This window comes from Mytilus edulis, chromosome 13, assembly GCF_963676685.1.
Source record: "Mytilus edulis chromosome 13, xbMytEdul2.2, whole genome shotgun sequence".
In the NCBI taxonomy this organism is placed as follows: Eukaryota; Metazoa; Mollusca; class Bivalvia; order Mytilida; family Mytilidae; genus Mytilus; species Mytilus edulis.
Window position 1 is genome coordinate 23,009,908 of NC_092356.1, and position 72,089 is coordinate 23,081,996.

At 31.2% G+C, this 72,089-nt stretch overlaps 1 protein-coding gene and 1 long non-coding RNA gene across 3 annotated transcripts; one reads left to right on the forward strand and one right to left on the reverse strand.

Annotated features, from left to right (window-relative positions):
• The first annotated feature begins 20,711 nt into the window (after window positions 1–20,711).
• On the forward strand, window positions 20,712–56,629 carry LOC139501470 (solute carrier family 12 member 9-like). 2 transcript variants are annotated; one of them, XM_071290544.1, is made up of 13 exons: window positions 20,712–20,885; window positions 23,284–23,311; window positions 27,697–27,970; window positions 33,569–33,703; window positions 35,868–36,154; window positions 37,645–37,813; window positions 41,568–41,675; window positions 46,744–46,855; window positions 48,598–48,755; window positions 50,290–50,372; window positions 51,129–51,253; window positions 51,859–52,051; window positions 52,661–56,629. In XM_071290544.1, the coding sequence occupies exons 2-13, from the start codon at window positions 23,303–23,305 to the stop codon at window positions 53,804–53,806; spliced, it is 2,799 nt and encodes a 932-aa protein (XP_071146645.1). In that variant the 5' UTR covers window positions 20,712–20,885; window positions 23,284–23,302; the 3' UTR covers window positions 53,807–56,629. The 2 variants fall into 2 exon arrangements, with proteins under 2 accessions (XP_071146645.1, XP_071146646.1); XM_071290545.1 differs by lacking the exon at window positions 23,284–23,311 and having other exon boundaries at window positions 20,723–20,885.
• A 4,268-nt stretch (window positions 56,630–60,897) lies between these two features.
• On the reverse strand, window positions 60,898–64,285 carry LOC139500579 (uncharacterized). Its single transcript, XR_011658306.1, has 2 exons — window positions 63,905–64,285; window positions 60,898–61,224 (listed from the first exon to the last, which is right to left on the reverse strand). It is a non-coding gene; the product is annotated as an uncharacterized lncRNA (long non-coding RNA).
• Window positions 64,286–72,089: the final 7,804 nt, after the last annotated feature.

The following is a 72,089-nucleotide window of genomic DNA, read 5'->3' on the forward strand; positions in this document are numbered from 1 at the left end:
TATACAAATGGCCGCGTAATTGATTTTCACGTCAACACCGAAGTGCTGACTACTGGGCTGATGATACCCTCGGGAACGAAACGACAACTTTGGTCTAAAACTCTGAAGACTCCGGAACTTCAATAATTCAGCATGGAATGCTTTTATTTTCGATGAACATGTACAGTATTCAATGTGAAGTATTAAGTTCAATCTAATTCATTAAAAGTATCAACAAGTAAATATACAAACTCAGAGAAATAAGAATAAACATAAAAAAGAAACTGATCACATTTTGAGTGAAAGTGTTAACCGTCAAGGATTTGGGTATTTTTTAACTTGAAGAATAAAATTAAATTACTAATTTTAAACTGATTATGATATTAAATGCATGATTATGAAAAAGGTAATTTGTCACTGACAGTTATTCTAGAGTAAAACATGTCACTCAAAATCCAAGGTTGATATTAAATTGAATATCAAAGCATGCTGATTTAAGTCTTGTATATGAAATGTAAAAAGAAACGAAAATAGGAAATAAATGAATAATAAAACACAGAGAATTAAAGTATAAAATAACAAAATTAAAAATGTAATATTAAAGTTCCAAAAAGTAAATTAATGGTCACCAACTCTTAATCATACACTCGTTATATTTTTTCTCTCGATGTCCTGTTAATGTTGTTCTTAACACTACAGGGAGATAACGCAGTAAAATCAATTAAACGTTTTCATCACGTTGTATTGTTAAAAAAATGTTAAGTTTCCCAATGATCAAAGTAAGTGTTTGTCAAACTGCTGTATAACCAATGAAATTTTCTTGATGAAATGTTTGGTTAATATTTTTTTTTATATTTTTGTCAAAGAGTCAAAGTATATTTGGGTCATTTTCATAAAATGTCGAATTTTCAGTACACCCATGCTAAATTTTTTTATTTCTAGTGGAAATTTCAGTTGTAATGATTTAAATGAAAGCTTGTCAGATTTGTGATTCAGAACATTAATAATAAACACAACTTACATCTATTTTGATAAGATTAAACTGCATTTAAGTCCAATTTTGGAGGTATTTGTGTGCGTACGGTGTCAGAAAAATACATTTCAAATGATTTTTTTCCGATTTTCTGATCGCCTTGATATCTGCAAAAGGGACTTTTTAAGAACTTTAATTATTACTATAACAAAAAATCGTAGCTTCTTTATCATTGTATGTAACATATTATCTACAAACTAAATTGAATCAGCGTACGGGAGGTTCGTGTCCATCCTGTTACCGCTATTTAAATCAGCCGTTAAATTATTCTCCCTATGTATATTGAATCAGTCAGTGTTGATTTCAAAAGTGCAAAGTAATCTTTACATTTAAAACGCCTCGTTTCTTGAACGACAGTGTAGAGAAAAGAAATGTCAAGACATTTATTGAGAAAAATAGAATGTACTTCTTTTAATGTCTATGCTGTTACCAACCATTTTGATTAATTACACCAACAGTATGCTTGTAAAAAGTGCAATAACGTGTAGGAAACCAAATTCACAATAGAAAACCATAATCACATATTTCACAACAGCAATCAAAAACGAAGAAATTTGTCTATCCTGTTATGTCTATATTGTTACTAGGGTTGCTATGGTTACAGGATAGACAATTGTAGACAAAAACGTTGTTATTTTTTTTTATCGTAACATATAGGTGCAAAACGAATTAAATATTTCGTTGGTTGAAATCATCTTAAGGTCATAACGTCTTTATCTTCCCAATTAAGCATTTACAGGTGCAATACTGATATCGGTAACAGGATAGACAAAAAGGTAACAGGATAGACTTTTATATAGTGATATATCAGGAACGTGCGTTCCTGTTACCAATGAAATAACGAGAAAAGTAAACTAACATACGAGGGATTTACTTGATGTTGGGTTTATTTGAAAGGTGAAAAAAGGCCGAACAATATAAATTGCTATGTTAGACTTGCATTACTGGTGGTAATTTTCACAACCTTTGAAAACCAATTTTTAGAGGCATTTTTCAGTACAACCTGGAAAATTGGCAAACAATCTATTATTTTACAGAATGAATAAATAGAAGTTTATTCTCTTGAAAACCATCTAATTGGCTACGTACAACAAACTCAACATTTTATCTAAACCTTTTCTTAATAACCCAAAATTTCTTTTGAAAATGGTAACAGATAGACAAAATATTGTACCGCCGATCAAAAAATGTTTCAATATATTCTTGTATGACATCATTAAGATTGCATCTTTAATATTTTGTTCTTAAAGCACTGTTCGTTTTGATTTGCTTATGTAGAGGGTTGTTTGAATAAGTAACTTTTAATGTTTTTTTCAATTTCAAAATTCGACATTTTTTGAAAATGACCCATATATGGTAAAAAAATTATGAATATTAAAAGAAACAAACTAATTTTAGTCAAGGTGTTGGGTACCAACTTAAGAGCTGCGTCTTAAATGAGACGTTGTACATCAAAAGTACAAAATAAAGTGATTTCGTTAATTAGTTTCCTTATGTATAAGATAAGTGCATGAAAACTAATATACTATCATTTAATGTAAACCACAACGTAAACAAAGCTTATTAATCAGACGAAAAGGGACAAGGCCAGGTCACGGGGAATATTTATGTTTCATAACTTGTTATTAATACTTAAATTGGTATTGTTTATACAACATTCTTTCGACAATTTCCTGGACTCATTCAAGAAAACATTCCGGACAACACAACGGTCAATTATATATCTGACAAATGGTTTAAAACAAAGTAGCAAACATCCTTTTTTTTTTTTTTACAAATTGGGCCATGGGGTTTGTTTCACCCTTTATTTATAACAATTTAAGTTTCAATTCTTTACTAAATTTTTCTATTTCTTTTATTCTTTCTAAACTATATAGAAAGTTCTTGATGTTTCGCACGTCTAACCAGGTGTCAAAACTTCTCTTGATGTAGTTGTACGTATCTGCTCTCTGATCTTTATAGATAAAGTTGTCCAGCTGAAGTGTATCGCTTCTTACTAATAGATATAAGTTCTGGTCAGGACTATCTATATCTAACACGTACATCTGTTGAGGTAGATATAGGCAGATTTTCTTTACTCTTAACCCTCTGGTATAGCTGCAAGCTTCAAGTTGTTTCTTTTTTCTTTCTCTTTTTTTGTCCGTATCTTTTTCTTGTTCTTTTGTTGATCGACCCTCGGCACACTCTCTGGCGGGATCTTCCTCCATTGTACGTGTTGGTGTGGCAATCAACGTTTCATCAGCCGAGTCCTGGCTTGCTGATGGATTGCTGTCTATAGGCGTGTCTTGTGTACCTGTTTCCATATCCTTAATGATGACATGGTATTTAGGTGAAATTAGAAAAAAAACTAGAACTTAAAATAGATAGTGCTAGAGGGACATATTAAGCTAAAAATATTGATAGGTTAGTAAACTCATTTTTGAGATATTCGAATGTTTAGAAAATGGCGTGATTGATTGATTGATTGATTGTCGTTCTATGCCACTTTCAACTCTATTGTGCTATATCATGGCGGTCAGTTTTATTTGATTGAAAAAACCGACATTCACGGATAGATGTAGTGTCAATAAAAATTTTGCACGCTAACGGCGTCTTTTCTTTTCATTATTTAATAAAATAAGGTTTTAAAAGCTATTTTCGAAAAAGACCATTAAAATCCTTGCTCGTTTTTCAAAGTTTTCACTACTAATCAAACTATTATGCCGCGCCGGAATCTTTCATTTCTTTCCAAATTTTTAAGTAATGCTATGTTAGCACTATCAAGTCATAATTAAACTCATCATAGATACCCAGGACTAAATTTTGTATATACGCAAGACGCGCGTTTCGTCTACAAAAGACTCATCAGTGACGCTCGAATCCAAAAAAGTTAAAAAGGCCAAATAAAGTACGAAGTTGAAGAGCATTGAGGACCAAAATTCCTAAAAGTTTTGCCAAATCCAGCTAAGGTAATCTATGCCTGAGGTAGAAAAGCTTTAGTATTTCAAAAATGATTAATTTTGTGAACAGTTAATTTATAGATATAACCATACCAATGATAATTCATGTCAGCACAAAAAAGTGCTGACTACTGGGCTGGTGATACTCTCGGGGAAATAAATCTACACCAGCAGTGGCAGTGGTTTTAAATAAACTCATGATAGATACACAGCCTTTTAAAAAGCTTGTAATTTTGAAACAAAGGAACGAAAATCTTTAACTACTGTGGAGCCTTCTTAACTAAGGATGCCTTTCATATGACATTTACATTTGTATCATGTGAAATATGAAGGATATGTATACAAAGTTTAAAGACAACAGTTCAAACATAAGCCAAGGTAAAAACAAACAAACATAGAATGTTATACAATCTAAATCATATAAAAGTCATGTAACCTCTGTCAACTAGCATTTTAATCTACACTAAAATGTCTTTTAATATAATTGGACATGATACATTATATGCTTTACTTTATCATGATAGCAAACGAGTAATACTATATACTAATTGTGAAAAGTAAGAATTGTAAAATATGAAGGACCCCCTCCCTAATTATTGAATTCTATCCTTATTCATTGCTCATAATGAATTGGTGTAAATAAGATACACCAGATCGATCGAACGGCGTCTGAGGTACATCACACATCGTTGTCAATATAAATGAAAAATATGCGATTGTCATAAAAGTGAGAGGATTAGCTATAAAACCAGGTTTAATTCACTATTTTCTACATAAGAAGTTGGCTGTATCAAGTCAGGAATATAAATAAGTTATTATCCATAAGTTTGATGTGTTTGATTTTGCCATTTTATGATGAACTTAAAGATTTAAACTTTCATCGGAACTCGGTATTTTGTTATTTTACTTTCTAATACTTACAACGCTACAAATATTCATAGCTACACAGAAATGATGTATATATGGTCATATATTAGAGCTTAGAGAATATACCATTAACTAGATCATCTTAGCTTAGAGATTATACCATCAAATAGATCATGCACCCCCTTCTGATCATTTTACTTAGAGACTATACCATTAAAAAGATCATCTCCCTCTGATAATTCTAGCTTAAAAATTATATCAGTAAATAGATCAGCTTCCTCTTATACTCTTAGCTGCTTAAAGACTATAATACCAAATACATCTTCACTCTATGACCATCTTAGATTATATACTATACTATTAAATATATAATCACACTCTGATCATTAGAGCGTAGAGAATATACCATTAGATAGAACGTCTCCCTCGGATCATCTTAGCGCTTAGATACTAAACTTTTAAATATAATATCTCTCTATGATAATCTTAATAGACCATATTAAATTACCATTTAATAGAGCATAACCCTCTGATAATCTTAGCTTAGAGACTATACCATTTAATAGAGCATATCCCTCTGATCATCTTAGCTCAGAGACTATACCATTTAATAGAGCATATCCCTCTGATCATCTTAGCTCAGAGACTATACCATTTGATAGAGCATATCTCTCTGATAATCTTATCTCAGAGACTATGCCATTTAATAGAGCATATCCCTCTGATCATATTAGCTTAGATACTTTACAATTTGTACCATTTGATAGATCATCACTCTGATTATTTCAGCTTAGAGAATATACCATTAAGTAGAACATCTCTCTCGGATCATCTTAGCTTAGAGACTATACCATTGAATATATCATAATTTTATCCAATGGAAAGATAGAATATGTTACAGGTTTCAATTGCGCTACAAGCTGACATTTAATGCTAATGAATAATTGCTGTCTATATCTTTTCTGTTTTTCTTTTATTTATTTCTATATAAATCCGGCCGTTGTCTTTGGTGTTGAATTACTTTCTTGAGTTTATACCCTTGTTTTTCTCGTAGGGATTGTGTTGCTCAATCTTTAGGGCGCATTCTAGGAACTCCAATGGGGAAAGGGGGTGGGGGGTATCGTTTTTGTCTGAGTCAGAATTTTTTTTCATGCAAAACGCGAACATTTTATTTTTTTTTATGTTTTTCGACGTTATAATAAAATTATTTTTTTCTTCTTCAAAATTTAACACTATAAGGTATGGGGAAAATCTAGATTCAGAATAGTCAACCCCTTTCAAAGTTTAAAAAATGGTCGCTACTTTAATTTGAGTACAATCATTGCATTAAAGTGTAGCACCATTTGATTTTTTTATTCTATTCTTTTACAAAAGGTTTGTTTTTAAAATAGTTATGACTGTTCGTTGTCTCATGCCAGAGTACACATGTTATACGTCAGTTATATGGGAATGATAAGGATGTGCATTTGTCTAGCAAGTATACACATGAATTATTGTATAGATCTATGTACAATATTTATATTTAAAGTCATTCATTAACTTTAAAAAAAAAGTCACTTTGTTGTCTCTATATAGCTGCTCATATGACATGCTTTATATCAGTACGATGTATCAAGCTAGACAGAAATAAGAAAAACGCACCAAACTAATCGTGGATAAAAACCGAAGACTTGTTCTAACATTAAAGGTGTCATATCACCAATTAAAAGTCCCTATCTGTTCAACCAAATTTTACAATTTTCACAGCTTTCTAAATATTTTACCTTAAGTTTAACTTCATAGAAACCAGGTATATCCTGAATTGTACATGTATCAGCTTTCTACATGCCAATTTTCAACAGATGTTTAAATTCATATAAAAAAAGAAAAGGTCTACCAAATAGAGGTACCACTAAAAATAACCCCTGGTTTTCTGGAAATCTTAAATTAGTATACTATGGAGTGCATTAATCCTCAATTTTGAATGCAAACTCGTAAACAAGTAAGTTTTAGCTCAAAATGATCTTAATATATTTTTCTTTCACCAAATTTTTCATTTCTGCCAATTTGTTGATTAGTTTAAGTAAACAATGACATCAAATGCACTATTTTTTGTCTGAGTAGGCCTACTTTCACATACGTTCTAAATTTGAGGGAGTAATTGGTGGTATGACTTTTGAAATCTGATGACAATGCCTTCCAGTAGGAGATTGCAATTTTTACAGAGACAACATGATTTAGTTTTTTCTCCATCAATGTTATATATACATACACTTTTAATTGCAAGATGATTGCGAACATTAGTTAAAACATTATTGGAATCGACATTTTATGTCACATGACTTATTGTAGATTTTTCATGATCTTGATCCCAAATACACTTACAAAATAGGAGCTCCTTAATGATAATTGTTTTTTTAATGTCTTTGGGATTCTAACCAAAGGTGAAGAACTATATATTTATGAATATAGCTTTTACTGTTTAGTCTGTTGTAAGTGATATCAATGATGTTGCTCTGTACTTAAACATCTACTAATTGTGTTATTGTTCAATGATAATTTTTGTTTTGTCTTTCATTTTTGCTAATATGCTTTGTCTATTTAAAAAAAAGCTTGGTAAATAGGATATGTGGAAACTTGTGTTAAACATCGAACGACAAAAAATATTTGACGTATAAATTTTCTGACGACAGACACGCGAATTGTTTCTTTTAAAATTGTAACACGATGATGAGCGCTGTACCCATGTTTTGACTATTTTATCTATTATGTCTGTTTAGTTCACGCATCATTGTAAATATAACGGAATTCGATGAGACTGTCGTATATAGTGAGAGGTTTAGTGCTATAAAACCAGGTTTAATCCACAATTTTGTACATTTGATAATGCCTGTACCAAGTCAGGAATATGACATTTGTTGTCCATTCGTTTTTGATGTGTTTTGTCATTTGATTTTGCCATTTGATTAAGGACATTCCGATTTGATTTTCCTATGAAATCAGTATTTTTTTATCTTAATTTTTCCATGCATAATGATTTATGTTTTCTTAATAGCTTTTTGTTGCTTACAAAAACCTTAATGACAAAGCAGAAGTTAAGTTTCCCTACGCTTTAATGACACCATTGGCCGTTATAAAAGGTATATACAACGGATGAACGCGTCAAAGCCATATCCCGTTCACCGTTCTTCGACCATGACCTCTGAAACAGATCAGTTGCGGATTTTTTCTTACGATCTATACATTGTAATTGGGACATATAGTTGGAACCCCCTTTCTCTTGATTTGTGAACCCCTGCTTTTAAAAATGACTGGATCCGCCCCTGCAGAATTATGCATAGTATCAGAACGCAATGGGTGTCATTTGATAAACAGGACAGATTACATGTCTTACACAACAAAGTCCCCCTCCTTTTTCTCGTTTTTAAACTTTAGTTCAATTACTTAAGCTGAAATGTCGCGTTTTGTTGACATCAGTGCATTCTGTCATTGGTATTGACTTTAAAACTAAGCATCATTTCAGTTTTAAATAATTTCATAGATTTTATATTGAAATTTGTCAGGACTGTTAGTGGGATCATTGCAGCAGTGCACATATGGCATATATCTGCAATATAGAATTGACATAGATGTGCATATAAATAGTAAGATATATAGGTATAATGGACAATTATTCTATAAATTATCATCCATCAACTTAAAAAAAGTTACTTTCTTGTCTCCATGCATACGGCTGCTTATTTGACAAGTTTTAAACTTAGTATATATACAAAATTCTGATGTATCATTTTCGCTCTAATAAGTGTTTGTTGCTATAACAATCTTCTCATATAATGAATTAACGGAAATAGAACCTTGAAACATAATTCAGCTTATGAAAGATGTAAGGTATCATGTTATATCAATGAGACGGCGAGACATATAGACAAAAGAAACAACGAAACCTCTAGACTGATTGATTAATTGTTTAACGCAAGTCATGGCGGCTAGATATGAATATTTTGAGGACACCAAAAAGAACCAACGGTGTTTTGAAGAAAATCTCGCAATCCTATCATAGATTGCACTTCTGTAAATAGTGACAATAAAATTTGCCATAGGTACTCATTTTACGTCAGGTTTACAATGAAGTTTCTTAAAAAAATTATCATATAGTAAAGTTCCAATGTGCACCACTATGTTTTTAAAGGTCAAAATATAGGGTTGTGCGGACTATTTTCAACATTTATATGGACATAACTTTTAAGAGTTTTAGCTTGTATTAAAATCTTGTACTACACATCACTTCCTTTTTGGTCTTCCTCGGAATTTGATTTCACCTCTAGCCATGTGTATTAATACTGGTAACATGCCCAAGATATATCTCTACGACATGAAACATAGAGACCATATCTAGGAACCAGTAGGTAAAAACATATCTAAATGGTATAACATATATTTTTAACATTATCTAAAAGCGCGAGGTTTGGCTAGCCACAAAACCAGGTTCAACCCACTATTTTTTTATTAAAATGTCCTGTACCAAGTCCGGAACATGGCAGTTGTTAACTAATAGTTGGTGTCTATGTATGTTGCATTGTCTTTTTTACACTTCAGTGTTCTGTTGTTACATTGTTTTCCACTTATAGTTGATGTGTTCCCTCGGTTTTAGTTTGTAACAGGGATTTGTTTTCTCACAATCGATTTATGACTTTTTAATAGCGGTATACTACTGTTGCCTTTACCATGTTTACAAATCTCGGGTGGTTTGTGAAACAGCTACAAATAAACTCATCAAAAATACCAGGATTAAAATAAATGCAACCCAATGGTCAATTGAGATCGAAGTCGCATGCACTTTGCAATGGGAGTGCTTCGAACTAACAGCCTGGGTGTCGACATGTGACTGTTCAGAATTAAATGAACTACTGAAACCACTTGGCTACAGAGGAGATGCGACATCTATAGGTCAATATACAATATCCAATTTTAGACAAATGACTTTGCAATATATGAATTTTGCACATATTCTGTACTGAATATGTTTCAAATGTTAAATGAGACAATTGAAGATTTGCGGTAACACAAGTTCCAGTTAAGGAATACAAAATATTCAATCTCATTTAAATCAGATCTTTCACTTTATTCCGTTAGATGTGTTAGTCGCACGCTCGTGTAGGCTGACACGAACGACTATACAATATATTGGATCAAAGTAAAAGATCTGGTTTTGCTTCAGTCACTGTATGCCTGTATTTATATCTTAATGTTCTATCATCTCATTAACATTAGATCTTTAACTTTGCCCCAATATATTTCATAGTATTTCGTGTTTGCTGATACACGAGCGACAAACGAATGATGTAACGAAGAAAAGTGAAAGGTCTGATTTTAATGAGAAAGTAGAACATTAGGATATAACTACAGACAACCAGTGATTAATGTAAGCACTCAATTTAATTTATTGAAAAATAAACTGCAACGTAAACAAAAAATATCAATAAAAAGTCGTTTAAGGAGGATGGTTTGAATGCAGTATGATACTTCATTCTAGGATGTCTTGCAAAAAAGAGATACCAGCTGAACAAAGCCTTTAATTATATGTTCAATAGTACTATGAATTCCCGATTTTTGTATCAGGTTAAAGACTATATATACTACTTAATTCAGATTAAACATGTATTTTGTTGTTAAAATGAATTAAGGGAGTTCGCTTCTCAGTTTCCAAATAGTTAACTTTTCAAAACACTAGTATACATTGATAAGTGACTAATAAAGGAATCAAAAGAGCAAACAAAAATATATGTAGGTCAATGTGCTTGTTTTCGAGATATTAGCCATTGAAATGTTGGCGGGAAAATGTTCTCTCTTGCCCTTAATAACTTTATCATTGACAAGTTTAATTTCTCAAAAACTATTAAAAGATAATTAAAATGTTATGAGACTTTTACAGTTGGTTTATTATTATACGTGTAAAAGATTTATAAAAAGAAAAAAGGGGGTCAATGGGCAAAATTTTATAAGGCATTTAAATAGATAAAACCAGAGGATTCTGAAAATCTCACAAAAATTCCAAAACATGACAAGCGAACTTCCTGAAAGTATCTTGTCTTCGGAGTGGCACATGTATAAACAATGAATTGTGATCGCTCAGCCTTTCATAACCTGTGACATAACTGTATCACATCATAAGAACACATTGTAGATATCAGTTGTAAATATCTTTAATTCATTACATCGGCAGGAACCACAAAAATATCCCAACTAAGTTTAATCACAGTAATTGAAAGCTATTTCAAAGCCTATTAAGTGCTAAATAATAGATAGTATTGAAAATTTCCTCGGTATCAATAGGAACACATCCAACAGATTTAGTGTTAAGACATCTTAAGCCGACACAATCATGACTTTATGCAATGACAAAAGAAGTTCATAATTTGGATGTAGAGCTATTTTTTTATAACGATAAAATCCAAATTCAGAAATCTTACTACGATATTAATAAAAATCATTGGTGCCATGTTTTGCTGCACAAGATGCATATTCGACAAAAAACGTCTTGTCAGTGATTTTCAAATTGAAATAAAAAAACTAATTAAAAAGATGAAGAGCGTACTAACATAAAGGACAAGAAGTATAGGCATAAACGGTCATGAATGAGCGTTTTGATTGATGGAAATAGATATTCCTGAATTTAAAATAATTTCCTAAATTGTATAAGGACTTTTCATTTGTGACTGTAAGTTCTTCTAGTATAAACAATATTATTTGGAAATATTTAAATTTGTAGTGATAAATCCATTAATATGTAATAATTTTGATTCTTAATAAAAAAAAACGTTGCTAGGCAACTTTCCTTTCACCGGAACACAAAAGAATCATTGTTTTTTTTTCAAGTTAATACACTTAGACCATCAATGATATAAATATAAACTTATTTGGAGAGGGGGCCAAAAACGCCCCATATCGTACCTTGTCCTTTAATGATTTGAATTAAGGTATTACATAGATTTATACACAACTATATCTGTATGGGCTTTATACACAACATTACACACTATTTGGATGTGATATCCCGCTTATCATAAGAATTTTGCATGACGGTAACACTTAATAAAAAAACCTTTGCATTATGTAAGAATATAGGAAATATAGAATATATTCACCACAGATACGAGAATAGCGAACGAGTTAAGAAACGTACACATTATTAGTAGGAACAAAATAAACGTCACCGTCCGAGAAAAAAAATGAACGAAAATTACCAATAGCGAAAGTGAAATATTTAAATCTAGAAAAGGACAATTTTTGGCTGTTTGTAATTTAGGTTTATTTCAAGTTAGTCACCTGTGTGAATTTTTACAAGAAAATCTCGGTTATTGAGAGCAAACGTACCATACAAAAAACAGAAAGTGTTATTCAATTTTAATTAATCAGAATTTAGACTGAAGTTTACTGACTTGGGCTTTTATCAGCTATGATCCTTGCCAATACAGGAAAACGTCTGTTATTAGAGGGTCCAATTAGTCTCCATAAAAATACATGTATCAATTTGATCAATTGCATTGTTGAAACATACACAATTGATGTCAAGGAGAGCATTTTCAGTTTTAATCAGCACAACATAGTTTGAATAAATACATCTAAAATATCTACCGTTGTATCAAAGAAGAAGGCATTAAAGGAGTTGAAGCAGATAGATTGTGAATCAGAATTTACAAAGAATCATTTGATTAAATAAGACAACTTTTCATTGATTGGATTGTGTTGAAGCGTAGTGTAGAGTGTCGAAAAAACATAATTGTCAACCGAATTGAAAAGACAATCAAACACGTATTTATCTAAAATATTCAAAGAGATTTATTACTTTTTGGATTTATATTATATAAAAACGCGTCTGCTAAAAAGGGAGTAATAGCTACGTATTCTATCTTGTCATATGCAAAATAGATGTTTTCAGTTATTACCAGGCTAGGATATCATACATTTCTAACCCACCAACCTTTTTTCACAATCCCACACCCTCTCTGTAAATCAAATGGTCGTTCTCCTACTATGAATATGGTGTGTATTTGACATGTTTACCTCACTATAATTGAATTTGATGCGGCTGTCATGTAAGTGAGAGGTTTTGCTAGCTATAAAACCAGGTTCAATCCACCACTTTCTACATAGAAAAATGCCTGTCCCAAGTCATGAGAATGACAGTTGTTATTCATTGGTTTGATGTGTTCGAGCTTTTGACTTTACCATTTGATTTGGAACTTTCTATTTTGAATTTTTCTCAGAGTTAAGTACTTTTGTGATTTAACTTTTTTCTAAACGGTAAAATTTAGGATGTGAGAGGCAGTTTATAATAAGTATTCTGCAGCAGCCAAACGTCATAACCTAATATTTGATTTATGATTTAATTTAGTAAAGGTTTTATATAATTTACTGCTTCGAAATATCTGAAAAATTACAATGTATACCCATATGAATACTTAAATTCTTGCGATCAATTGTATTGCCGAAACGTCCATGAATGATATCAAGGAGAAAATTTTACAGTTTTAATCATCTCAACACAGTTTATATAAGGATATCTTTCATTGTTACATGTTTCATCAAAGAAAATGGTTTACAGGAGTTGATGCAAATATATTGTCAAAGAAAAATTTGAGTAAATAAGACAACTTCTGTTTGATAGGCATACAGCGGTGTAATTTTTAGCGGGGTGCAACTTTCGCTTATTTCGCGGAAAAAATCAAATTGCTAAAATAAATTCTGACAATTTAAAACGGCACATGCAAAGGTATTGATAAAAGTTTTTATTCCGTCAAAAAATAACCGACAAAATATTTCAATAAAATCGTAAAATTTACACCCGCAAAAATAACCCGCTATTCGGTATGTTGAAGTGCAGTGTAGAGTGTCGAAAAAACATAACTGTCAACCGAATTAAAATGGATATCAAACACGTAATTTATCTTCAAACCATTTAAAGAGATTTATTACTATTGGGATTTGAATTATATAAAATCGTGTCTGCTACATGTAACAAGAAATTATAGCTTCTTAGTCCATCTTGTCTTTTAAGCAAAGCAGAATTTTCCAGCTTCTACCAGGATAGTATTTCCCACATTTCTAAAATTATCCTCCCCATCCCACACCCTTTCCTCATACGAAAATTTAAAGGTTCTCTTACAATAATTAAAAGATCCAAATATTCAAAAAATCTATATCTGAATTTAGCCCCATTACGGAAAAAATATTACATTTGAATCAATGAAAATGTAACATATGGAAAATTTACACCTGCATTAACTGTACATGTAAGATCGATGACGGAAAAGAAATGTCTATACCTGAAGTACATTTTGTAAGTAAAACATTAATTTCGTAGAACGTATACATGTACATGTAGCTGTCTTATTGATAGACTATGATTGATGAATTATTGTTAGTAAAATCTTGTCTTGTATAATAAAAACAAATTTCAAACAATCTATTAGAAACATATTTACAAAATGACTTTATTATGTACGTAAGTCATATTGATGTTTTTGTATCAGGTGTAATGTATTAGTAATATTGCATAAATATGAAAACACATGTGTAGGAGAAAATATATAAACAATGTCCATCTCGTAATTGTGTTATTGTGCAAACGTTTGTTTACTTACTTTTTTGTTTTATAGTGACTAAGATTATAACACAATGTTGGCTGATGTACCCCTATTTTTGACATTTTTAACAATTATGCCTGTTTGTTTTGTTCACACATCGTTGTCAATATAATGGAATTATATGCGACTGTCAAGTTAAATGAAACATTCTGTCTGTACCAAGTCAGGAATATGACAGTTGTTAACCATTCGTTTGATGTGTTTGAACTTTTGATTTTTCCATTTAATTATAGAGACTTTGCGTTTTGAATCTTCCTCGGAGTTCAGTATTTATGTGATTTCACTTTCCGTTATAGTACACAAATGAACTGTGATGTGCATATGGGGATTAATGTCAATAATACTTATCTGTTTTGTGTTTTGTGCACTGTTGTTTGTCTGTTTGTCTTTTATAGCCATGGCGTTGTGAGCTTATTTTCAACTTATGAGCTGAATGTCTCTTTTGTATTATTTGCCTCTATTTACACTTTACCCAACAACACATATAAATTATATTGTATATGCATGTATATAAAGAAATGCATAGTAACGTATGTATTTTACAAAACCACTAATCGTTTTATATTAACATCAATGAAAATGAAGAAAATCTACGGTCTTTATACTGGATACCAAAACTTCACAAAACTCCGTTTGAAGAACGATACATAGCTGAATCAACAAGATGTTATTGAGTACTATTCTTTCTACAGTAAAATATGGCCTTCAAAAATATTGTGATGAGATATACTCAATCAGTGGTGTCAATCAGATGTGGATTCTCAAATATTCTAAAGATCTACTGCTAAATCTCAAGATCACAATCTCTGCAACATTAAAACCTTTGTTTGTTTTACGCTTTACAATACTTTTCCCCATGTTCAATTGAAAGATCAATTTCCCAATCTCATTTAGAAAAAAAAATCTTTTTCTATAAAAATGGGAATCGTAGATCTGATATAAATTGCTTGTTTTGGGTTAATAAATAATTATTCATATTTTGTAAAGAATCACTCTGATTCTATAAGAAATACGGTGAAGATGATATTTGAAAATGCTGGACTTTTTAATCGACAATATATTTTATAAATTTGGATGATTGATAGTTCAACAGACAGCCAGTATTCCAATTAATGGATACTAATTGTGCACTCCTTCTGTCCGACTTGTGCTCGTGTAAAGCAGAAGTAATTCAGAATCTTCTAAAAGACAAAAAAAAAACGCACCTTGCAAAATTCATAAATTTTACTTTCAGAAATATATATTGATGATGTCCTATAACTGAAAAACCCATGTTTCAGTCAGTTCTTGCATCTCATAAATCCCAGTGAACTTGAAATTAAGGATACTACTGGTACAATAAGGACTGCTTCATACCATGATAACTAAATATTAACACAGATTGACAACCTCACACTAAAATATATGACAAAAAGGATGACTTCACATACATTTACGTACAACAAATAAAGGCAACAGTAGTTTACCGCTGTTCGAAGTTCATAAATCGATAGGGAATAAAACAAATCCGGGTTACAAACTAAAACTGAGGGAAACGCATCAAATATAAGAGGAGAAATACGACACAACAGAAACACAACATTAAAATGGAACAAAAACAAACGCCAACATACATAGACAATGTTAAATAATATAGTGGAAACAACAACACTACGTGACAGAAAAACACCAAAAACACACGACACAAACAATAAAGGAACCATATTCCATAAACGACATACACCACATGATACATTAAAAGGTAACGCACTTACGTAACTAACATGCAATCTAAAACTTTATATAAGAGGGGTGATAGATACCAGAGGGACATTCATAGATAGAAAAAAAAACTGACAACGCCAAGACACAACATAAAAAACTAAAGACTAGTAAGCAACACGAACCCCACCAAAAACTGGGGTGATCTCAATTATTTACACAATAATCGTCCAAAGAATTTTTATGACAATGATGTTATGGAAAGACTATTTTATAATAATTTGGACTACAAAAGATGGGACTTAACAGATTGTATAACCGAAACCATAACAGAAACATCAAACATAAATACATGAATGTTGCACGTACAAAATAACGAGACACGACGTATAGCAATGCAAATTCACACTCGGTATAACAGTCATATTCGGGAATCGGACAATGATTGTATTTAAATGAAATTTTATAACTATTTGGACAACAAACGATAAGACATAACACAAAATTCAACCGAAACCATAACAGGAACATTAAAAGTAAATACATGAATGTTGGATGTACAAAGTATTGATACACGTCGGATACCAATGCAAATTCACAGTATATAACAGTTATATTCGGGAATAGGTCACTTTTGGTACTAAGCAAACAGACGACACAGATGGTAAACCACACAATCTGAGACGTGGTGAAAATGCCAAAGTTAGTTTCGACACTGACACAACGCATATAACAACCAATTCGTCATGGTATCATTCAAATTTACGGAATATCATTTTTAATATTCCCTGCTCATAACTCTGTGTGAGCAGTTTCTGCGTAAGGAGCACACTCATGTATATGACGTCAGTATAGTGTGAACAAGCACAAGTATAACGTATAAACTGAAATACGTAAACACCATACGACGAAGCAAAGAATATGTTACTGCTGAAAAAAGGGAAATTGATAATTGGGAATTTGAAATCATCCCGTTTGTCATAGACTTTAGTGTGAAATCGTCCATTTGTGTCAACAGTGAGGAAAAGATCAAGGTATGAAGCAGTCCTTCTTGTATCAGTAGTAAACCTATCCTTAGTTCAAGTTCACTGGGATACTGGTATATGAGATGCAAGTACAGACTGGAAATATGGGTTATTCAGTGTTAGGATCAACGTATCAACTGAAATATGCAAGCACCATACCACGAAGAAGAGGTTATGTTACTGCTGAGAAATGGGAAATTGATAATTGGGAAGTTGAAATTATCCCGTTTGTCATAGATTTTAGTGTGAAGTCGTCCATTTGTGTCAATATTGAGGAAAAGATCAAGGTATGAAGCAGTCCGTTTTGTATCAGTACTGTCCTTTATTTCAAGTTCACTGGGATATATGAGATGCAAGTACCGACTGAAATATTGGTTATTCAGTGATAGGATCAACGTATCAACTGAAATATGCAAGCACCATACAACGAAGAAGAGGTTATGTTACTGGTGAGAAATGGAAAATTGATTATTTGAAAGTTGAAATCATCCCGTTTGTCTTAGATTTTAGTGTGAAGTCGTCCATTTGTGTCAATATTGAGGAAAATATATCCAGGTATGAAGCAGTCCATCTTGTATCAGTACTGTCCTTTATTTCAAGTTCATTGGGATATATGAGATGCAAGTACTGACTGAAATATGGGTTATTCAATGATAGGATTTCATCAATACATGTATATCTGAAAGTAAAATTAAAGAATTTTGCAAGGTGCTTTTTGGGGGTCTTTTAGAAGGTTCTGAAGGTATTCTGCTTCACACGAGTACAAAAACAAAAAAGCAACTGATTTTACACCCAGTAATTCTATTTAGTTTCATATTGGTATGTAATCGAAACAGTTTTAATAATTTGATATATAATTTAAATTAGATAAATCATATTCTAAGTTTTTTTTTAGTTTCAATTGGATATTCAACAGGAAAGATTAATTGTGTGTTGATAATATTTAAATGTAATTAACGAAAGAAATTACAAGCTTTTATAATCTAAATATAGAAAATGAAAATCTCAGTAACTTAAGCAATTTAGTATACCAATACCAACATTTTCTGTTTTTGAATATAGATAATTTTCCCGGTAAAACACAATACATTCTTTATACCCAATGTGACGTCGATCATTTACACTTAATAAATAAGGAAGATATCTGATAAGTTTTATTTGGTAATGATAACCTTCCTTTTATTCTTACAATCACTGAAACTAGAACTTTGCAGTGAATATAAATACATTATATTTTTTTAGCCCATATGCTTCAATCAATTCTCAAACTTTTGTTGGTAATTTCCTTTGGATATAACGTCTTTCAATGCGTCATCTCTATACGTCGGTAAGTGGAACATTTTCTGATATTCTTAATTAAACATAATATGATATTTTGAGTATCATAGATGATAGGCCCGTCTAAGCTTTTTAATGTCTCCCTTTTTCTTAATCCAGAATCCCCATATACAACTGTACAAGGAGCCTGTTGTTCGATCATTGTTTGTCGTTTGTTGGTGTAGATCATATAGTTACGTGTTTATATAGATTAGGCCGTTGATTTTCCTGTTTCACCTATTTTCGGCAATTTGACAATAGGACTATAAACTTCAGCCCATGGAAGTCGATGTGAAATTACTATCACAGACACATGATTGAATATGGTACACTATAGTCATTTTGCGGCCCTTTATGCTGAGGTTGCTGTTTTGTGTGTACCAAGGTCTGTGTTGAAGGCCGTACTTTGATCTTTATAATTGTTTGCTTTTTATACACTTTACTTAGTTGGAGACTTGTCTCATAAACACTCATACCACATCTCCTTTTTAATAATAACAATCTAGCCTTGATCTCTGTGTGTTCAGTAATGCACGCTACGTGAGACTGGCTGTTTTGCGTGACCTGAAATCTGGTCTAGAATTCTTATTTTGAGAAATTATAAGTGTCCATGTAATTTTCAATATTAATTAAAATCTTTTATTAGTGTGTTTCCCTGTATTTGTGTTTTAACCCAATCACGCTCTATTTTCTTGGACATATAATGTATCCTGTTTATCTATCCCGAAAATAAGTCATGGTTTTCATTTTCCTCATATATAGAATGAATAGGTATTTTTATAATTAACTGTTACATGTTTCTACTTCCTCCTAAATAAATCACGGGTTTTCATTTTCCTCATGAATGTTGCCATATCCTAGATGACTAAAATGTAAGATTGTACAATGTAGGATGCAATTATTTATCAGCAGTTTAATTGCCACGTGTACGTTAGGAAAGAGGTTACATCTAGAAATTGACAAAACTTTAACCGGGCAAAAAAGATGATTTCAACTTCCCAATTATGAACTTCCCATTTCTATGTAGCAACATTCAAACAGCGCCTGCATATTACGGAGTATATATATCTCTCAAATGCTGATATTCCCGGGCTTGTATTTCCTATCACGATTTACTTGATAGAAGGTTTCTGCTCACAAGGAAGCAAAGTGTTGATCGTGCGCACATTTCTAGAATGAAGCGCTTCTCATACAAAATATGCTTCGGTTAACACTTTTACACCCCAATAAAATTGAAAAAAGAAGCACTCAATTCTTAAATTAATCATACTAACCTGATTTTATCTTAAAACATTAAACCATAAAAAACGGTAATAGTTCAAACATCACTGAAATGAAAATGGGGTTGAAGGTGCACTAAATATCATAAATATGAATAGCAGTTATTTCCGTCTTTGAAAATGTGTGATGGTTTATGTTTATTTTTTTTACTTTACTTTACTCTCGATTGTATTGTTTCTCTGGCACATTAAATAACCTGTATTTTTACAACCAGAGACATAAGATTGCATTATATAATTCATCATAGTAGACAGTGTAATACTGTCTCACTTTTGATAAACCGTTTCACAGTTTAATATTGCCGCCAGATTTTACTTGTCGCTGGTATTAATGTTGAAGTGTGACCGTTTATGAGTGCATCGTTCAGTTTACAAATCCATAGCCTGTTATGAAATCAAAATAAATGTTTTACGACTACCTGTTTTTTTTAAGGATGTACTTAGGTGAGGTTTTGGATTTGTGTCAAATGTTCGGACTCCTTGGTGTTTTTCCATACAATACAATGTAAAATATTTTGCCCCATAACACCCATTTATTTTTTCATATTAAGACTAAATAGCTCATGAAAGGTCATTTATCAAAATTTTAGAAGATTCTTGATTTTCTTTTTATTGTTATTGGACCTAAATGATATCAATGCAATTATAAGGTAAAAGTCCGAGTCAGCCTTTTCCCGACACATTTTAAATCTCAAATATCAAGAAAAGGACTGAGGTCCATGAGCAATGAATATGTTTAGCTTATCTTTATCCTTAATTGATGCTTTACCAGCTTTAAGTATCAATTTTAATTTCTTAATTTCTTAATTTTTACATAACCTCACCTAAGTACATCCTTTTAAAGTATAAACAGAGACATAATATACTCTGGTACCAGAGTATAGAAAAATCACTTCAAAATACGGAAATTAGATGAACGTGTTTGGTTTCCTCTTTTAACTTTTATAACATCTTTATTTACTTCCGGTCTGAAAAAAATAATCACGGGACTATCGTCAATCTGGTGGTAACCAGTAAATACTCTGTATATCTCATGCCATTGTCATTGTCATTAATTCAACATATTGATAGTGTCAAGAAAAAAATAAAGTCACAGACCGATAATTCATGAAAGCGAGGTAAGCACTTCATAATTTGTGCGAATTTGTGGAAATCATACATGTATGACATGTACATATATATGTATGTATGATTTTTTAAATTTTTATTGTCAACAGGTAAACACTCTATTTGCCAACTGTCACTATTTGTGGGGCATTTCCCCATGGAGGCTCCCAAAAAACAACATCAAGTATATTTTAAGGCATCCTTGAAGGTTTTGTAGGACTATGAGAGCCATCTTGCACTAAAGCCCCAACAGGCATTTTTTGAAAAGTTGGCAGGTATGAGCACTTGTTAAGTTGTTATCCTAGCTCTTGGGTCCCTAATTGTATTTGGACTGCAAATTGTCAAAAAATATCATGACCCCCTGATATCTACAGTTCCGCAGATATTCAGTCAGAGCTCAGACATAAACAAGTCGATTTTTGTTTTTGACATTAAGAAGTCAAAACATGGATTTATTATAAAAATGTGTTTCAATTTTAGACTTATCTAAGTCAAAAAATGAAAGACTTGTTTAGGTCTATTTATGTTGATGAAAAAACTTAATTTTACTTGGTGGCCAAAGTACACCACCTATGACAGCAAAAACCTGTCTGAGAGTTCACAAGGACTTGAGCTACATGTATCTATATTTAATTATCTAATTGAACATCCTCACTAAACACAGATGTTTTACCTCATTAAGTGTGCCTGGTTTCAAGTGGTTGCCTTCTAAGGTTAATTAACATTATCTCCGATTTTTTAGTCTCTCATTCATATTTTTCTTTAGAATCTATAGAAGAGAAAGCATTGTCTTTCAATGTTGTCATTATTTGATTTAGATGCATGACCTTTTTATAAATATGCGTCGGTCTTTGGTAACTTATTGACTTGTAGGAGTCAATATTTGCAAGTTTTTGATTCTGGTCAATTATTTCTTGCTTAACAATATTTGGCTTATTAAAGTCATATTTTGTCTTACACTACAGGGAAACAAATCCTAAAACTTACAAATTTAGACGTGACTTTGAGTCTGACTCTAAAGCAGATTCAGACAATATGTCTGAGCTCTGACTGATATTCTTGTCCCACAGTCACTTGTAAAATCCATTTGGTGTACCTCTTTCTTCCAAAGGAAGTATTGTAAAGAAAGACATGAGGAGGGGGCTTACCTTTGAGTAGAACAAGTGCCTTTAAAAGTCAGAATTGCTTACATACATACATTTAGAATTGGGAATGCAATTGGCGCCATTTTTTCATTACCCTGTTTGCATTCTGTACCATTCTGTGATAAATTGAATGTGATTAGAACAAATTTGAAGTGACAAAATACAAGTTTGATAAACTGGTATCACTGTTTAACATGTTTAACTACATTGTAGTTTGAATGACATATTTTATTGATATCAGAAACTATTAGGGTAATATATAGGGCAGTAGGGAGTACGTTTTTTTAAAACATGTCCGTTTCTGTATTGTTTCTTTATTACCTACAATCAGAACAGTTTGGATTGTAAATGGAAAGAACATCATCCAATTGTCATCTGACAACTATATTGTTGGTCTCATTGGGGTCTAAGCTTGACGCAGGATGAAGGATTTTTTGTAAGCGTGACACGTTTAAGTCAAATTATTGTGCTGTGAAAATGGGAAATGAAGTCTAGTGGGACACGGGAAATGACAAAAAAATAAGAATTGCTTACATACATTGTACATACATTTAGTGTAAGCAGGATAAGAAAATCTGACAAAATGGTAAGCGTGATCCGGGATCAGAACCCCCCAATGAGACCCCCTATATTCATTTGTGTACCTGTATGTCATGTGCATGTTGAATGTGAAAATAAATCTGGTTCTTAAATTTGATCCTTTTGTTTCTTACAAGTGTCTGAAGGAACTTCAGTAAGCTGAAATCAAATTACAGTACATGTACATCAAGTCGTTTCTTTGCAAAAATCAACTAGTCTTAATTAGGACGGTCAATTTTGTTTTAGTTCAATTTGATCCAACGCCAACATAGGTTATTGAATAATTTACATAACAGTTGGGGAGGTGTGTGAAGTAAATTGTATTTGATTCAGAGTACATGCATGTGAGTGTAACTTATAATGCACACTTAAAAATTGTCTAATTATTATGGCCCATTTATGGACATTATGTTTTCATGTCTGTGCATCAGTTCGTTCGTCTGTCCCGCTTCAGGTTAAATTTTTATTGAGGTAGTTTTTGATGAAGTTGCATTCCAAATTTAGTAAACATTTTGTTCATGTACATGTTCCTTATGATATAATCTTTCTAGTTTTAATGCAAAATTAGAGTTTTTATCCCATTTTCACAGTCCACTGAACATAGAAAATGATAATGCGGATGGGGCATGGATCCGTGTACTAGGGACAAACTCTTGTTTTACTTACTTATCAGAGGATTTTTTAGGAAACATTACTGAAGATCAATGACAACAGTAAGTAACCATGGTAACTCTTGTGTGTAAAGATATACAGCAAGTTTCTCAATTTTGATCAGCTTTATAACCTTTGCAAAAAGAAAGTTCATGTCTTCAGCTAATGTTTGCGATCAATAGTCCATTTGCCAATTACTGATTTGATTCTATTATTACACTCTTTTTTAAACAAATTACTTCTCTTTGTCAATCATAGACTGGTTCTTATCGATGAATTACCAGATAAAATTGGCTTTTGCCCACACATTAAGCATGATAATTTGAAAGTGATATATATAATCTGTGCTTTAACATATTTTAAGTGAAAAATAACTTTTAATATCAAAAGAATTGAAAAACTTAGTTTACAATACACACATTTATTATAAGCACAGATCAATTTTATCTTTTGGCTAGCTCTCCAGGATCCATTGTCAATATAAATGTATGTCCCGCGAGCTCCTAAACATGCTAAAGGAAACAACTAAAAAAGGGATCTCTAATTACAGGGTCAATTACGGGAAATGGCAAACAGAGACTATTGATTTGTTATATAATCATGATAATACACAATTCAAAGCTAAACAATGCTTTAAAGTTTAAAGATGAAAAATTGCTGATTTATGTGGTTTGTACTAACATCTGAACTATATATATGTTTTTGTGATGCATATTCATGTACACAATAGTCTAGATATTACTTCTCATAAGTTTATGATTAACATATACATGTATACTGTAAACGGTCACATTTCACTGCATATAAATCATACCTATACTGATTGTTAAAAGGTGCTAAAATTATTTGATTTAGATATAGCTAACACATCTAAATTAACATGATTAAGATTATATTTTTTTGTATTTTTCAAAGATTTAAGTTACTTAGTTATTGGATTTTATTAAAAAAAAAAGGGGTGACTTTTCTAGTTTTTAGACAAAAACTCAAAAATACTTTGAGCTGTTTTCAGGTAACTGTAGTATATATATAAACATGTTAAAGGTGACTGGTTTATATTTATCAAAACAAGCACTCTTGAGATTAACAATTTTTTAAGTTATCTTGGTGTTGCTGCTTTTATTGAATTGATTTTGACATGTAAGCATGGTAAGTGTATAATGTTACTGTACATCTATCGATCAGAATGAGAGTTCTTATTATTGCAATAATCAACGTCACATTTTTCACTTAATAGAAACCTCACTATATATATTGCTATCATTAATTTATAAGTGAATTCACCATGTTTAAAGTTCATGAAATGAAAGGGGTATTGACCTGACATATGACATATAGGGGTATTGACCTTACAAACATTATATGCACATGTATGACCATGATGATATGAGAGGGGTATTGACTTGACATATGACATATAGGGGTATTGACCTTACAAACATTATATGCACATGTATGATCATGATGATATGAGAGGAGTATTGACTTGACATATGACATATAGGGGTAGTGACCTTACAAACATTATATGCACATGTATGATCATGATGATATGAGAGGAGTATTGACTTGACATATGAGAGGACTGGTATTTTGACCTGACTTACAAGAGGCCTGAGGTACTGACATCTTAAAAAAAGTAAATCCAAATTTTTTTTGCAAAGTATTCCACTCAAGTTTGTAATAGGAGCTGTCTTAAATGAGGTCCTAAATTTGCAGTGAGGTGACAGTTTTTGCTCCCTGTTCAACAGAAGGCCTCACTGTGACTTAGAGATGTTCAAGAACAGCGCTGTTCCTTTGCTTTTTGTGTGTTTTTTGTTGATGTTAATTATTGCTACATGTATGCATGAAATGATTTTTGTGTCATGGATTGATACCCAATATCCTTTGTTTTAAATTTTCTATTAATTTATGAAGTACTATACCTTAAAGTGGTATTGACCTGACACATAACTTAGCTTTCATACAAAAAAGTAATATCACAAAAATACTGAAAATTCAATCAGAAAGAGGGTAGAGTGGGGTGCTCATTTTCGCCACATCTTTCTATGTTTTCTACAGTTTATGTTCAGGTCTACCTGTTTTTGAAGTATACTGATAATTCTATATGAAGATAACTTCAAATGCAAAATATTCTTAAGCTTGAAAACGTGTTTGTTTGAAAATAATCATCTGAAAAGTTTGATTAAAGAGTGTTTGAAATTGCCTGATGTTTTGTCAATGGGGGACACATATTCACCGTTTTTATACATCTATCTAAACCCCAAAAAACTGCAGCTTTAAACAATATTTTTCAAATCAATTTTATAATAGATGAATAGCAGTGATTTTTCAAAGGTGTACAGAATTGAAATTTAGGGCAATTAGTCAAAGAATTACCAAGAAATACTTCTTTGAAATCGTGTTTTTCATTCAGGAAATTGGCCGCAAATCGTTGTCTGTTTTCTGTCCTTTGCGGTAATTAAGTGCCACAATTTTGTCGTAGTTTAAAAAATAATCAAATTTTTTATGAAAATCTAATTTACCGGCATATTTCTTCCATTTAATCTATCCTTTGAAGTTTTTACACCTCAAAATCATAAAACGGCGAAAATGTGTCCCCAGCGAATATGTGCGCCCCACTCTAGCTTATATTGCATGTATATAGGGACTATGACAGATTCATACTTAAGGATGATCACCAGTGACAACTTTTAACACAAGTTATAATTCACACGTATACCATGTATACCTGTACAGTTAACACATGATGTAAATTTATTCTCTATAATCATGTGATAATAAACAAGAAATCATAAGACTTGAAAAGAGCAAAAAATAAAATAAAAAGAAGCCATTTATGTCATGTTTGCTTGATGTACAAAATGTATGTCAAAAACTGTTCTTAAAATTTGACAAGCTTTAAAGTTTGTTTTTAAAATTTAATGACTACGCATGTTTATGTACTTAGATTAGAAATGCTAAACCATTTATAGTCACATCAACATTAGTATTTATGAAGAATATTAAAGAATTAAAAACATCAAACAAAATTAGAAAATTTAGGCGATGTGGTATGACTGCCAATGGGAAAAAATTGAAAACAAATAAAGGGTAAAGATGGGACAAATACAGGTCACTGAGAAAAAAAATCTGACTTTCTTCATCACAATTTCAAAGAGTTTTTGCTCATCTATTTCTCTATATGATTTTCTTTTCTAATATTTCCTGAAAATCCTCCAAATTCAGAGGGGTTCATACATGTACACGTAATATAATTATATAAATAAAATATTAACTCTATTCAGCTCGTTTTTTATTTGTGTCTCTGGTCCATCAGAACCACAGGCCAGTCTTAACTCTGCAGGCTAGGGTATCGATCTTGTTTTAATATTAAATTCATATTGAAGTTTGGTTCATAAGACATTACAGTTTAATTTAACCATTCTTGTTGTATTAACCTAGTTGCAGCAAAGTTGACCCAAGCTTATACATGTACATGTATGTTGAATGATATCCTAGTGTCTGTACACCAATATTTCAATTTCCAGAAGAAAAAAATCTTGGAAGAGAAACAAATTATATATCTTAACACCAAAATGAGTTTTGATAACACACACTGCTGTGGGAAAGAATATTACTGATTTTAGTTAGAACTAGTAGGTCATAGGTCAAAGGTCAAGGCCAGATATACAGCATCTATTGATATAATTCAGAACAAAATTAAGGTTTCCAGATATCATCTTTTGAATCATACATGTATCGCGTGTATGCCAAACTATTTAAATTCACCAAAATTGGTTTGATAATGTCCCATGAGATAAGAATTATAAGTAGCTACATGTTAAATATTGGACTAAAGCAAATTTAGATAGAAAATTATGTTTTCTGGATGTTGTCTTTTGAATCTTTCCTCAACTTTAACTGTAGTGTCCCATGTGATGATTAAGTCTGACTTAATTATGTATTGATTTTGAGGCCTTTATGTCAAAGGTCAAAGTCACATTAGCAATTAATAGTCTAAAATTGGGACAATTTATAGTTTCCAGTTTATCATGTTTATATCTTTCTAAATTTAGCTAGTAAATGTCCTTTGACAAAGTAAGACCTAGTTTAGAACAAGATTATTGTGCCAGTGAAGGTCAAGGTCATAAAATCTTTCTCACAAATTGTAGTCCTCAAAACTGTCATCTGTCATGTCTCAAGATTAAAATAAAACTCTTTTTTGTTCATTATCAGATATAATATTTTCGTATCCTAACAACATGAATGATTGAAATGCTCTTTTTTGCCGCTCTGTTATTGCATGTATTGTCTGCCAAATATAAAAAATTAAAGTGTAAATACAATGTATGTCAATTTTGTACTTGATATTTCATTAAATTTACTGTGCTTTAAGAGGAACCAAATAATGATTAAATCACTAAAAAGAGACTTCAAATGTTTAACTGTTTACATATTTTTTCAGCTCCCTTCCACACCAATGCAAAGAATGAATTCATCAACAACAGGTTCCTTTAATGGAGTCGATGATGAACATTCACCTTTAGTATCAGGACAGTCGTCCCCACGGACACGCTTGGTTTGGCAGATGTCACAGTCCAATGCTTACCTAATACCAGATGCCAATGATGGAAATCCTGCCAGACCTAGGTCCAGTAATAGAACTTTGGGCACTTTTGCTGGTGTATTTTGTCCAGTGGCATTGTCAATGTTTAGTACTCTTCTTTTTCTGAGAGCAGGTAACTTTTTTGTCAAGTAATTAATACAAGCAGTAACGGATTTCAGTCATTTTGAAAAGGGGGGTTCCAACCCAGGATAAAGATGGATTCTAACCATATGTTCCCATTCAAAAGCGTTCATCATAAAAAAAAAAAGGGGGGATTCCAACCCTTTCACAATCCCAAACTGACAAGAGTTAAAAGGCAAATCAGATACATTATATTTTGTCTGATGCATTTTCATTTGTGAAAGGCATATAAATTTTTCCACATATGTGAAAATAAGGATATATACATATCTACAACAACATGTAAAACAGTAGCTATGGTTGAACATACTTTATTATATGAAGAACTGATACATTTCTATATAAATGATCATTGGGTTCAGATGACAATAATTTTTTTTTTTAGTGTTGTAATCATTTAAAAAAAGATGTAACATAAAATGCAAAAATAAATACACATTAATGACATGAATGAGAGGATGATCTATTTTTATTTTTAGAAAAAAAGTTAGTAAAAATAAACAGAAAATTGTGCTGAAAAGTGTTTTCCGAACATTATATATTATAGTCTTAATGATAAAATTTTGCCGCCATACGACCGGAAAATTTAGAATGAGTTTCCTTTGCCTGTAAAATGGCCTTTGAAGTTAAGTCTGCAGTCAAGGTCAAAATTTAAAAATTAGTGCAGGAAAGTGGTTTCCGTACTATACATGGGATTGTAATCTTACTTAAATATGTGGTTAGCCACATATAATAGGAGGATGATTTCTTTTGATATTCAAGTCCCTTGATCTTAGGTCGATGTCATTACTACTAAAAATAGAATTGTGTCAGACAATCATTTTTTTTGGGGGAGAGGGAAGATGTGGTATATATGCATGGTTACAAATTTGCTTTAAATATTGAAAGGTTCACAGGACTATTTGAATTTTCAAATGAAAGGTCCTCATTTAAAACCAACAGATTTTTACTAAACATCAGTGTCAATTTGTGTAAGATTTGGAAGTCATGAACTTTTTTTATTCGAAAAGGAAAAGCCCCGGGCCTCCAATAGAAAAGACTGGTTCAGGACCTCAGTCCAACACTTATTTGAACCCCTGATATGAGCTTGCTCACTTAAGATCTTTAATAATATTAGCCAAAGTCTTAGACTACTAAGTCAAAAAAAGTTATTTCTACCCCTGCAATATGTCTCCTTGATAAACTCATGGAAAAAATAAGTATGGTAAACATATAAGAAATACTGTACCTTCTGACCTTAACTTTTTTCATCATGTGACAGTAAACACATGTATAATAATGATAATGTTTGTTTCGGTCTAAAGACAAATATTTAAGGAATTAAATGAAATCATCATGTTTGTGGTTTGTGAAATGGTGACAGAGCCATTTTTTTTACCGGTACATGTATGGATTGTTTTTTACCTTTTACCCTTAAGATCAAACACAAGTATTAGCTTGAAATAATATTGTATGAATCATTTTGAAAATGGAATGCAGTTTAAAATACAATAAAATTAGAGTGGAACTTGTGGTTTGTGAAAGGGTGACAGTTCCATTTTTTACTGGTACATGTATGGATTGTTTTTTACCCTTTACCCTTAAGATCAAACACAAGTATTAGCTTGAACTAATATTGTATGAATCATTTTGAAAATGGAATATGTAGTTAAAATTGAAGTGGTGCTAGAGAGAAACCTTTTCTAAGTGGTACAAATGTACTAATTAACACTCATAACATGTAAATTGTAAATTAGAATGTATCATTTGATATACGAGTCATTAGGCAAAGGTTGAATTGTTTTCTTTGATTTTTTCAAGAATATTTGTAGTGCAGAATAATTTATTATACCTAATACCCAGTTTTATCATACAGTGCATTGCCAGGACGTAGGTATTTGTGACCTAGTACACTTTAAGGTGGTACCTAACACTACAGGGAGATAACTCTGTAAAGTCAGCTTAACGTTTTAATTATGTTGTGTTGTAAAGAGAATATTAAGCATCTCAATGATAAAAATTGGTGTTTGTCAAACTGCTATATAACCAGTGTAATTTTTCTGACAAAACGGTTGGTTCAAAATTTTTGAAATTTTTATAATTTTGTTGAAGGGTTAAAGGAAATACTTTGACAAAATTTTATGAAAATTAAACTAGCTAAACTAATTTTAGTGAAAGTGTTGGGTACCACCTTAATTAACTACATAATATTTCATATTACAAGGATGAACTTACGTGAAATTAAATAAATCTAGAATTTTAGATTAATACTATAACATGTATTAGCATGATAATTAGATATAGGAAGATGTGGTATGAGTGCCAATGAGACAACTCTTCATCCAAGTCGCAATTTATAAAAGAAAACTATTATAAGGTCAAGGTTAGGTCTTCAACACGGAGCCTCAGGCTCACACGCAAGCTATAAAGGGCCCTAAAAATTACTAGTGTAAGACCATTCAAACAGGAAAACTGAAATTAAATAAATATAAAGTTTTAAATTGATACTATATATATAAGTCTGAAATTAAATAAATCTAGAATTTTAAATTAATACTATAAGTCAGAAAATAAAATTAAGAATAGAAATGGAGAATGTGTCAAAGACACAATGACCCCACCAAAGAGCATTTGTTAAAGGAATATAATAAGCTAAAAATATTGATATGGAGCTCATTTTCAAGATTTTTTTTTTTAATGACGGAAAAAGGCTGTCTAGGACTTTTACCTTATACTTGCATTGGTATATGATATGGGTATCAAATCAAAAGAAAAGAAATTTAGAATCTGTTTAAATTTTGGTAAGCTATTGAAGTCTTATTTGAAAGAAAATAGGTGTACAAAACATGACAAAAATTCCTAAATCTGACCTAAGTACATCCTTAAAAACCTTTTAAAAAATATATAATAAAGATTGTATTTTAACTAGATCATATACATTGTACATGTAGGTGGTGATTTATGCGATTTTTTGTTTGTTATTTCGTCATAATTTTGTTTTCGTACTATTTTGATTGTTTATGATGTGAACATGTACGTATAAAGTTGTATTTTTTACATTTGAATTTGTTTGACATATGTTGGAAATTTTGGGTCCAAAAAAAATACTTGTATATATGTCATCAGGAAATTAAAATGCATAATAACAAAATTAAACCAAACAAACAAATCAACCTGTAATAATTATGCTCCTATTGGTGGTACCAAGTTCATTAAAAACAGACCGTGAGTCAGAGCTACCCCACTATAATTTTTGAAGCATTGTTTTATAATTATGAAATATCATGAGAAATTGCAGCGTGACTATTAGTTTTGACCATGCACTTTACATCATTAATTTCCCATGATGCATTGCATTTAAAAATCCAAAGAACAGGAGACATAATACATGTAGTTTCACTACAACCTTGAAGAATAATGTCAATTTTAAATGTCCATACTGCAAATGGGTACATAATATAATGTAAGTCAGCCAAAACTTCTAGAATGTTTCCATTTCTTTTCTTGCATCATAATTTAAGAATTTAATATAAAAAAAACTTGGTCAAAATAATTATGATGTATTGCAAGGCTTAATTTAAAAAATAAAATAGCCTTGCTAGACATCATAATCATTTGGACTTTACAAAACTGCAAATAAATGTAACTTTTTTTTCTATTTTTTTATTTTTACATAATCTGAGATTTGATTTGATTAGGTCAGAATCCACAGTGACACTTTAGTTAGGTCAGAATGGACTGTCCACAGTGGACAGGTAGAGATTTGATTTAATTAGGTCTGAATGGACTTTCCACAGTAGACAGGTAGAAAATAAACTCATAAGTAGAAAGGAAAAGATTCAATTTCTGTTTTGTTATCATCATGCTTGTCTTTTTTTGAAGACCTTATTTTGACCTCTATCACTGTTTATTTTTTATTCATGTTGATTTGACAATTTGAGTTGTAACTGTTTTGTGTTAATTTCCATAGACATTTAAATTACATGCTTAAAATGTATCATCTTCTATAATATAATTGAATGATGTTAATTAAGAAATAAAATAAAATTACCTCCATGAAGCTTAGTAATGCAAGTCCAAGAACTTTTGATAAAATGTGATGATCGCTTGCTTTGTCTTGAATATATATTATTTGAAAAAAAGAACAATTAATTTTTCATATTTATTGATTTTTTAATAAAATAAATATATATTGTTTATCAAAGTCATCTGATCGTTCAAAAACAAATCAAGTAAATATATTTAACATAAGCATGATAAGTGAACGGCTAATTTTTATTTCAAAAGATTTGTACATACATTTGTACAATGATAAGGTATCTTAAATTGGAGAACAAGTTACCAATTTGCATCCATTTTGCAGAAAACACAGCAGAAATTATATAGCTTTTTCTTACATACAATACAATGTGATATTTTTTTCATTTGTCATTCTTTCGAAATGCCTTAATATTCTTAAAGATACAGAAAATGGTCACATAATATATTGTGAAAAAAGTTAAATTTACAGAACCTGATTTAAAATTTCTTATAAAGGCACACGAATCGTGTTTACTTTTAAAGATACACAAAATGGTCACGTAATATATAACCAAAGGTTCAATGGAAAAGGTGAAAATTAGAGAAACATCGTATATACTTATAGATACATAAAACTATCACATAATATGTCACATATTAGTCTTCAGTGTAAAAAGAATAGAATTTATATAAACGTTACATATATATATGATATTAAAGATAAACAAAATGGTAACATTATAAGTCAAAAACTTCCAGGGAAAATAAAATTTACCGAAACATCGCATACACATTAACAATACACAAAACGGTCACATAATATATCAACAAAAGTCTTCAGTGAAAAAAGTCAAATTTACATAAAAGTTAGGTATAATTAAAGATTCACAAAATGGTTATATGATATATCAAAAAACTTATCTAGGAAAATAAAATCAAAAGAAATATCGCATATAATAATTATTATTACACTTTATGATACGTGAAAAAGTCGACAGGGGAAAAGTAAAATTTATAGAAACTTTGCATATATACATTTTGTGATACATAAAAAGTCTGCAGGGAAAAAAAGTTAAATTAACAGAAATGTTGCCAGGGACTGCAAAAAAAAAAGCAGACTTTTAGAAATGAACAATTAAACATGTCACATCTTATGCATCCATCTCTAAGCTGGAACTGGTGTCATTTTTTTTTTGAAATGTGGATAAATTGAACAAAGTTTCAGTTTCTGTAAATTTAGAGATTATTGCAAAGTTTCTATTAATATGAACATGATGAATAATGCAACTTGGTGTGTTTTGCAAGAATAAGAACTTGCATTCTGATAGCTGAAATATAAATCTGTATGAAATTTTTTTCTTCTTCAAAATCCCAAAAATTGAAATTCCATTATTTCCAATTTATTAAAAAATAATAAATAATAAATTCAAGCAATAATTTATGAATTTACAGTATTTGACTTTTACAGATGTGTGGAAATAAGGTACTCCTCTTTACAGAATCTTTGATTATTTGTAGGTTGTTTTCCTATGTTTCGATATATATCATTATAAATAAATTCAAACTTGAAATTTTGTGATTTTTTTTTCAGGTTTTGTGGTCGGTCAAGCAGGAATACTTGAAATTATGCTACAGCTTGTATTAGCTTACTTTATTTTAATGATGACAGTCCTGTCAATCTGTGCAATTTCAACCAATGGGGCAGTAGAAGGAGGAGGAGCCTACTGTATCCTTGACAGCAGATGTTTACAATTTTTTAGCAAGATTTAAGAGATAAAAAAAACTAAATCAAACTTGCTTATAATTAAAATCTAGAACAACATACATCTAAAAAAAATTTAAACTTTGATAATGAACTTTGACTTCCACATGCTATAAATTGCATTTGTGTTATGAATTCCATCATCATTAGTTATTTTGAAAATCTACAAAATTGTTTGATATTATGTAGATTTTTCAATGTATTAGCTGAACAAAAGAAGAGCTAGTCAAATTTCATTTATTTATTAGCTATAAATTCACTTTTTATTCTCTTTATCATCGTGTATTATAAATTGATTTATGTAGTATATTTTTTTTAAACAAAGTTAACTGTCTTAACATTATATTTCCTGATGTTTTTTTTTTCTCTAGGAGAAAAGAAATATTTTTAAAAGCTCTTTTTGCAACATAAATGTAATTTAAAAACTTAAAAAGAATTTGCATATCAGTGTTAGGTACATGTAGAAAATGTCAACTCAGCAAAATAGTGAGATTTTATGCATCATTTTCATAGGATTTGAATTAATAGTTTTGAATGCATAATTACACTAAAAATATGTTTTACGTAATTATACATTAAAACTAAAAATGTGCAATTAAGGTCTACCATATTTGTTTTTTTGTTTGTTTTTTATTTTTCTCCAAATATGGCATTCTCAGGATTATAACAAAATAAGAATGTACTTTCCTGAATAAAAAAACTTACTTTCCAATTAAAAAATGTGAATAAATGAACTTGACAATAAAAAAATCCTGAATAAAAAAACTTGTCAAAAATAAATTCTGAACAAACAAATTTGCCAATAAAAAAATCCTGAATAAAAAACTTCCTAATACAAAATCCTAAATAAACAAACTGGTCAATACAAATCCTGAAAAAACAAGCTTGCCAATGATTATAAAATCCTGAATAAACAAGCTTGCCAAGGATTATAAAATCCTGAATAAACAAGCTTGCCAATGATTATAAAATCCTGAATAAACAAGCTTGCCAATGATTATAAAATCCTGAATAAACAAGCTTGCCAATAAGAAATCCTGAATAAACAAACTTGCCAAAGAAAAATCCTGAATTAACAATCTTGCCAATAAGAATTAAATCCTGAATAAACCAACATGGCAAAGAAAAATCCTGAATTAACAAACTTGCCAATAAGAAATCCTGAATAAACAAAATTGCCAAAAAATTCCTAAATAAACAAACTTGCCAATAAGAATTCCTGAATAAACAAAATTGCCAAAAAAAATCCTAAATTAACAAACTTGCCAATACAAAATCCTAAATAAACAAACTTGCCAATACAAAATCCTGAATAAACAAACTTGCCAATACAAAATCCTGAATAAACAAACTTGCCAATACAAAATCCTGAATAAACAAACTTGCCAATAAAAAATACTGAATAAACAAAATTGCCATTACAAAATCCTAAATAAACAAACTTGCCAATACAAAATCCTGAATAAAGAAACTTGCCAATAAAAGATCCTGAATAATCAGACTAATTGCCAATTAAAAATAATCTGCATCATAGAATAAAACCAAAATATATAAAAATGGTATGATAAATAAAAATACATTAAGTAAATAGTCATATTTTAAGCTCATCTGGACCAAATGATTTAAAAAAAAATATGTGAAGTATTTTTGCGAGGCTATGAATAAATTAAAGAGAAACTTTAATATATAAGACATGTTTAAACTTTACTAATATATGCATTAAACAGCAAAGAGAATCATTGGAAGGTCAAGATAATCACCAAAATGAATCTAGATGAGTCTCATTTTTAAGGGTATTTTAACGATCTATTGTATTTTTTTGACATTATATTTTTCTTTCAAATAAAACACTAAATTCCTTTTAAGATTCCTCTGTGTATATAAATTGGTACTAGTTTTTTCAACTGGAATGGTAACACTCTTATTCAATGGGTTTCTATTTAATCTTTAAGTAATCCTCAGAAAAGCTGCAGAAATTTCTTTTCTAATTTTGAACTGTCCAGTAAAGGGAGGAGGAGGGTGGTCTAGTATGGGCACCAAATCCATGGTAATATAATCAGTTCTTTGATAATTGTGGCCATTATCTGGCAGAAGCCACTGTATTCCAAAAGACCTTAACAAAACACAGATATGATAAGCAGGGCTTTAGGTCCAGAGTTTGGTGGCAGTATTGGGTTTTTGTTTTTTGTAGCCAATATTTTAGCATGTGGACTTTACGTGACCGGCTTTGTTGAAGCAGTCCTAGACAGTTTTGGTCCTAAGGGAAGCATGATATCAGATGGCGGGGCCTATTTGCCGCTAGATGACAAGGAATGGTATAAGTACCTGTATTCATCTGTAGTCCTGTTTTTCTGTTTGGCCATTTGTATGATTGGAGGAAGCATGTTTGCTAAGACTTTAATTGTTATTTTTATGGTAAGTGATATGTTTGTTGTTTTAATTAAAAATGTATGTGGATTCATTTATTTTCGTGGGTACCAATTTTTTCGTGGAATGAGGTAAACATTTTGGTAAATATTTGATTTTTGGGTTTTGGTTATGCCAATCTCTGCATACAAAGCCTATAGAAAATTTTAAATTTGTTGAACATTTGAATTTATGGATCACTGGTACACATGAAACCCTTGAAAACTCGTATCCAACTAACAATAATGAATCACAGTAATAAGGATTTAATATTTATGCGACAGTTATCCATCAACATAAGAAAATTAAAACAGACATTTTAGAGGTCAACATGCAATCTGGAATTTAGCATGAGTCACTCAAAAAAAAAGTTTGAAAAAGTTTTAATAATTCTACAATGACAAATCAAATACACGGCCGTTCAAATGTATATTGACTGCTCCCTGTGCTGACCTTATGCATTTGAATCATTTAGGATACTCTGCTCTTGTCATTATAATTCACTCTTTCCTAAGTTTGAAGGATGGAATTCCATTGGAGGATGTAATAATTATCTTAAGCTTAGAGCTAGTTTCAAAATACTTGTAGGGTAAAACTTTGGTTTGGCTTGCTTGTTTGGTTGTAGTTATAAACATAAGCACAATCATTGTAATTAATATTTACATCTACAAACAATATATATAGGCATATTTAAACCTGTATATATTATATTAAAATTTGATTGAATATTATCCCAATTTCAATTGAACAAAGCAAGCAAGCTAACCAAAGTCTAACTCTACATGCATCAGGAGATTAGCTCTAATGAACAGATAAATAAAATGTTTTCGGATACTTGTAAGTAAAGTGTGGACAAATGCTATGTCACATGATTATAGTTAGATTAATTTAATCTGTAGATGTAAAATTAATACAGCATTTTTATTTGGTTCCTGATTTGATAAAATTGGTCAATATGAAAATAAGGATTTGTACATGATTTAGATCATTGCAAATGAGACAAAAAAACAAAGGACTGAAATGTGAATAATAACAGGTCACTGTACAGACCTGAATAAAAATCAAAACTTAGTCCCTATACATTTTGCTATAGTAAGCTTTAAAAAGACTTGAGATTTAAACATGTGAACAAATAATATAGAGAAAATCAACAGGCTGATTTATTTCATAATAACTAACCAAAAACAAAATCATTTCCGACAGCAACTAATAATAACAACTTGGTAACAGCTAGGGGCTCTAAGTAGGGGATAATTTTTAAGCTTTTACAGTCAGGTCTTTTATAATGCAATATCTGTTGCAATTGCAATTTCTGTTGCAAGGTCCTTCAACAATCCCACCCAGCCACACAAGGTCCCTGATTAGATTGACCATAATGGAACCACATTACAGGTTCCTGGCTTTGGACAGGCACAAGAAGTTTTGTATTTTGAAATTTAATTTTCCAGATTACTGTGGTAATTGTACACTGTCTATACATCAGTATATTTATTTTCCAGATTACTGTGGTATGTACACTGTCTGTATACATTAGTATATTTGCCAAGAGTGAGAGAAAGTTGATACAGAACCCTCGGATTGATATGTTAGACAAAAGGAATGAATCATGTGCTAATCATACCTTTTATACTGGTCTCTCAGGAACAACGTTCAAAGATAATTTTTATGGTTTGTATATTATTGGATACATATTACAATGTATGATGTACTTTGAATTCATTTATTTTCATAGATTAGGGACATACGTACCTGGGGTTGAAGTCATAAAACTTTGCTCAGTGTTTGGAGCACAAAAATCATGCTCGAAACATGAAATCCAGCATTTTGATTGGTTGATTTTGGAGTATGAGTACGAAAAACTGACTCGAAAGTTTTATGACCGCAAGGCCTGAATGATATTATTATGTGGATTCCGTTTAAGGTGGTACCTAACACTACAGGAAGACAACTCTGTAAAATCAGCTGAACGTTTTTATTATTTGTGTTGTTAAAGGAATATTAAGCTTCTCAATGATCAAAATAAGTGTTTGTCAAACTGCTATATAACCAGTGTAATTTTTCTGATAAAACGGTTGGTTCAAATTTTTAGAAATTTTTATATTTTTTTCAAAGGGTCAAAGTAAATATTTTGTCAAAATTTTATGAAAATTAAACGAGCCAAACTAATTTAAGTTAAAGTGTTTGGTACCACCTTAAAAGTTCTAATAGAAATATCAGAGACAGGATGCTGGACTTAGTAGATTTGTTTCATGTTTCTTAGGAGGAAATTGGACTAAGAAATTTTTGTTCAAATTTAGTAGATCACGGCACAATTTTGGTCCCTCAGTTTTTCTTTCTATGAACATTTGCAAACAAACTGATTTTAACTTAATTTATTCAAATATCTAATAAAAAATATAAAATCATATGCTAAATTAAGAGATAAATTGGGTTGAAATTTTAGATATTTACTTAAAATTCCAGTTCCTGGACAATTCTATACGTACTTTGGACATACATGCTTAACTTTTTATACGACCGCAAAATTTGAAAAATTTTTCGTCGTATATTGCTATCACGTTGGCGTCTGCGTCGTCGTCGTCGTCGTCGTCGTCGTCGTCGTCGTCGTCCGGCGTCCGAATACTTTTAGTTTTCGCACTCTAACTTTAGTAAAAGTGAATGGAAATCTATGAAATTTTAACACAAGGTTTATGACCACAAAAGGAAGGTTGGTATTGATTTTGGGAGTTTTGGTCCCAACATTTTAGGAATTAGGGGCCAAAAAGGGCCCAAATAAGCATTTTCTTGGTTTTCGCACTATAACTTTAGTTTAAGTGAATAGAAATCTATGAAATTTTGACACAAGGTTTATGACCACAAAAGGAAGGTTGGGATTGATTTTGGGGGTTTTGGTTCCAACAGTTTAGGAATTAAGGGCCAAAAAAGGGCCCAAATAAGCATTATTCTTGGTTTTCGCACAATAACTTTAGTATAAGTAAATAGAAATCAATGAAATTTTAGCACAAGGTTTATGACCACAAAAGGAAGGTTGGGATTGATTTTTGGAGTTGAGGTCACAAAAGTTTATGAATTAGGGGCCAAAAAGGGGCCCTATTAAGCATTATTTTTGGTTTTTGCACCATAACTTTAGTATAAGTAAATAGAAATCTATGAAATTTAAACACAAGGTTTATGACCATAAAAGGAAGGTTGGGTTTGATTTTGGGAGTTTTGGTCCTAACAGTTTAGGAATAAGGGGCCCAAAGGGTCCAAAATTGAACTTTGTGTGATTTCATCAAAAATTGAATAATTGGGGTTCTTTGATATGCCGAATCTAACTATGTATGTAGATTCTTAATTTTTGGTCCCGTTTTCAAATTGGTCTACATTAAGGTCCAAAGGGTCCAAAATTAAACTTAGTTTGATTTTAACAAAAATTGAATCCTTGGGGTTCTTTGATATGCTGAATTTAAAAATGTACTTAGATTTTTAATTATTGGCCTAGTTTTCAAGTTGGTCTAAATGGGGGTCCAAAATTAAACTTTGTTTGATTTCTTCAAAAATTGAATAAATGGGTTCTTTGATATGCCAAATCTAACTGTGTATGTAGATTCTTAATTTTTGGTCCAGTTTTCAAATTGGTCTACATTAAGGTCCAAAGGGTCCAAATTAAACTAAGTTTGATTTTAACAAAAATTAAATTCTTGGGCTTATTTGATATGCTTTATCTAAATATGTACTTTGATTTTTGATTATGGGCCCAGTTTTCAAGTTGGTCCAAATCAGGATTCCATATCAAGTATTGTGCAATAGCAAGTCTTTTCAATTGCACAGTATTGCGCAATGGCAAGAAATATCTAATTGCACAATATTGTGAAATAGCAAATTTTTTTTTAATTAGAGTTATCTTTCTTTGTCCAGAATAGTAAGCAAGAAATATCTAATTGCAAAATATTGTGCAATAGCAAGATTTTTTTTTAATTGGAGTTATCTTTCTTTGTCCAGAATCAACTTAAATCTTTGTTATATAAAATATACAATGTATATTCACTTTTTACTACCAACTGATAAATTAAAATAATCTTTACCATTCAGTGATAACAAGCAGTTTTTTTACATCTTATTTCCTTATCTTATCTAAAATGTTTTTAGATAATGTATGTTGGACATTTGCCAGACATGACTATGATGTCATTTTCTATTTTTATTTGCCAATAACTTTATGTAAATAACTTCATTGGAAATTTGCCAATATAAAATGTTGCTGATGAAGTTTTTTTTATTGTTTTATACAATAAACAATGTATATTCACTTTTACTACCAACCAATCTTTACCATTCAGTGATAACAAGCACTTTATTTTACATTTTAATATTTTATGATGTATTTAAAAGAGTAGTTATTGTTGCAAACTCCATTAGAAATTTGAATTGATATCAGTTTTGGAAAAAGGGAAACGGGGATGTGAAAAAAGGGGGGGGGGGGGGGTTAAATTTTTCTCATTTCAGATTTCATAAATAAAAAGAAAATTTCTTCAAACATTTTTTTGAGAGGATTAATATTCAACAGCATAGTGAATTGCTCAAAGGCAAAAAAAAACTTTTAAGTTCATTAGACCACATTCATTCTGTGTCAGAAACCTATGCTGTGTCAACTATTTAATTTTAGATTTAAATAAGAAGAAATCTTTAATTGATTTGTAAAATCTTGACATTTGTTTTGTGTAAAAAAACCCATGTAATGTCAAAAATTTGATCACAATCCAAATTCAGAGCTGTATCACGCTTGAATGTTTTGTCCATACTTGCCCCAACTGTTCAGGGTTCGACCTCTGCGGTCGTATAAAGCTGCGCCCTGCGGAGCACCTGGTTTCACTTAGTCAGTTATAAAAGGGCCAAAAAATGACAAATGTAAACAATTCAAACGAGAAAACTAACAGCCTAATTTATGTGAAAAAAAAATTGAAAGAAAATTCAAAAACAGATATGTAACACATCAACAAACAACAACTGAATTACAAGCTCCTGATTTGGAACAGGCACAGTTCTGTCCTGTTTCTGGTTCAAGTTTTTGGTCAAGGTAGTTTTTGATGAAGTTGAAGTCAGAACAACTTAGGACATGTGTTGCCTATGATATGATCTTTCTAATTTTAATGCAAAATAAGAGTTTTTAGCCCAATTTCACGGTCCATTGAACATAGAAAATGATAGTGCGAGTGGGGCATCCGTGTACTGAAGACACTTTCTTGTTTTTTTGCATCATATAATGCTATTATGTTGTTGTTGTCGAAGACGCATTTTCTAAAAATACATTGACATGATTGAGTATATGTGTTAATGGCAGATCTTTCTTTCAAAACTTGTGATTTTATATTTCCTTTTCGTCCTTGCACATATGTCATTTTTCTACCCCCTTTCAATAATTGTGACATTTTTTTTCCAGAACAGTATGGTAGAGACTATATAACACATGACAAGATGGATTTTGCCACAGTATTTTCTATTTTATTCAGTAGTGTAACTGGTATCCTTAATGGAGCTAACATGTCAGGTTAGTGAGCAAAGCATTTGTATAGTACCAGTAAGTTTTTAAGTTTGAATTATTATGAATAAGGAAAGATGTTAGTGAGATATCAGTTAACAGCAATCCAGCAATACAATTTAACAAACATACGCTTCTGCTATATGATTCTATGTTTCGCGAAAAGGAAAACATAATGTTTAAAAAAATATTCAGGTTTTTGTTTTCCGATTTTTTGCCATGAATTATATAGGGTCAGAAAATCAAGTTTTTTGTAGGTGAGTGTGGTTTGGGTTTCAACTTTGAGTACATTCTTTATCACCCACAGTTCTCGAAATCTTTTTTTCCCTGGTGGTTCTTGAAGAAAATCTGCTGGTCCTCACTATCAAGTCTATTGAAAAATACTAAAATTGTGTCAGTCCTATGCAATATTTTGGTGGTTAAATCCTTAGGACTGACACTTTTCGCGAATAAATATTTTTTCTCAGGACTTCAAAGACATAATGTGAAAACTATTTTAAATTTTTGTTAGTTATTTTTTTATTTCAATAAAACAACATTACTTAAACTCATTTGGGTAATGGGCAGTAAGTAAGTAAGTACTAAAAAAACCTCCTATCAATTATTTTTTTAAATGCAACCTAAGTTTTGTATTTTTTGTACTTTTTTGGTTGTAAATTTACAAAGGCACTTTATTATATATATAGAATAACCATACATTGTCTCGAAATATCAATGTTATTTGTACAATTAGGCTTAGAAACAGGTAGAAAGCGAGGCTGTGCCGAGCATTTCTACCTGTTTCGAGCCGAGTACAAATAACAGATTGATATTTCGAGACAATCTATGGTTATTCTTTATATACTGCAACTCTTATAACTGTTCAAAGTGAAGTATTTAGGGTAAAAACCGTCATTCTTTAATTGTGAGTGGACAACGTAAAATTGCAGCGAACCTGTATGTTTTATTGACGTCATAAATAAAACTACAGAAAGGCATTGTCAACGTCACAAACAAGGTAATATACGGACAGTGACTGCATGTATATCACATATAAATATACAGTCAATGCAATTTGACTGCTCAAATAGCACAGCTTCAGTATATACATGAATAATTACTTACTTTATAAATATTTTAAAAAATTCTTTCTTTTTGGTTAATTTTGTAGTTTGATTGAAATCTACATAATTTCCCTTTTCTTAAAGCAAGAAAAAGTCTTCAGCATTTTTATACTGTATTGTATTTAATGTGAATCATTATAAAAGTTCATATAATTATGATTAATTTAAATACTTATGACAATCATTTTACATACAAAAAAAATAATAACATAACAATATTTTTTTTACAAATGATTTATTTCAAACTATTTATTTGTTTTTAAAAATTGTTATCAAATTTGTTATTATAAGGTTTGATAGCAATATTTAAAGTTTTTAAAACATTTATTTATTAAAGATTCATAAACCATCCTGGATTTTTTCCAAACTTATACAGAAGCTTCTTACAATCAAAAGATAGCATCTAGAGGAAAATTGTTATTTATTTCTTCCCCATTTTTGTTGACTCTGCGACTATTGTCACAAAAGCGAGATATTGCAATCCCACATTTCGTCGTCATCAGAAATCTGTAAATCACAAGGAAGGGTGGAGTTCCCAGAAAGAACCACATAAACTCGTCAGAAAAACTGATAAATTTAGAGTCAAATGAACCTTGACAGTTGAGCTCGAACTCTCAACCTCAGTAGTGATATACCAGTGATAGTGTGAAATCATTTATTTTCGTGGGTATTGATTTTCTAGAATTGCTGAAAACTTTTCGTAGATATTTGATTTCATTGTTTTGACAATCTCTATTGAAAATATGTTAGTCCTTGAACATTTGAATTTGGGGTTCACTTGTACCCAAGAAACTCACAAACATTGGTATTGGTTAGTGGTATCCAACATACAATAGTATATATAATATATAATTTTATTAATTGTCATTAATCATTTAAATATTTGTGGCAATACACAAACAATAAACAATAAACAACAATGAATCCATATATAGTAACTGAAGAACTCTTATAAACCACAGAACTTCCAACCTAATTTCAACCATGATCACATGGATCACATGATCACATGGATCAGTTTATCATCATGTGCACTTTTCCTTTATACATTGATGAGTTGCACACTCTTGTATATATGTAAACAACATGTCTTTTGATTATTAAATCTTTTTTCCATAAACTTTAAAATTTTGTTCAAATTTTTAACATTATTTTGACAATTAATTAATCATAATGCATGACAATTATTCAATTACATGCAAATTTGACATGAAAAAGAACTTCTAAATGATAGATTGACGTCTGCTGAAAATAAAGGTACACTATAAGTCTATAAACTAATCGTAGAAACCATACCAGGATACAAATTTTATACGCCAGATGCATGTTTCATCTTCACAATTTCATGCAAATTTGACATGAAAAAGAACTTCTAAATGATAGATTGATTTCTGCTTCAAGTAAAGGTACACTATGTCAATAAACTTATTGTAGAAACCATACCAGGATACAAATTTTGTACGCCAGATGCACGTTTCATTGACAAAAAGCTCATCAGTGACGCTTCAATGACAAAAGATAGAAAGGACATAATGTTGAGAAGCACTGAGAGCCCAAAATTTTTATATGTTTTGACAAATACAGCTAAGGTCTTCTATTCCTGGGGAAGAAAATCTTTAGTATAAAAATTAGGAGATTTAGTATGATGAGAAGGTGGACAGTGCGAGGGCTGTATAGCAAGTCAAGGTTGTTAAAACTTCCATCATCATGATGAGACAACTATCAACCAAAGTTAAAATAAAGTTGATGTATAAAGCAGTTATAGGCAACCATACAGCCTTCAACAATGAGAAAAATATAAACTGTGTAGTCAGCTATAAAAGGCCCTGATATGAAAAGAAAACTCTACTAATTCATTTGAAAAAAAACTGCATCAAACTTACGAGTATGAAATTGAGAATGGAATGGGGAATGTGTCAAAGAGACAACAACCTGACAATAGAATACACAACGGTAGAAGATCACCAATAGGTCTTCAATGCAGCCAGAAATTCACGCACCCGGAAGGCGTCCTTCAGCTGGGCCCGTTAATAACAAATATACATACTAGTTTAATGATAATGGACGTCATACTAAACTCCAAATTATACACAAGAAACTAAAATTAAAAATAATACAAGACTAAAAAAGGCCAGAGTCTTCTTACTTGGGACAGGTGCAAAAATGGGGCGGGGTTAAACATGTTTATGAAATCTCAACCCTTCCCCTATATCTCTAGCCAATGTAGAAAAGTAAACGCATAATACACACATTAAAATTCAGTTCAAGAGAAGTCCAAGTCCAATGTCATGCCTGTATTAAGGAAAATAGCTACTGGAAAGGACATACAGTGCAGATCTAGACCAGTTAGAATCTGAATGGATATAATTAATTTAAAGGAAGCCAAAGTTAAAATAAAGTTGATGTATAAAGCAGTTATAGGCAACCATACAGCCTTGAACAATGAGAAAAACATAAACTGTGTAAATTCATTGCTTGCGAAAAACATAAACTGTGTGAATTCATTGCTTTCATGTTCATAGACAATAAATTTAGACACAATTTAATGGTTTTTTTTGTCATTTTCTGAGGATTAAAATGTCTTGACCATAGGATATTCTTTAGAAACTGTTCATGTTATTTTTCAAATTGGGATAAAGGATTTCTTTGGTGATTGACTGCAAGTCGATTGAAGTGCAAATTGAAAAATATTTTATTAAAAGCTGGCTATGAAACATGATTGTAGTTCTTATAATTTTAAAGTTGGGAGAAATGTTAAATTCATTTTATCAAAATGGCACTTGATACGTTTTACTGAATGGCTGTTAAAATCAAAATAATAAAAAAAACATTCAACTGAAATAGATATCATTTTAAAAATAGATAGGAAATGTATTAAGGGGAGATAACATCACATTTTAATTTTTATGGGAGACCTGAGTAATCTCCCATTTAATGACTAGGTTATTTCATTGTGAATGTGTTTTTTTCTTGTTTTTGTTTGTATTTTTAAAAATTTAAGATCAATTCTTTAGTGTTAGTATGAACATATTTTTGAAAATATCTTAATTAAAAATTAATGTAATAATATTTTAATGCAAATGATAATTAACTAATTTGTATTTAAAAAACAGCATCACCCTCTTATGGTATTATTACTGGTGATTTTTTCTATTCATGTGATAATAAATGCAAGCACTGATATTAACTTAAAATCTTCATCACATGTTCTATTAATTTTAGGTGAATTTGATCATTTAAAGTCTGAACTCATCTAGCTAATTACAAATTCTATATAGTGCAGCAGTCTTCACGCTGAACTGCTAAATCTACTGGCCCGCAGCTCAATTTTTGAAAATTTTTAGTTAGATTCTGTTGGCCTGTAGGTCTAATTATTACAGTCTCGATAGTCCAAATAATTATGACTCTTGAAAGGCTATTATATTTTTTTTCTTTGACGCCTTACTCGTCGAAGTAAGGCGTCAAAGAAAAAAATTATAATAGCCTTTCAAGACGTCATAATTATTTGGACTACAGGCCCGAGAGCAATTTTACCAGCCTGGGCTGCCTGGGCTGTCACTCGTCGTGAAGACTGGTGCAGCACATTACATGTACATGTATCATATGCCTTATAAAATTAATATGTATGACTATGTGTTTCTATATACCATATGCATTGTATCAACAAAGTTTTTTTTTCAGAATGTATTTATATCTATACATAAATACGTCTGAACCAGTGACAACTCTACGGCAGATTTTATCCATTGGATCACCAGTGATGGTTATACAAGGCTGAAAACACATTCTGTATATTTAATTTGTCTAAATAACACCCCAACAATGTTAATCTGTAAATTTGCGTAAGAACATAGAACACTGAACCACCTTAAGGCAACTGACAATTGAACTGCAAATTAAAAATACTGTCATGTGTAGTTTCTATATAAACATATAATTCACAAAAATTACAATTTCTACTTTAATAATTTCAGGAGAGTTAAAAGACCCAAGTAAAGCCATTCCTAAAGGCACCCTGTCAGCTGTCACTTTCACTTTTGGGACCTATTTTATTCTGATGGTATTAGTTGGTGCTTCTTGTGATAGGTATAATATAGTATTCTAAGAAATATACAAAATTACAATGTTCAGGCAGAGGGGGGAGGATTTAAAACATGACTTTTGATGATTTATTTACTTTTATTTAAATATTTTTGTATAGCAGAATGAAAGTTAATATGATATAGGACAAAAATACCACTGTTTTGAATTGATTTGAAATTCCTAAAGAGTTATTATTTAATCAAACAACCTCCTTTGCATATTTTTTGAAAAATTAATCTGTCAGATGTCAAAAATAACATTTGAATTTTGACTCCTATATAAGAATTTTGTCTTGCATATTTGCATTGGTCCCTTTTAATCTTTTTCTTTAGTTAAGGTAAAATTTGCAAAACATTTTGAAATTAGCACATTTTTAGATGCAAGGTAAGAGGTTGTAGCTAAGATTTAATTTTACAAACAAATGGAAAGTGACATGTGTATTGCATTATTTTTTAAGGATAGATCATTAAATCATATAGAAATAACCCGATACTATCCTCTTATTTATGCATGAATTAAGAATGGTAAAATATACATGTCCAAGGTAGCAATCAAAGACAGTAATTTGAAGAAAACAGACAACAAAACAGACAAATAGTCTACAAAATTAAAGATTGACCCCAACCAAAAGCCAGGGTTAAACTCTAGTACTATAGGTCATCATATGCATATGTGTCACTCTTATTTAAGTATTTTTGATAGTAAAATTTAGTCTTTATCACTCTCCACCAAGTATATTACCTATAATTCTCGTATTAGGGCTTTGAGACGAGATCGAGCATTATCAATGACGTCACATTGTATGAGGGGAAGTTATCAGCTACATCACAATGTATGAGGAGACATTATCAAGCTTGCTATCATCAAGCATAAAACTGTCTTAGGGAAGAGAAAAAAGCCAGGAATAGAAGTACAAACAGATAATCAGGTTTTCTTTGTATAGATATTGAAAAATATCAGCTGCTCAATACAATGTGAAGCTTTTTAGCTCGTTCGTATCTCTAACTCACAAAAAATGCTCACATTGTGGCTCACGGCTGATATTTTAGGATATCAATGTGTAGAAAACCTGATAATCTATACAATGTACTTGCACATTATATTATAATGAATTTCTGTTTCTTGTCTAATATTTAGACATTGACAACTTAATAAAATATTATAACAACTAATTTTTGTTTGAATACCACCTAACAAGAATTGAGTTCAAGCCTGCGACTGTTTGCTACTTGAATTGTTAGTTTAAACATATTTATATATAGTGGATTGGGAAACAAGTTTTGCAACTTATATTTATCCCTTTCCACTTTGCGGGTGCGAATGTTGCCTTGTAGCAGCATTTAAGCCTACTCTTTTTCGAAATCTACAAGGGTGTCTTTAATGTGCAAGTGATATGGCTCTCTCTTAACGCGGGCCAGCCATTTATCGTCCCCTTCCGACAGACTATCATCGTTTCCTCAAGACCATACTCGCAAATGGTGTCATAGGAGAGTAGAAAATTGAGTTTCCTGAAATTTTCATCCCGAATGGGAATCGAACCAGGAACCTTTGTGTTAGTAGTCCAATGCACTAACCACTACACCAAGGCTCTCATAAATTGTTGTCTCACTTGAATGTTAATTAAATGCTACAAATGAACCAAAATTTATCTTTTATTTCATTGTTTTTCGTATATTGATATTCCAAAATCAAGCCGAGTCTTATACATGTACATATTTATGCTCAAATGCAAATGCTATTTTTAGGTGTCTTCTGCTGAATGATTACCTGTTTCTACAGTCCATTAACCTGTGGAGTCCTTTCATCCTGATCGGTATATTTGCTGCGACCCTGTCTGCAGCTTTAGGAAATCTGATTGGAGCATCTAGAATCTTACAGGCGTTAGCAAACGATGAATTATTTTGTAAGTTTCTGTCATTGTAAATAAGTTAATTTTTTGTGAAAACTTGATTTATGACCAAAAAAAATCAATGGAAACAAATACATTTTTGTATGCATATGACAGGCTCCTGACTTGAGACAGGTGGTCTGAGACCACAATGGCCGTCCCTTGATTTTCGAATATAGTCCCTAGTGTTGACAGTGGGTTACTTGCCATTACTTTTTATACCCTTTCCAAATTCATTTCTCTATGTTTAATGCATCAAATTGCAAGTAGGGGGGTTAAATTGCACTGTAAAAAAATTTGTGTCCAGAATTTCAAAGGAAAGTAGTGATTTGGTCTAGCTGAAAAAGGTTAAAAATTAGCACTTCAGAAGCTGTCAAAAGATTTCAAGACGCCCTAAACATAAAATTGTGCATATTTTGAGTTTGAGCTGATGAAATTTTCTATAATTATACCCCTGCTTTAAAAAAGGGGGGGTATACTGTTTTACCTCTGTCTGTCAGTCCGTCCGTCCGTCCATCAGTCTGTCCGTCAGTCAGTCCGTCCCATGAAACTTTCGTCACATTTTTCTCAGGAACTACACTTCCACCCTTTCTGTAATTTGGTATCAACATTTATATATGTTAGCCATACCGTGTGATGCGTTTTCAGATTCATCACTCGACAACTTCCTGTTTACCGAACACTTGTATGATTTTACACATGATAGCCAAGTTGAAAATTTTCGTCACATTTTTCTCAGGAACTACAATACAAGGATTTCTGAAATTTGGTTTCAGGATTTATATAAGTCAGCTATACTGTGTGATGCGTTTTCAGATTCATCACTTGACAACTTCCTGTTTACCAAACACTTGCATATTTTTACACTATTAATATTATCCACTTGCGGCGGGGGTATCATCAGTGAGCAGTAGCTCGCAGTTTCACTTGTTTTGATATAATTTGTCCCAAAAGTATTACAACACACTATAAAAATTTCATAGAGAAAGCGCAGGTGTGATTTTTTTAATGTTCATTTATGTTCTAAAAGAAATGCACTACGAATTAATTGTGGTCTCGCACCAGGTATGTAAGGGATGTAGTAGGGTTGAACATGTTTTTGATCACTTTAACCTCTAAAAAAGGTGTAACAATACAACGTATGAAGAAACTGTCAAAATCAGTCGGACTCAACAAATTAGTAGAAAGCACAAAATCAACTATTGTGAATTCCTTTGTTTTTGTAGGGTACCATTTTTTTTTGTATTTAGCAAAAGATGTTTTTTTTATGATTTTATGTTTCATGGTTCTGCCTAGGTCTGCATACACCCTTGATGGAAAATTTGTTGTTCACAGATACCCACACAATTGACAAAATTAGTATACAGCAAAAAATAATGAATACACTAACATAAAAACAAAGGACACAAATTTCCAACTAAATTTACTAGCAGTCACTAAAAGCTAGTTCAAAACAAATTACAATTAATAAATAAGACACCCTGTGATTAATATGTCATTCATATATCTGAGTATTTCAGCATTTCAATGAAGAACATATATTTTTCAGGGTTTGTTTTAAGGCCTGCTTCAAAGGTTACTAGGGGAGGTAATCCATACATTGCTGTGTTGATTTCCTGGTTCCTTGTTCAGGTAACAGAAATGTGTGATACCTCGTTTATTAGTTGCTTAAAATACCTATGAAATTTTAACTGATCAGCCATGTGGTTTTACTTTTCAATTCCTTGTTCCTACAGTTAGTCAAGCGTATTACTTTTATACAAATGTGTTTTAATTAACTAGTACAAGTAACAAATTTTGAAAATAGAGTTATATCTCTTAGACTTGAGATTTTGTTGCTTTTACAAGTAGAATATTCATAATTTTATATTTCTTCTTTTCCCTCATTCCTATTAGCTACATTGCTCAAATAGAGTGTTAAAGTGCATGTCTTTACTAGTTTGCCTTTACTATTCTTGAAAGTTCAATTTGTTGAAAAATAAAAATGACATTTGCCTGTTATTTACAAAATACTGTCTATTTACAAGTTTCAAGGGAGTAATTTGAAAAGGCCTTTTACAGTTACTGAACAGTTGTGATTATTTAATGTATTTCTTAAGGTCTAGAAATAAAAGGTTGCATTCTAATTTAGAGATGTTATAAGCAAACCAGAACAGAATATTTAAACTACCAAAACTTAAGAATTTCAAGGGGAGATAATTAGATAATAACAAGAAAACCTATGTACATGTTTTCATTGTGAAATTTGGCCGTTCAAATAAATAAGAGAAATTCAACTTTTATTTGGTATACATTTGAATTATCTTAAACTTTAAATAATAGATACCGTATTTTAAAGTTGGTGTGTTCTGCACAAAATGTAATAAATGTTATTTTTTTTTATTTCAGATAGTATTGTTAGTAGGATCACTGAATGCCATAGCTCCTGCAGCCTCTGTGTTCTTCCTTCTGTCCTATGCCGCTGTCAATCTGGCATGTTTGGCATTAGAGTTGGCATCAGCTCCAAACTTTAGGTACTTAAATATTCAATATTATTATTATTATTACTTGTGATGTCACTGTACATGTGATGTCACAAAGAGGTTAAAATTGACATATATTTGACCTAAAATGACCTATTACATATACTTTGTGGACTAGTTGATTTTGAGTCAAGGTCATACTAAAAATATACTTAACACACATTAACATCTTCGTAAAATACATCTTGTCACAAAATATTTTATTTTATCCATGAAATTAGCATAAACTGGTATCCCATGAATAGAAAAAAGTAAAATCTCAAAAATACTAAACTATGAGGAAAAATCAAAAGAGAAAGTCCTTAATCAAATGGCAAAATCAAAAACTCAAACACATCAAACGAATGGATAAAAACTGTCATATTTGACTTAGAACAGGCATTTTGAAACAGGCATTTTCTTATGTAGAAAATGGTGGATTGAACCTGTTTTTATAACTAGCTAAACCTCTCACTTGTATGACAGTCATATCAAATTCCATTATATTGACAATGATGTGTGAACAAAACAAACAGACATAATAGGTAAAATGAAAAAAAAAGGAAAGGAATGAAATAAAACATACATGTAGAAAACAATTCTAAATTATTTTTCAGGCCAACATTCAATATATTTACCTGGCACACCTGTGTTCTAGGGATGATTGGATCAATGGTGATGTGTTTTTTAGTCAGCCCTATGTACAGTTCTATAGCAATTATTGCCATGCTGTTATTGGTTATTTTACTGCACTTTAAATCGGTACCATCAGAATGGGGCTCTATTAGCCAAGCTTTGATTTTCCATCAAGTGAGTAATTAAACTGTTAGCAGTGGTTTTTTTTCATTATTGCAAAAAATGGCACAGCATTTAAAATTTTGGTAGTGTGCTATGTAATCAGCACTTCCTGAAATCGCAATAAGAAGATACCTTCCATTTTTGTCAATTGTTTAACATTTACAATGCAATCATAGATGCAATTGAAAATTTATGAATTGACAGGAAACAGAAGAAATATTGCATATGAAGATATTTGACATCCAATAGCTAATATTTCATGCATTTTTTTTGGAGAAGAAAATAAGAATATAGATATAAGAAGATGTGGTATTAGTGCCAATGAAACAACTATCCATTCAAGTCATCATTTGTAAAAAAAAAAACAGTATAGGTCAAAGATAGGTCTTCAACATGGAGCCTTGGATTACACTGAACAGTATTAAAGCTATTAAGAGCCCCAAAAATGACTGGTGTAAAACCATATGCATTCAAAGGGAAAAACCAACAGTCTTATATTGATCTATATAAAAAAAACAAGAAACACTTATGAACCCCATCAACAAAGGACATACCTGTCATTTATATCTTTATTGACTTATCTCCCTTATTAGATTTAAGTATGCAATCTATTTTTTTCAGGTGAGGAAGTATTTGCTTATGTTAGATCCCAGGAAAGCCCATATAAAGTATTGGAGACCACAAATATTGTTAATGGTGGCCCATCCAAGACAGGCATGTGAACTTATTCATTTCATCAATGATATAAAAAAGGGAGGACTTTTCATTGTAGGCCATGTTAAAATTGGGTCTTTGGATAAATTTGATTATGACCCAGTTCAGACAGAATACCCACAGTGGATGAGTCTGATTGATAAACTGAAAGTGAAAGCATTCGCTGAATTAACATTGGCTAATACTGTTTCAGAAGGTCTAGCACATTTAATAAGACTTTCAGGTTTAGGCGGAATGAAACCAAATACCGTTTGCCTAGGATTTTACGATGATTCAAAACCTGTTGATTCGTTAGTGAAATGTATGAGGAGAAAAAGACGATTCTTTTCATCAGAAGAAATTAATTCCTCAAATGATGTGGATATGATGTTCGATAACCTTCCAATCAGAAGCGAGAGAAGTCACAAGCACCAGAGTCCATCAGATTACGTGAAGATGATATACGATTCATTGAAATTACAGAAAAATGTCTGTATATGTAGACATTTTAACCAGCTTGATAAATCTATAATTTTGAAGTCAACTACTGAATATTATATTGATGTATGGCCTTTGAACTTATTTCGACCATACACAGCAAGTATTTTTGATGACACATGTTTATTCATGCTTCAGCTAGCATGTATTCTTGACATGGTTCCAGGATGGAAATCTAAAACATATCTTAGGGTCATGCTATGTACCAACAATGAAGGTGTTGCAGGTAAAAATGTCGAAACAAAACTAGACAAGGTTTTGAAAACCTTCCGAATTCCAGCAAAAATCCAGCCGATTTCCTTAGACCTTGGAGAATCATACAAAGACTTATCCGAAGATGAAGACCACCAGATGACTCTATATAAATCAATACCAGAACATATAGTTACGAAAATAAACACTAGGATTAAAGAATGTTCCAAAAAGACGGCAGTGACCTTTATGTACTTACCAAGACCCCCTCAAGATACAACCGGCCAGCTGGAATATTTACTTAGTCTTACTGCTCTAACCAATGACCTACCTCCCACAGTGCTTGTTCATGGGTTAAATCCAGTTATATCAACAACGCTTTAATAATAATTTACTTAAAGACCAAGAAAACATTGTGATATTTAGAAATGCCTTGTAAAAGAAAATTTATGTAGATGCAATGTGATTTTTAATTGAACAGGTTTATCATGTGTTCTCTAATTTTTGTGCTATTTTCACATTTCTTGAGCGGTGTGAGAAAAATATTTCTCGTCAATAGTGAAATATCTGTTCTCAGCAAATGATTGCAATTTAGTTATGACTTTAAATTTTTCTTGATTTCTTCTGAATTTCCTATTATGACATCCTGAAAAAAGGGGACCATGCTTGATGACGTCATATATAAAGAGCATATATATTTTCTGTAAATATTTGAAACAGTACGATAAAAATCATACAAGAGACAGATTCCACCATTATAACTTGTGTATTTACGATATTTTTTCCACTCTCAACAGTTGAATTTTAATTTTTTTAAATGCTCGACAAGCCTCGCGCTTTTAATATAAAAATAATACTATCTGTAATGGAGAAATATCATTACATACTTGTTGCAGTGATGGAATCTATATTTCCATACCTGACAATGCACCAGTTTTAGGAGGGAACCATCCTCTTTTACTTTAATTTATTTTTAAATTATTCTTTTTGGTCCTGTGACCTTAGAGAAATACAATTTATCTGTCTTTGACAAATGATCGACCTACTTTCACCCCTTTTCATTATATGAGTTGTTTTTATAATATTTCTGTGATTAATTTAAACTGTATTGCAAAAACAATTCTCACTTGCACAGTTAAAAGACCATAAGTATTGAAATATCTTCTTCAAGATCAAGAAAAAGTATCTGAAATGAACATTTCAATTTTAAAAAATGTTTTCTGTTGTGTATATTAATTAATCAATTTTTCTAACAATTTTCATTTTGTATCAATTATTTTAAATGATTTGTGAAATACTACTGCTACTTATGATAAAGATCTATGTAATTACGTTTTGCACTTTTGTTATTCTGAAATTAATAGAAAAATAGTTTTTGACATATTTTCTCTAATCAAACAGAAATTGAAAATACCTAGGATCATAAAATGAAAACAAACAACATCTGGCCTTGAAGGCATACAACTTTGCTCAGTGCTCGGAGCACAAAAATCATGTTCGAAATATGAAATCCAGCATTTTGATTGGTGGAATTTCGAGTACGAGTACAAAAAACTGATTCGAAAGTTTTATGACCGCAAGGCCAGGGTTTAAAAGAAAAGCTTGCCTTCTGTATACATCATTTTCTTAGTTAATTTACGTTATTGGACATTACATTTTTATGACAATTTATAGTGGATATTGCAGCCTTTTTGTTTGTAAAAGAAGACCAAGCACAAAGGCAAAAACAATATTGCAAAGTACTTTTTGATGATTTTCTTAAGTACTTTACATTATTGGACCAAATACTATGAAACCCTAATGACATTTTATCATGTTTATAGTGGATATTAAAGCCTTTTTATTTGTAAATAAAGAGAAAGCATCAGGGACAAAAACAAAAACAATAGTGCAATGTACTTTTTGATGATATTCCAAAAAATATATATCTATCTGTGTCAAATATGATTGTAATCTTTCTGCACTGACACAAACCCCATCAGGACTGGCTTGTTAAATATCCTGTTTAACAATTTATTCAACCTTTCAAAAAAAAACACATTTTTACAAATTACCAAAGAAGAATTGTTATGCAAAATTAACATTACAAAATATTTATAATATAAATATAAAGGGATGTGGTATGATTGACAATGATGATATTCAAATTATTATTTTCATACTCATTGCCATATATATCAAGTTGGTTCTAACCTTTTATAAGGAATATGTAAATGAATGTATGCAATTATTTTTTTTTATTTTTATTATTTACTGCCTTAGAGATTAATGCTATGAAAGATGTTCAATTTATTAAGAAATTTGTATTCAATAATTGTTGAAGATAGAATATATGTGCATATTGTCTGTAAATATTTTCTCAATGTAAAATACAATTATACTGCCAGTAGGCACTTTGTCTCCAGCGATTCGTAAACTTCCACCCATTCACAAGTCCTATAAGGACAGTAAACCTTCTCAAAAACATTGAAGTGTAGAAATAGTCATGTATTGTCATGAAATTGTCTGGGATTAGTATTTCATATTACCAAGTATTGCCCAGTATTTTCCCGCCAAACTGTGGTTTTCCAGGTATTTCCACTGGGCTGGCCAATCTCATAAAACTAAAGCATTGCCAATTCCGTTCTGGTATCAGGATAGTGCAATATTACATTTCAGATCTTCAGATCATAATTTCAAAGTGATATGTAAACACTCTAAAAATATTTGGTTATTGTTTGAAATGACATATCAATTAAGTATAATGATATATTTTTTTATATGATTAGGTCAACACAATTTGTTAGATCAACAACAGTATTCAGGAATGCACACCCATTGCTTAAACAAATATTCAGAAAACAAATATTTATTCACAGTACTGCATGTTGAAAATATTTATACTGTTTTCAAACACTTATTTTTTGGAATGTATTGTGTCAAAATGTATAAATTTATGCATTTCAGATTAATAAAATAGTGTTAAAGTTTAACCCTTTGACCCATACAAATGTATATAAAGTCTATGGGCTGATAGAAATTTTGAGATACTTAAGCAGTAGTTGACAAAGCCATACTAAAAATACATTTTACATGTTGATCCATCTACTGTGCCATGTACATGATGTATACTAAATGTTTCGTTTTGGTGCAATGTATTTCAATTTTTTACTATTGAAATAAATTTATAATTTAATATGTTATTTAAAAAAAAGCCTTATCATTAAATATTTGTTTGTTTTTTAAGCCAATTCAAAATGAGTCGTTATTTACTACTCATCATCAACAAGTTTATTTCAGGAAAAAGCTGATGGAGAATATCACAGTAGATTGAAGGGCCAATCAGAGTAGTGTATAAAACTGACCGGCATTTATCTCTATATGTGTGTTAATGTTTAACTATAATGTATAGAATGAAAATTTGATACTACAAAATATATGTCATGTCATGTGTTAGGACTTCTTCCCTAATAGTCATGTACTAGTTATTGGTCAAAATTGGTGTAGTTACATGAAAAAGTTTAAGCTTATATCTTGTCAGTCATGTCAGTGGATGTTTAATGTCATTAAGGTCTTTGATGGGAAAACCTTGATATGTTTGTTTTCAAGAATACTACTTTCTACATAAGAAAATGCCTGTACCTAGTTAGGAATATGACAGTACTAGTTGTTATCCATTCGTTGGTGTGTTTGAACTTTTGATTTTGCCATTGATTAGGGACTTTCCGTTTTGAATTTTCCTCGGAGTTAAGTATTTTTATGCTTTAACTTTTTGTATTTTAGACCACTTTTGAAACATGTAAAGTACCTAAGATGAACAGAAACATAAATTATTATTTGGATACACATTTATTCTGGCTACATAAATGGACATTCAAATAAATGTTATAAATGATGCTTTGGTAGTACGGAAAATATATACCCACAAAATTTTATTATTCTTCAAAGGTATGGTCTTACAAATAATGTGGGAAAAGTAAACAATTACTGCTCCGTGTTAAAACAATATTTTGACCTTTGAAAAGATTTTTCTTTTACAAATTGAGACTGGATGGAGAGTTGTCTTATTGGCACTTATACCACATCTTCTTATATCTATAAATTCAGTATAGCATTAGGGAAGACCCCTTTTCTCTATCCTATTCACATATGATCTCCTTTTTGATGGCTCTTAGAACCACTACTTAAATTAAGCGACACAAAATAGGCTTTTATGTACTTCCTCTTCAGACCTATTTAACATCAACATTAAATACAACAGTCTAACAGCTGTGATTGATCACATCATGTTAAGATTAAAAACTATGAAATAGCAATTAGATTTATAATTAATAAAATATCCATAAAAGATGTTATTGAATATTAAAAAAGGTTCTTGTATTGTGCATTTTTTTGGCATTGTTTGGTGAGCCTGCAACTTGTGTTGTAGAAAGCTCGACATAAGGATAGTAATCTGGTGGCAGCGGCGCTAGCTAACTTCTTAATAGCTTTATATTTCAGAAGGAAGAAGACTTAGATTCTTCATACTTTGTTTATAGATGCCTAATGTTTCCGTCCGATATGTCCATTGTCCTTGACCTCATTTTCATGGTTATGTGACTACTTGAAAAAAGTTAAGATTTTTAGTATTTTAGTTTGTCACTTATCATGAGTAATATGATAACGACATATATGTAATGTGCGTACCTTGGGAGGTCCTCATGCAGTCAGATAGTTTTCACCTGACCTCGATCATATTTCATGGATCAGTGAACAACGTTTAGTTTTCAAGGTTAAGTCCATATCTCAGATACTGTAATCAATTTGTATCCTTTATATTGTATATGGAAAGATTGTAAGGTGTAAAGGTCCAACGGCCAGGTGTCAATTGACCTTGACCTCATTTTCATGGTTCAGTGGTTATAGTTAAGTTGTTGTGTTCTGGTCTGTTTTTCTAATATTTTATGCAATAGGTCTACTATATTTGGGGTATGGAATGATTGTAAGGTGAACATGTCCATCTGGTAGGTGTCATTTGACTATGACCTCATTTTCATGGTTCAGTGGTTAAAGTTAAGTTATGTTTTGGTCTGTTTTAAAATAGGTCTACTCTATTTGTTGTATAAAAATATTCTACTATGTACATGTCAGTTTGGTATGTTTTTTTTTGACTTTCAAGTCATTTTTTATGATTCATTGCTCAATGTTAAATTTTTGTGTTTTGGTCTGTTTCTAATACTTTTAGCAATAGGTCAACTATATTAGGTGTATGAAATGATTGTAATGTTTTTATGTCTGTCTGGCAATTCATATTTGATTTGACTTCTCATTGGTTTGATGCGAGTGCCTCTGATTAGTCATATGTAGACGAAACGCATGCCTGACGTACCAAATTATTAACCTAGTATATCTGATGAGTTTGGATTTAAACTAGAATTTACAAGGAATATCCGTGATGATTACACAAATATAGACAACAGTGGTTTACCGATGTTTTTTAATATTGGTGTTACCATTTTACAAAATAAATGTGTTCCTTTATTATTCCCATGTTTTCGTCCTTTGTCCTCAAATCATTTCTTGCTTTGCTATTTTTTAAATTCCACCAATACATTTCAAATTTCCTGTATTGTGACTGATGCCAATATTAAGGTCAAATTCGATATTGACGATTTCACTGTTGTTGTTCGGTAGTTATGACCCTTGTTTATGTGCAATTTCTCTGGTTTAACATTTTAATTTTGTGTTACTGAGCTCAAATTCGAGGTCAATAGATATAAGAAGATATGGTATGAGTGCCAATGAGAAAACTCTCAATTCAAGTTTGATATTGACTACTTTCATTTTAACAGTGCAGGACATATGATTCTTGGTAGATTAGAAAATATGCACAAAACGTGTCCGGTCAAATAAGCCTGAAGCGCCATACATTAGAATACACCAATGTAATCATACTTGCTGCCTTTTAAAGTCCAACAATTGGAACATTCATAAAACACTGCCAGCTTTGCAGCTCATTTCTTTTTTATATTTTTTATGTTTTAACATTGCCATTAAAGCGGGAGGTTTGGCATGCCACAAAACTAGGTTCAATCCACCATTTTTTCATAAAATGCCCTGTACCAAGTCAGGAAAATGGCCATTGATACATATACTAGTAGTTCGTTTCTGTGTGTGTTACATTTTGGTGTTGGGTTTCTGCTTTGTCGTAGTTCTCTCATATTTGAAACGTTTCCCTCAGTTTTAGTTTGTAACCCGAATTTGTTTTTTCTCTATCGATTTATGAATTTCGAACAGCGGTATACTACTGTTGCCTTTATTTGATGAACTCAAAAGATGATTGGATGAGTTTAAGGGAAAATCTTTATCAGCTTAATGGATGATTTAAAATGTTTTTATAGGTTTCAAAGTCACTGACAACTTTGTGGAAAATGAAAGGCACTTGAGAGCGATTTTGTGTATCAAAAATGAGAAATTATTTTATTGTTAATTAGAGAAACATATTCTTACATAGTTACTCATTAGTAACCGGATTTATCCAATCTCGATAGTTAAATTATCAATTTGAGAGTCCTCGCCGAGACTCCGACTTGGATAAATCAACTAACGAAATTGGACAAATCTGACGATTCACTGATACCAATGTTAGATTTTATATGTAACTAGTAATGCTTCTATTCTGTAGTTTTATAACACTAGTGCCCAGACAGCATGGTCATTCGAGTTAACCGTATATCCGAACTGTTATGGAATGATTATAATCTGATGTTCAAGGAAAATCTTTAATTAAATCAATACGTGTATAGACATTACTAGTAGGGTCGATTAAGAACGTGGCTTATTGGGGAAAACATTGTACATTAAGACTATCATGCTTGATAAGATCCCCGCTCCTCCTGGAAAAAAATAACTAAAACACCGAACTGACAAAAAAAACCCTGAAGGTTCCGTATTACATGTCAAATTCAAACGCTCAAATTCTTCAAACGAATTGATAAATACTGTCATAATCCTGTGTTGCTTCAGGACTTTTCTTGCGTAGGAAATGGTGGATTATATCTGGTTTTATTGCTAGCTTAACCGCTCTTTTGTATGAAATTCGCATAAGGTTAAAAGATAAGAGAGTTATTAAAAATATATATGACATAATGAGATGCTTGTGTATAAAGAGAAGAACAAGTTCGGATTACATATTACAGAAATGAAGACGTTTACATATTTAGAAGTTTAAAATGACGTCCATTATCACTGAACTAGTACACATATTTGTTTAGAGGCCAGCTGGAGCCCAACTCCAGGAGGTGGAGTTTCTCGCTATGTGGAAAAAGACCTATTGGTGGCCTTCTGCTCTTTGGTCGGGTTTTTGTCTCCTTGACATATTCCTCATTTCAATTCTCAATTTATTTCCATAAAATTGCGTCTATAATATTAATGAATGTGTTGCTGCCTAACTAACATTAACTCATATATTTTATTCATAATGTATCATTTTACGATAACGACAAATAAAACGAAAATTATCTTAGTACTTTCTTTAATTGCAATTTAAAGTGTAAGTAAGTTTTTTTTTCAAAATAAGCTCCACTGTTCAAGTTTGACATGATTACGCCATTTTTGTTGTAAAGATAACAGGAATCTGAACCAGGGATCTGCAAAGATATCCTGTCTATAACGTAGAGATGCTATTGCTGTACCAGGTGCAAATCCTCCTTCTCCACAACAAGATGTATCAGTGCAGGTTCGTCTGACACATGCGCAATCACAAACAGCTCTGCAGGCAGCACATGCTCCTACAAATCCACCTGGTGTTCCTGTTGTTTCTGTCACAAATGGCGGTTCTTGTACTTAAAGTTATACAAAATATTATTGTTTATGAAATAATCAAAACAAAAAAGATATGTGTGAAGTGTCACTTCCATGTAAAGTGAATGGGTACTTTATTTGGCCTTTTAACCTTTTTTTGGATTGGAGCGAAACTGATGAGTCTTTTGTATACGAAACGTGCGTATGGCGTAAAAACTAAATTTAATTCTGGTATCTATGATGAGTTTATTTATATCACGACAACTTCATTTAGCCTCAGGCAGATTGAGCACATTTATATATATATATTGTTCTCATATGCGTAATAAATAGGCTGAAAACTGAGCTGATAAAGTAACATAAATAATAAGATTTATTTTAATAAACGTTTGATCAATCTGGAACAAAAATTTAAATGATTTTTTACCGTATACCAATTACGGTTACACTTACCATGCTTTCCGGCATTATAATGAGCACATATATAATATATAAATATGTTTTTATTGTAATTTGCCGATGCTTGACTTGTATACAAGAAATGCAATTTTGATTATGATCTCAAATAATTTGGCTGATTATTGACAACTAAATATAATATTGATAAATAATAGATCATTAACGCATTGGTATTACAAGTAGAAAATACCCACTTAGAACTATTTTCCACTACATTTTTGAGGAAAGTAACACCTGTTTAAACAATCATCATTCTTAAAGACAATTGTTTATACAGCCATTTTAACCTTTATATAATCTGAAAGTCGAAACAATTATTACTGTGGATTCATCAATATTTGTGAAACCAATATCATGGATTTTGTGGATACAAGGGAACCACGATTTTAAATGTTCAACAAATTACAAATATTCTTAATAAATATATACAGATTGGTCAGTTTTAACCTTATTTTTATTGACTGCAAACGAAAATTCTGAACAGTACTGAATCTACTACATGTACATAAGATAAAACTTTTAGGAATTTTGGTCCTCAATGCTCTTCAACTTCGTACTTTATTCGGCCTTTTTAACTTTTATTGATTCGAGCGTCTTTTGTAGACGAAACGCGCGTCTGGCGTATATACAAAATTTAGTCCTGGTATCTATGATGAGTTTATCTTAAATGTGACTGTTCATTCTGTAATCCATTGTAACTTAGTTCAGTCTTTTAAGGGCTGTTGAGATAATTGAGATAAAAATTACCGTTAGAGATTAACATTTATTCACTATTTGATGTGTGAAGTTACGTTTTCATTAAACGATGAATTGAAGTTTGTTTTTTGGCATTATAAAGATTGTCCGTGAGGATTCCTGGCGAAGTTTGACTATTCATAATCAAATACACCGTATCAGCTATAGCGTGTGTACTAATTTCAAATCGAAAAATAAAAAAAAATACTTTCTTTTTTCTCTTGATGTTTTCGAAAAAAATGTTGAGTATTTCCATTTGAAATTATTTTACTTAAAAACGTGTTACTCGTACTATCAAGTTTATATTAATATCATTCACATTGGTTTGCATTTCACAATGTTTTAGTTAGCTTTTCGTTTTAAAGTATGACCATGCCTAACAGTGGCGGATCCAGGGGGGGGGGGTGTGGTTTCCGGGGGTGCGCACCCCCCCCTTATTTTTGCCGATCAATGCATTTGTATCGGGACATATGTTTTGCACCCCCCCCCCTTTTGCCCTGGGTGCCCTGGGTTAGCACCCCCCTTTCGAAAATTCCTGCATCCGCCCTTGCCTAAGCTTGCACGACGGAGGTTGCACATTTAGATGTAGGTCTATACAATATTAGATTCAACATAAAATAATGAAGTAAATCGTAAAATTTAATTGATCATATTACTGATTTAAAGCAACGGTTAAAAAAACATGTACACTAATTATGTGTCCTTAAGATCTTGCCCCGAGCTCGAGAAGTTCTATATAATTAACTTTATGTTTTTTTTTTATTAATTAACAATAGCAATCAATATACTGGACAATTGATCTGTCAAATTAATTACCACGACGACAATTTTTAAATAAAACTTAACTTAAAAAAGTCCGGTTAACCGGTAAGGGTTTTTGATATTCGGTATTCGGTCGTTTGAACGGTTAACCGGTTAATCGGTTAACCGTTGACAACTATAATATATACCATACTTTTTTTTTATATAAAGATAAAACACTAATGTATATTCTACGAAACATATTTTAACAACCCACTCTAAAAACACTCCAGCGTTGTTGAAACGTTTCTTTGACCCATAACTCCTGACATTGTCGAATTGGTTAGAAATGAAAATGCGACATTTTACCTTTTTCTTAGAGCATAACTTTCCACAACCGCAATAGTTCCTAGCAAAGAATTATTTTGTAGGGGTGTTACGTGGTTTTCTTTTCCGAAAAAAAAGAAAAGTAAAAAGAAAAAAACTAGTAAATTGATTCTAAAAAGAACTTGAAAACAAAGCAAACCCAAAGTGAATTTGCTTTATTTGCTTTTATTTACAGTATGTTTCAGCGAATGTTAAAGAGGATATATTATCACTTAGCTTTGATGGATATGAATAAATACAGAAAGACATACGTAAAACATAGATGTCCGCGCAAAATCTATAGAGGAAATGCAAAGTCAAGAATACAAAAGAGATACTCTCAGGAGATACCTTACAAATATATTAATACATTATATGAATTATTTGATTATAATTAACAAATATCAATTAAGTACTTACATCGTATACCGTAACTTGTAACTGATCCAGAATTATATAATAGAACGAATATAAACGAAACTAGGAAGGCTTCGTTTCTAAGAAACGCCATTAACCGAAACATTGTCAATGTTTCGTAACAGTAAAACAAGTACAAAATTTTCTTTACAACAAAAAATACTTAAAGATACATCATTATCTATACAATTTACAGATGAAATATGTCGGTCTTAAATGAGGGTCTTTAAGTAAAACGGTATAAATTTTAGGAAAAAGAAGATTTAAGCAGTCTGATTTCATAGTCAATTTAAAATAAAAATTCAATATTTAGCTTCAAATCTTAAAAACGTAAACGTACAGAAGATGATATTTTTTCTTACATGCATGGTGCGTTATTTTTCATTACAATATTTTACCTCTCCTAGAACATAAATGTCTAATCACAATATTATATACCAACGAGTTCATTTTGTTCAAATTGTAGTTTGAGGTGTAATGCTTCTTGTACCTTAGAACAGTACTGTTATGCCATTATTCAGCACTTCTTTAATGACAAGCATTATTATTGAAATGATCATAATTTTGAATTCACTTTTAACATAACTTTGAATTTTCGAAATACTAAAGATGCTTCACATCAGTAAAAAACAAGAATGTGTCCCCAGTACACGAATGCCCCACTCGCACTATCATTTTCCATGTTCAGTGGACCGTGAAATTGGGGTAATACCTCTAATTTGGCATTACAATTAAAAAGATCATATCACAGGGAACATGTATACTAAGTTTGAAGTCGATTGGACTTCAACTTCATCAAAAACTACCTTGACCAAAAACTTTAACCTGAAGCGGGACAGACGGACGAACGAACGAACGGACGGACGAACGAACGGACGGACGGACGAACGGACGCACAGACCAGAAAACATAATGCCCCTCTACTATCGTAGGTCGGGCATAAAAATACCTTAGCAGTATTTAGCATAACAACTCTTAGTTATTGTTTCTCAAAATTCTTTATCTTCGTACCTTAATTGGCGTTTTTAACTTTTTTGCATTCGCGCATCACTGATGATATTGTAGACGAAACGCGTGTCTTACGTACAAAATCCAACCCAGGTAGGTATCTTTAACGAATTTATTTTTTAATCACTTGGTCGATGTCACAGCCAGTGAAGATTTCCTCCAGAAAGTATCACCAGCCCAGTAGTCAGCCCCTCTGAGTTGACATGCATTATTTTTGATATGGTCATGAATATGAATGGCGGCCTTTCGAAAATGCATTTAAGGTACAAAAACTAAAGTTCTGAATTTGCCGGTATTATAATGTTTTTTTTTACCAAATTGAATGTCATTCTCTTTATGTATATAGATATAGGAAGATGTGGTGTGAGTGCCAATGAGACAACTCTCCATACAAATAACAATTTAAAAAGTAAACCATTATAGGTTAAAGTACGGCATTCAACACGGAGCCTTGGCTCACACCGAACAACAAGCTATAAAGGGCCCCAAAATTGTACTTTTAACATAAATATGGCTATGCATTATATAATTTAACATCTTACACCTCCTAAGGTGTAAATAGTAGTTTTTATGTTTTTGGTTTAGAAGTAGACAATTTCCAACTCGTTGTTAACTTAGAATTGGCTTTGCCTCAAGTGCGGGAGGTCATAGGATCGAACCCGATCTGGTCAAACCAAAGACTTAAACATTGGTATTTGCAGCTTCTCCGCTAAGCACGCACATTAAGAGGTAAGAGCAAAAGCTTGTTGGTCCGGAATCAGAATTAAGTGTCCGGATTACACGTCTTACTGCGGAACATTACCGTAGGAACAAGCACGTTAAAGATTCAACTCAGCGTGTCGGTCTAGTAAAAGCCAGGATAAATAGTCAGACTACTTTGTTCTCGTCCTGAATATGTATATTAATTTGCAGCTGGACGTTATCATTATAATAATTATTAAATCTGACTTGATACAAGCATTTTCGTGCGTAGAAAATGACGGATTTAATCTTGTTTTATTGCTAGCTAAACCACTCATATGTATGAAAGTCGCATCAAAATCAATTATATTGACAATAATGTGTGAGCAAAACAATTTAACGGATATAAAATGGTTTAAAAAAACCATTGAATTTAAAAAAAAAACATGCTTACGTTTAGAGAATAGAAAAATAGCACACAAGATTAAATTTTACAGAAATGAATACCTTAAAACAGCCCCTCCTATAATATATGTCTTATTTAGTTTTTTAAATTAATTTGTTGCTGCCTAATAAACATTAACCCACATATTTTGTTCATAATGTATTATTATACGATGACGAAAAATAAAACGAAAATTATCTTTAAGTGCTTCCTTAATTGAAACATAAACACAGTGTAAATATAATTTAGATCAGAGTAAGTTCATTTTTATTTACAATAAGCTCCACTATGGATGTTTGATAAGATAATCCAATTTTTGTTGTAAATATGACAGGATTCTGGACCTGGGATCTTCGAAGATATCCGGTCGGTAACCTGGAGATGGTGATGTAGTTTCAGGTGCAAATCCGCCTTCTCCACAACAAGATGTATCAACGCAGGTTCGTCTGACACATGCGCAATCACAAACATATCTGCAGGCAGCACATGCTCCTCCGAATCCACCTGTGGCTTCTGTTGTTCCTGCCACTAATGGCTGTTTTTGTGCTTAAAGTTCGACATAACATTATTATTTATGAAATAATTAAAACATAAAAAATATGTGTGAAGTGTCATATTCATGTAAATGAAAATTTTCTTCATATAATGATGTCATATGCGTTATCAAAAATGTCTGAGAACTGAGAAGATAAAGTAACATAACTCAATAAGAAAAAAAAATCTAAATTTATGTCTGACAAATCTCGAACTTATGTATTTATACCTTATACTGTTGCACTAATCATGCTTATCGGTAATGACATAAGCAAGTTCACATTTTTTGTTTTTGTTTTATTGTTTTTGCCGAGGTTTGACCTTATCATATACAAATGGCTGTTAAGATCATAATTACCGTTTGAGATTAACATTTATTCACCACTGGGTCGATGCCACTGCTGGTGGACGTTTCGTCCCTGAGGGTATCACCAGCCCAGTAGTCAACACTTCGGTGTTGACATGAATATCAACAATGTGGTCATTTTTATAAATTTCCTGTTTACAAAACTTTGAATTTTTCGAAAAACTAAGGATTTTCCTATTCCAGGCATAAATTACCTCGGCCGTATTTGGCACAACTTTTTGGCATTTTGGATTCTCAATGCTGTGCAACTTTGTAGTTGTTTGGCTTATAAATATTTTGATATGAGCGTCACTGATGAGTCTTATGTAGACGAAACTCGCGTCTGGCGTACTAAATTATAATCCTGGTACCTTTGATAACTATATATTATTCACTAGTGGTTGTGTGGATTAAAAAAAATAAACTTATAATTTTCCATTGCAACAGAACAAATAGAAAAAAAACCTTTACAGCTCTTTTCATAAAGGTTTGATTTGCTTGCTTGCTTTGTTAGTATCAAGGTTTGTTCAAGCATTGTAATTAAGATTGGCATATGAAAACAACATAAAAAGGCATAATTAAATTAGATTGGACCTAATTAAAAAACAAATTTTCCTATACACATGTTTAACTCCGCTACTTATATTGTTTGCAGATGTCAATCTTATTGATAAGTAAATTGATTCTAAACAGAACTTGAAAACAGAGCAAACCCAAAGTAAATTCCTTTTTTAGCTAGTGTTAAAAGGGATTATCTTATCCCTCAGCTTTGATGGATATTAGCTTGAATTTGTGTTATGTCCGAATAAATACAGAAAGACATACGTAAAATATTGATGTCCGGTCAAAAGGGTAGAGGGAATGCAAAGTCAAGAACACAACAGAGATACCTTACAGATGTGTTAATACATTATATGAATTATTTTTATCATAATTAACAAATATCAATTAAGTACTTACATCGTATACCGTAACTTATAACTAATCCAGAATTAAATAATAGAACGAATATAATCGAAACTAGAAAGGCTTCATTTCTAAGAAACGCCATTAAACGAAACACTGTCAATGTTTCGTAACAGTAAAACAAGTACAAAATCTTCTTAAGAATAAAAAAAAACTTAAAGATATATCATTATCTATCTAAAAATCTATATAATATATATATTTTTGCAAGTTACCAAAAATATGTGTCAGTCTTAACTGAGGGTCTGTATGTATAACAGTATGAACTGAATGACACAGAAAAACTAAGCAGCCTGATTTCAAAGTCAAATTTAATATGAATATTCAGTATTTTGCGTTAATAGCTATATATAGTGTCTCATAAGTCATCTGTTTGGCTGGGCATTGATTGCATTTTAAAGATATTACTTTAATGTATGTGTATACAATATGTACTGTGTCAATCAATGTGTGACACCCAAATAAAATATATCGATCTATTTATTAAATCTTTAGAACGTAAAGTTATAGAAGTCGATATTTTTTCTTACATGTATAGTGCGCTATTTTTCATATAAACGAATGCGATATTTTACTTCTCCAAGAACACAAATGTCCAACCACAATACAAGCCAGCAAATAATTCATGTTATCCACATTGTAGTTTGTAGTTTAGTATAGTTTGGTTTGATATGCTTTTTGTACCTTAAAATTGTACTGTTATTCCATATAAGAGGAGCTAATGCTTTCAGATATTAAGGCAGTTTCTTGAAAGAGGGAAGAAAGATACCAGAGGAACAGTCAAACTTATAAATCGAAAATAAACTGACAACGCCTGGCTTGAAATGTCGCAATTTTTTTAATATCTCCTTTCGTCATTATTCTTATTACCATTTTGTTTATGGTCTGAATGCTTTGGTATACGGCTTCATAACGTATTATGCTATACCATTGTCTATCTATAAAAAAGAAGATGTGGTATGATTGCCAATGAGACAACTCTCTACAAGAGACCAAAATGACACAGAAATTAACAATTATAGGTCACTGTACGGCCTTCAACAATGAGCAAAGCCCATACCGTATAGTCAGCTATAAAAGGCCTCAAAATGACAATGTAAAACAATTCAAACGAGAAAACTAACGGCCTTATTTATATAAAAAAATGAACGAAAACAAATATGCAACAAACAAACAAACGACACCTACTGAATTACAGGCTCCGTACATGGAATATCTGTCTGTTTGTCCGTCCGTCTTAGTTTACGTTTCTCTGTTCAAATTTAAAAGTAAGAATAAGAAACTTATATGGAATATCTATGTCGTTGAAGAAGACGAAAGCTTCCTTTCGAGATTTTAAATTCCTTTATTTGTCGCTTCTGTGTCAATTTAATTTAGTTTTCTATGTTGGGTCTTGTGCACTTTATTTGTATGTTTGTCTTTTCATTTTTTATCATGGGATTGTCAGTTTGTTGTCGATCTGTGAGTTTGGATGTCTCTCTGGTATCTTTTTGCCCTTTTTTACAATATCACATACTACAATTTTTATAATTTTAGTAATTGTTGTTCCAGAATTTAAAAAAAAACAACAACAAATATACATTATATGAGAGTTGTTATCCATTCATTTGATGTGTTTGAGCTTTTGGTTTTGCCATTTGATTAGGGAATTTCCTTTTAAAATTTTCCTTGGAGTTCAGTACTTTGTGAATTTACTTTTAACATAAAAACTAAATTATGGTATACCGGTGTATTACTCTTCATCAAAAACGTTGACGACTCAATGTTAAATTTCACATTGTCATGAGGTTCTGAGGGGCACTTCTCTTGAGCGGTTTACTAATGTTGCCTTTGTTTCTCCTAATATTGTGAACGATATCGAATATTACATTGTGTGAAACACGAATAACACTTTATGAAAGAATGAATGATCAACCGTCTAATCCAAATGGTTCAGATAAGAATAAATTTCTGTATAACATTTTCACTAGCTTGACCATTCCATTTTTTCAATTACTTTTAAGTCAAGACTAAGAAAACTTATCATTCGACAAACAACCCCATATTGTGTAAAACTTATGGCTTACAAATAATAGATGTCTGCTTTCGAGAATTTGGAACCGCTATCTCATACGAAGGATACCAAAGGGATGTTTAAACTCAGAAATGGAAAATAACAAAATGGAAACTATAAAAATCACAACATAGAAAACAAAGCCGAGAATTTGGAACCGCTATCTCATACGAAGGATACCAAAGGGATGTTTAAACTCAGAAATGGAAAATAACAAAATGAAAAACAGTATACAAATCACAACATAGAAAACTAAGCCAAGGCTCCGTGTTGAAGATCGTACTTTGTCCTATAATGATTTACTTTTACAAATTGTGACTTGGATGCAGAGTTGTCTAATCGGGACTTATTTCACATATTCTTAAAACTATTAACTCATCAGACGGATAAAATAGAAATACATCTTACAAAAACACAGAACGGACGTGGGTGGATACTTATACATCCTCTGGGCCAAAACAAATAGTACAGGCATGAAAGTATTCGAAATTACTGAGAGCTAGTACAAAGCAAAAACCAACTAATAAAAAAATCATGCATATAATGTAAGCATCCATGTCCTTTTGTCATAGATATGGATAAAGATTATATTATTCAACAACTCCTAAGGTAAGCATAGTAGTGTATTGGATGTGGTTTAGAAGTAGATAATTAAGCATTAAGAGCAAACAACCACTATCAAAATTCTGTATCATAGTAGATATTGAAAAGAAAAGAAATTAAAACATATATCTTTCACAAGGACATCTATAGCATAAATGAAGGTTTCTCGGGTTTGTGACAAAAGAGGGAGTGAAATTTGGAGAAACGTAAAAAGTCTGTGGAACATGAATTATGTGTAAAAGAAATTAAAGGACAAAAATATGAATTGTCATCATGGCCATACGCAAATGATAAAGTTGTCTTTACGCGAAATAAGAAATTTTCAAAAAAACATTTTGCTATTCTAAAATTGTATTACACTTTCGTAGAAAAGGCTAGATTTGTATGTATAAAGATGAATTAGTTGTCCTTAATTAGTAATGCGTAAAACTTAAATATGTTTTAAGTGCAAATAATAGGAACTAAGGACACAAAACTTAATATACTTTTTGTTGTTACACATCCTGTTATGCAAATTATAGTGTGCAAATGAAAATCTAGTCTGGTCGCTGTATTACAATATTGACCGTATTTTTTTTTATCTTAATATATTGAGGGTATGGATGAGGGTTACGGAAAATAAAACAAAAATAAAAGATTTTTAAAAAATGAGATTGATTGGGTTCTAAAATATAAGCAATGACATATAAAGTTAGACAAGAAAAAAAACAATAAGAGTAGAGTAAATTATATCAAGTAAAAAAGCAAGAAATCATTAATCAAACCTCTTCATATATTTGTTTACTTTTAAAATGTTATTTTAGATTAAATAGAAAGGCACATCCAAACAATGCATGTTGAAATACGAGCCAGTAGACGCGCTTTAAATTTATCATAAAACCAGAATTCAAAAAATATATGAGTAATTTTAACAGGGATCAATGTAGATAGACTCACTCGGAATCTTTCAATTCATTACTGAGAATAAATTTATATAAGTGCTTAATAATGAATATAATTTTCCTATACAAAAGTGTTCATATTTCAAACGTGTTATTTACGGACTTTTTATTGTCAAAGAACGAACATAAATGAAATTTTGAATTTCGACTTGAATCTACATTTCCATCAATTAAACATAATATTTCATATTTTCGTAACAAAGTAATTACAAATTTTTTTAGCAGAAAAAATATGTAAATATTATTAGAAACATTTTACCGATTTGACATGCTAGTTTTGAATGAGGGTATGTAGGGGCAATCGTATATATTGAACGACATAGAGAAAGTTATTTGATTGCAAAGTCCATTGAAAGCTATAAAATATGTTGTGCAATGTCAATTTCATCATGGAACACTTCCTCCACAATCAGGGGTTCATTAAGGGATTTAAATAAGTTTGACATTTGTGTTAAGATATAAAAAGCTATCAATGAATTAATTAAAGTTGCAGTATAAAAACATGTTAGGTCAATTTTGTTTTCGGCACGAGTTTTGGGTAGGGCTCGGAGGACCTCGTCCTTCCCCAGTTTTTCAGCCTCATTATGGCTCATACAAAAAAGTTTATATCT

Coding starts and splice junctions, on each gene's coding strand:
- LOC139501470 (XM_071290544.1), top strand. Junction 46,856..48,597: donor GTTGGTGCTTCTTGTGATAG/GTATAATATAGT, acceptor TGCTATTTTTAG/GTGTCTTCTGCTGAATGATT. Junction 48,756..50,289: donor AGCAAACGATGAATTATTTT/GTAAGTTTCTGT, acceptor TATATTTTTCAG/GGTTTGTTTTAAGGCCTGCT.